Source organism: Magallana gigas, chromosome 7 (genome assembly GCF_963853765.1).
Source record: "Magallana gigas chromosome 7, xbMagGiga1.1, whole genome shotgun sequence".
NCBI lineage: Eukaryota > Metazoa > Mollusca > Bivalvia > Ostreida > Ostreidae > Magallana > Magallana gigas.
This window is the reverse complement of record NC_088859.1, coordinates 30,747,649-30,819,737: the sequence shown is the minus strand read 5'-3', so window position 1 is coordinate 30,819,737 and position 72,089 is coordinate 30,747,649. Positions and strand designations below refer to the sequence as shown.

At 32.4% G+C, this 72,089-nt stretch overlaps 1 long non-coding RNA gene across 1 annotated transcript; it reads right to left on the bottom strand.

Annotated features, from left to right (window-relative positions):
- Positions 1 to 36,329: 36,329 nt before the first annotated feature.
- Positions 36,330 to 65,471, bottom strand: LOC136269917 (uncharacterized). The gene is made up of 3 exons (XR_010707539.1): positions 65,249 to 65,471; positions 64,924 to 65,067; positions 36,330 to 36,585 (listed from the first exon to the last, which is right to left on the bottom strand). It is a non-coding gene; the product is annotated as an uncharacterized lncRNA (long non-coding RNA).
- Positions 65,472 to 72,089: the final 6,618 nt, after the last annotated feature.

The following is a 72,089-nucleotide window of genomic DNA, read 5'->3' as shown; positions in this document are numbered from 1 at the left end:
TAATTTACATTGGTATCATTGTAACAACAACAAACCTCCACCCCCGTTTTTTAAATATTTTTGTCATTAACATTTTAAGGGTGCCGCATTTTTAAGTGATTAGTTTTACTTGATATGTGTGTATATATATAAATATATATATATATATATGAAAAAAAATCACAACACCGAAATAAACTCAACTAGTTTCATTTTAAATCATCAGGAGAAAAACTCCTGATGATTTAAAATGAAACTAGTTGAGTTTATTTCGGTGTTGTGATTTTTTTTCATATAATACTACGTGTGTGGATTTATACTATTTATTTTTGGTATATATATATATATATATATATATATATATATATATATATATATATATATATATATATATATATTTATCTTTTCATGGGACTGTGCATATGTAATTACATTGAAACTAATTAGAACATGTGTATGGTACAAAGAATTCCTGAAATTTAGTATTTTATAAAAGCCATTTGCCAAAGAATGAGAATGAAAAGTAAGACCAGTGAATTATCGTGCAATAGGCTGCATTACATTTCAAAGCTTTGGCATTTTAACATTTAAGTCACCCAAAATAGTTTCTTTTTTTTTTATTGACGTCTACTTTTTCTTTTTTTCATTTGGTGCTCTTTATGTTTTGAAGATGCCCATCAACCAACAGTTTACATTATTGTTACAACTTAGTTTCACAACTTTTTATAAATTTGCTTCTGTTGTCATTGCTTACATTTTTAAAGCATTACCAGTAGGTATTCCTACCATGATTTTCTAAAAATTGTGCCATGAAAAATCATAAGCTATGCAATTGTGCTAAGATACTATATTGTCATAATCTTCATCCTTGTTACTTACCATTTATATGACCTCAGGTATTGCAATGCAGAATTTATGAGTACCATTCTTAATAACACTGTCATAATTATATATAATCAATATTTTATCATATATTTTACAACATTTATAACATTGGTGCAGCAATATTTTTTTTAATGGAAAACATTTCTAAAATTTATGCAACTGTATTTTTTATTCACTAACAAAATTCAATCATCTTTTTTTCGCCAAAACAACATTCAATCAGTATTATTGCTTTAAAATGTGTCAGTTATTTAAAAATTTTATGTGCATACAAATACTTTAAAATGTCCATATTTGCAGCTTTCCACTTTATAGATTTTCACCCTCAAAGATAAACGATTTGCTTAAAAACCTGCATGTTCATGTTCAACCCTCACAAGTTAATATTTTTCCATTATATAGGAAAGTTGTAGTCCCCATGTGATAAAATATTGATTAACCATGCAACCAAATTTGTTAAAATGCCTGATATGCAAGTATATATTTACAGGTTTTTTGCAGTTTAGCAAATTTTTTTTGTTGACAGAAGAATTCGAGTGTTTACATGTTAAATATTTTGATCTTAGCATTCTTTGTTTACAGAAGCTTTGAAGTGGTTACATGTTCCATGTTTTGATCTTAACTTCTCTTATAATAAAGACATTAAAGCAGGCAATTATTTTATGTTATGATAATCTAATGATAATGATTGTTGCAGTCATGATTATGACTCAAAACATTACAATTACCAAAACCCATACAATGTTGTCAAAATATCATTCCTATTATTGGTTGTTCATCACACTGGGTCATATATTTTGATAAATGAAGGTGCTTTCATGCTAAGTTTATCAGTATCACACTTGTTTACACTGAAATATGTTTACAACTGTACTTTTACAATTTTCAGTAAACCAAATATTATTAAATGACTATATAGATTTGGCTAGTACCTTTTATATTGGACTTCCATGACATGAACATTTTTCATTCTATAGGAAGCCATGTAACATTTTTTAAAAATGTTTGTCATACGCATCTACATATAAACATTTCCTGTAGTTTAGAAATTTTTTTGTTAATGTTAACAGAAGGTTGGTGTTTACATGACCATTAAATGTTAACATTTCTATTTATATGGCAGGAAGTGCAATTCCAAAGTATGTCATTATCTTCCTCTTTTTAAAAATTTGTTTATCAATGTCAGTCCTTTGATTCGGGTATTATATTTTATTATTTTTTTTTGTTGACGCATTAAAACTTGTTTTCTACCTTCACCGGACCATGTAGTATTTTCATTGAATTTATTATTGCATTCCATGTTTTATACAAATGTTACATCCGAATAAGTCATTCATAATGGCTGCATAGCTTACAGTACAAAGTCAAAATGGTGACCCTAATAATAAACTATGGAATATTAAAAAACCCTGAACTTATAACCTATTAAGGAGTTATTTATGGTAATACAGCCAATTCGGACTTGGTGCACAAGGTTGAGAAACGAACTCGTTATAGTCCCATCTTCATCGTAACATGGTTCTCTACACATTCCGCATTCTTTCTGATCTAAGGGTTTTCTACTACAGTATCATATATATATTGAATATATTCAAAAAATATTATGAATTACTTCCTATGTCTTTTGAAATACTGCAATCTGGTCCTTCTTGTCAAAAGTAAAACCCCAACGATGCTGAAAATTATAAAATATATAAATTTGACCCCGTCTTTCAGTACTTTCAGTACCCTGATTGATAAACACGCTGAAAAATCATGTTTAAAACAACCATTTTCTATGAAATATGAAGGATAAAAGTAACAAATCTCGGAGTTGTGTCCATTTTTGACTAATGAAATATATCTAGAATGCCTACAGTCTCTCCAAAAACGGCATTGAACAAGCTCTTGACCTCCTCTTTAAAATGATGTCAAATTGAATATAGGTACCGGGACTACTTTTCCCGTGATTAAATATAGAATGTCAAAATATTGTTTTATTTTCTACATAACTCCTTTAAAGCCGTAAAGTACGTGAAAAGATTTATCAAATTAATTATGACGTCATAATGGTTCTAGCACCAAAAAGACACTCTGGAATCATTTACTAGATCTTGACCTTAAAGTGGAATAACACATCATTACAAAAGGGCTGACATCTAATCGAATCGACATTTCATTTTATCAAAAAGATTTTAACATGTTACTTACTCCATAGCCGAGTTCGAATCCCACAGGGGCTTTTGTTGTTATATACTGAATTGAGTTTTTTAGATATTCATTTTTTCTCCCAAAACTGCAAATTTTTGCGCAACTCCAAACTAGCCTACAGTTCAGCTTACAAAGAATATCATCTTTTCCTTGATCTCTATAACCTCCCAGACATCTTGCCCATACCTACTGACACATTTCTCAAATTCATTGCATACCTTTCCATTCAAAAATACTCGGCTAAGACAGTGGAACTCTATTTATGTGCCTTTTCATTCAATCATAAACTAGGCACAACATGACACCACTAAATCTTTTCTTGTATCCGAAGCAATCAAAGGTCTTAAACCCAGCAAGGGCAAGACAGTTGACACCCGAGGTCCATCACTCGCCCCCACCTGAGACAACTAATTTTATCTCCCAGCAGTCTGTTCCTCAAAAAAACCAGACCACGCTATCAATTGTATTAGATTTGGGAGGGGCTATTATTTTACACCGAAACATTTTAGCAAAGTTTACGCAATCATTTAGACACGACGGCACACACCTGTCACGAACAGGGAATGAATTGTACATCAAAAACTTGGGAGGGGGGCTTGTTCACATTTTTATCCAACACGGCCAGGCAATTCTCCTAAGACAATTTTGGTTAAACAACGCATTTCATGGGGGGGATGTAATTGTTTCTTTTCTGGTTTGTGTGTGTGTGGGTAATGGAGAACATTATATCAATGTTCGTGGCGGGTCCTGGGGGACCTAATGGGAGGTCTTTTCGGGACATGTCTGGCCTGTGCGTTTTCCCCCATCTGTCAATTAGGCGGAGGTCCGGTGTATATGTGTTGGGAAATTGGCATCCCATGTGCTAATGATTGGGGTTCACAAGTAGTACGCCATACTTGGGACCCCTTCCACCTTCTAACAAAGGGGGGGGGGGGGGGCACCGGGTGTACTCAAGGTTAGCAAGTACGAGTATATACCAGGGAGCAATCACCGGAAAACCGGGTTAACAGTCATGTCACGAGTAATCCCCGTCCACATGTCATTTATCTAGCATGGGACATCTCTGGCACTTGTGATCAACACAAGGCCCCCGTCTTGCCCGTTATGCACCTTTTGCGTGTTGGTATTTCGGTGGACCCCCAGACCTTCCATAGCAGAGCAAGGACAGTGTGGCCTTTCTCCAACACCCATGGACTTTGTGGTTAACATGTTTTTGCTTTTGTCATATAGACATTGACATTTATCTGTATATTGATTCTGTGCTGGCAGATAATAAATTGTGAACTGTTGCCTAGCTTGTTCTGTATTCAATTAAAGTAAACTAGCAAAGCTGTGGGAGCGTGTTCTGATGAACACTGGCAGAACTCCATAAATAGCATGATCGCAGATAGTCGCGCAAAATATAAGGGGTATCGTGTATCATGACTGTTCAATTAATATGTTTAACAAATTTGCTATATACAAGATTTCTTCCATCAGACTACATTATTTGCTAGTTGTGGCTTAGAATGGATCTATAGTAATCGGATTGTGAATTGAAGAATTTATGTGCAAATAAATTCATTCAAACCATTATGTCAAATAACAGTAACAACTTTTCATACTAAAATACTTCGCTATAACACGCTTAATGTTGTTATCTTCCACCTTAAGGGGACTACAAATCAGTTCGCTATGTTATTAAATTTTTTATATCAAAACTCTTTATAACCATAAAATATTGCAAAGATTTTTTAAGAATTCTGCGGGACACTTAAAAAAAAATTCGCCATTTTGGAGAATTCGCTATGTTCGTGTTCGTACTAAACAAGTTTTACTGTATATTATAAATAGTTTAAAAGAATTTTGGAAGTTAATTAAGTGTGTAACAAGAGATCTTTGTAAAACACTTATGCCCTCTCCTTTTGAAATATCTGGGGAAAAAATGAATGGAAACTGCAAATAATCGAAACATCTGCAAAGAAAATAAACGGAAACTGCAAATAATGGAATTTTTCTATGTCCAAGGGACAGAACTCTGTATAAAATTCCTCGATCGTACCAAAAATTGAACTTGACCTAGTAGATATTGTCTTGATAAATTTCATTACAATATATGCATCTTCTGCAAGGAAAATGAATACAAGAGGCCCATGGGCCACATCGCTCACCTGAGGAACAATAGGTATGATAAAGTCAGCTTAATGGAGTCATAATACAAACAATCTGGACAATGTACAATAATACATGTAGATCCTGTATAAAAAAAATCCATTTTTCCCCTTTGGAACTCGGATAGCCCTGATTGCTGCCAATATTTACGAGACCAGACTTTAATCACTGCTCCTGCACATATCTAGGGACTCAACCTTACGCAGGGAGGGATGACCGCACATCTACGCAACTCAACAGGTACCAACGTTAACGCAAGCAGGGATGACCGCACACTTGCACCAACAGCTCAACCTAACTCAAGCAGGGAGTGCCGCACACTTGTGCTTGAAAGGCCTGAACACCAGCAGGAATGACCATACAAAGCACCACTACCGCAATCACTACCAATACAAGCAGGTATGACTGCCCACTTGTATTAATGCGATACAGGGCTGGAATGACCTCGCACACTATATCAAACGTTAGAAAACACAAAAATTAGATAGAGCAGGGAGGTCCACACACTTTTTTTTCGTACCTGTTTAAGTTTAACCCCAAACAGTCTCTTATCGTAATGCTATAGACACTGTCCCTATATATGTGCCGGCCTCAAATAATTCATAGTATCTAAAAATTGGAAATAAAAAATAAACAAACTAATCCGGCCTAACCCAAAACGTCTTATGCAGAACAACTTATATACATTGAATTTTTATTATTGTATAAAAATAATCATCACAATAATTGGTTAACAGTGGATGCATTAATTAAAATAATCAAGAATCAATAAATCAAGGGCAATAACTCAATACAGTAATACAAAAAGATTCTAATGAAAAAATTGCTGCCTGCTTCAATTTTATAGTCATATCACATGTTGAGTATTGCAGTTCTCAAAAAGATCCTTTACAATTGTTTATATATGGGATATTTAGCTACATCAAACTCTGAACCTTCTTGTGAGGCCGAAGAATTGTCCTGGAGCCAAAGTCTTAACAATTATAAAGAATCATCTTGCTGATTAGTTTCTGAGAAGAAGATTTTCAAAGATTTACTCTATATATTCCTATGTAAAACTTTAACACCCCCCCCCCCCAATGTGGCCTCACCCTACCCCCAGGGATCATGATTTTCACAACTTTGAATCTACACTACCTGAGGATACTTCCACAAAAGTTTCAGCTTTCCTGGCTGATTAGTTTCTGAGAAGAAGATTTTTAAAGATTTACTCTATATATTCCTATGTAAAACTTCGACCCCCCATTGTGCCCCACCCTACCCCCAGGGATCATGATTTTCACAACTTTGAATCTACACTGCCTGAGGATGCTTCCACACAAGTTTTAGCTTTCCTGGCTGATTAGTTTCTGAGAAGAAGATTTTTAAAGATTAACTCTATATATTTCTATGTAAAATTTTAACACAACACCCCTCCCAATGTGGCCTCACCCTACTCCCAGGGATCATGATTTTCACAACTTTGAATCTACACTACCTGAGGATGCTTCCACACAAGTTTCAGCTTTCCTGGCTGATTAGTTTCTGAGAAGAAGATTTTTAAAGATTTCCTCTATTTATTCCTATGTAAAATTTCGACCCCCCATTGTGGCCTCACCCTACCCCCGGGGATCATGATTTTCACAACTTTGAATCTACACTACCTTAGGATGCTTCCACACAAGTTTCAGCTTTCCTGGCTGTTAAGTTTCTGAGAAGAAGATTTTTAAAGATTTACTCTATATATTCCTATGTAAAACTTCGACCCCCCATTGTGGCCCCATCCTACCCCCGGGGGTCATGAATTTCACAACTTTGAATCAACACTACCTGAGGATGCTTCCACACAAGTTTCAGCTTTCCTGGCTGATTAGTTTCTGAGAAGAAGATTTTTAAAGATTTACTCTATATATTTCTATGTAAAATTTTAACACCCCCCTCTCAATGTGGCCTCACCCTACTCCCAGGGATCATGATTTTCACAACTCTGAATCTACACTACCTGAGGATGCTTCCACACAAGTTTCAGCTTTCCTGGCTGATTAGTTTCTGAGAAGAAGATTTTTAAAGATTTACTCTATATTTTCCTATGTAAAACTTCGACCCCCCATTGTGGCCCCATCCTACCCCCAGGGGTCATGATTTTCACAACTTTGAATCTACACTACCTGAGGATACTTCCACAAAAGTTTCAGCTTTCCTGGCTGATTAGTTTCTGAGAAGAAGATTTTTAAAGATTTACTCTATATTTTCCTCTGTAAAACTTCGACCCCCCATTGTGGCCCCACCCTACCCCCAGGGGTCATGATTTTCACAACTTTGAATCTACACTACCTGAGGATGCTTCCACGCAAGTTTCAGCTTTCCTGGCTGATTAGTTTCTGAGAAGAAGATTTTTAAAGATTTACTCTATATATTCCTATATAAAATTTCGACCCCCCATTGTGGCCTCACCCTACCCCCGGGGATCATGATTTTCACAACTTTGAATCTACACTACCTGAGGATACTTCCACACAAGTTTCAGCTTTCCTGGCTTTCTGGTTCTTGAGAAGAAGATTTTTGAAAATTTCTCAAATTTTTCATTAATTTCTAATTATCTCCCCTTGAAAACGGGTGTGGTCCTTAATTTTCACAACTTTGAATCCCCTTTGCCTAAGGATGATTTGTGCCAAGTTTGGTTGAAATTGGCCAAGTAGTTCTTGAGAAGATGTTGAAAATGTGAAAAGTTTACGGACGGACGGACGGACAGACGGACAGACGGACGACAGACAAAATGTGATCAGAATAGTTCACTTGAGCTTTCAGCTCAGGTGAGCTAAAAAACTGCAAATAATTGGAATTTTTCTAGGTCAAAGTGGCATAACTCTCTCGAAAATTGCTCGATTGTACTCATTACGTTCAAGGGGCTTACCTCTGTCAAAAATTGCTCGATTGTACCAATATCGAACTTGATCTAGATATTATCATGATAAACCTGTATACCAAATTGCATTTCAAAATGTTCATCCTCTGCGAAGAAAATGAGCGGAAACTGCAAATAATTGGAATTTTTCTAGGTCAAAGTGGCAGAACTCTTTCGAAAATTGCTCGATTGTACTCATTATCAAAATTGACCTAGATATTATTATGATCAACTGTATACAAAATGTTATTTCAAAATATGTATCCTCTGCAAAGAAAATGAGCGGAAACTGCAAATAGTTGGAATTTTTCAAGGTCTAAGGGGCATAACTGTCGAAAATTCCACGATTGTATCCAATACTTCTGGCTCTAAAAAGTACTGAAAGTGCCATTTTTTACTGAAAATTTCTGATATTAACTTATATAGTACTGTTATTGCTGAATATTGCTGATATTTTACTGTTGTTACTGATAATTGCTGTTGGTTCTGATATTTACTGATGCTTTTGCTGTAAGTTCTAATTAGTACTGATATTTACTGATGGTATTGATAATTGCTGTAATTTACTGAGATTATTTTAAGGCCCAAAACATTGTCTTTTTATTATTAAATAAACATATACTTCAGATTTAATACAATTTATTTTGAGTTTTATTAATTAATAAAATTATATATATTATTCTTTTCATTTATTTAATATATGGCTTCTTTAGAACTTCGGAAGCACACAGATAGCATTTTAGACTAATATTAAAATTTAAAGCCGGTCAAAATTTGGTAACTAACGGCAGACTACAAAATAATTTTAATTTCTAAAGGCAGTGGACATTTTTTTTTCCACCAATAAAACCCCCATATTTTTTAGCATGATTATTATTTTTAAAATAGAGAAAAGACCCAGTCAGGACTACAAAATGTTTTTGAGGTTTTACTTCGCTGAAAGATAAGAGAGGCAGTATCTGTGTATAGTATACATACTTTCAGCAGATCAAAATGTTTTGAATGTCGCAATTCAACCTTGTAAATTGTCAGTCTGACACCTTGTGTATGACATTAGGAAATAAAGGTATCCATGATCTTGAGAATATTTGATCAAAGTGAAAAGTATTTTATTGACAACAATATGAATAACGTTTAAGAATGATTTTCATATTCATCATTTCAGTTGTTGCGTTTGATTCAAATAAAGAAGATGGGTGGATAAGGCGTGTAAAATGCACATACGCGGTCGTATAGGCTGCTGAAAAATTAAAGTATCAATAAATCTGATGGTTTTTTTTTAAATCATTTAAAACAATATATATTTCTCGAATCATTGATTTGTAACCTATAGGTATGTTCAATTCTTGGAATATGTTGACTCAAACAGGCGTATACGTATCAAAACCTGCAAATGGTGTCATTTTTAGAACTTCAAGGCATTTTCTTTTATAGAGTGGGTCTGTGCTAAATATTTTTCTCATTGTCTAGTTATGGTCTATCGGAAAACAAACCAATTTAAATCAACAAAAACGTGGAGAGATGACCCACTATACATTAAAAATATCATTTTGTATCCCAACAACTAAACGTATTGAAAAATAATAAGTCCGGTAGTTCGTGACCTTAGTCACACATAATATTTAAAAAGCCCACTTTGTTGTGTCTGAAATAGCTCAGTGGTTAGAGTACCTGGCATAAGCTAACCTAATATGTCTGGGGTTTTTATGTTACAGGTTCGAGACCACCAAAATTTCCGACAATATTTTTTTCTTCTTATTTTTTGTTAAATATATTAAAAACTGACTAAAGTTAGAAATCTTGCTTTTGCAAAGTTATATTATAATATATTTGAATAGATTTAATTGGGGAAAAATAAATTTAAAATTGTATTTCACTACTAAACCGAATGGGTTTTTGCGCCATCTTATTCCCCAATCTTTTTGGATATATGTCACGGTGTGAAATTCAATCTTTCGGACTATTTTTAATTATTGTGTAAATTGTGTTTTTCGGACTTTGTGTTAATTGTTACAAAAACTTTTCATCTATTTCGACAACTGTTTTATAAACGTTATAAATTCTGCGCAGCATTAATCCCACCTGAGGCACAATCAGTGATGGACAGCTAATCTGTTTATGTTTATTGACACTTAAGCTTCTTTCATCTTATTAATCCTTTTATGTACATGCTGCTAAAATGTCCCGAGTCACTCAATAACTGTTTGATAATTGATTTACTTACATCTGTACTTCTTATGTTAATCCTTCATTGTGTTGTTTCATTGTTCATTATATATTATTCTGAATTGTAAGTTATAGTCAGTTGGGATCAGACCTTCGGTGCTGATGCATACCAAACTCACGTAAAAGTATATTTCATGTCAAGTCTATATAAAAGTCTGAAAAATAAAACGCGTGTTGGCTTGTTGGAGGTGTCATGAGGCTGGGTCCAACAACAAGAGAATAAGCTCACGGTTGGTCCAGTGTTAGTCCTGTACGGGGGAGAGCGCCCCGTAATACTTGGTGGAGAATCCGGGTAACGATACCTGGGACTGCTACATATATTTTGTAGTAGTCAGATCCTGGACCTCTACAACAGTTTAGCGAGTTTCCCCAGATTCAGAGTCTACAGATGAAGAAGACGATTTATACTAGATTCAACATGGAATATTCTTTCCGACCGCAGTGGAGACAGAAGAAGTTCAGCTTCCCCTCAAGTCAGCGTCCAGTGTGCGGAAGGTGCGGAAACGTGCATCCCAACGTTTTATGTTTCGCGTTCAACCAGAAGTGTTACCGATGTCACAGAATTGGACATTATTCCAGAATGTGTTTTACACAGATGAAGAAACCAACAAAATGTGTTGGAAAGGAAGCAGTTTTGGGTCGTAAAAAGACGCGAGACATGAAACGACTGTGCAAATACCTTGAAAACAAACGTAATTTGAGAGAATTGCCGTTTAATTCAATTCGTAACAATCAATTTCATTCTTTGTTTGATACCTCAAGTATTCTACGAACTGAGCTACACAACATTAAGATTCAGCTACGCAAGTCCGATCTACTTACGAAGAGTATGGCTGAAAATCTACAACGTGCTAAGTCTGAGAACGCAAGACTTCAAAGTGAAAATACGGATTTGAAAACAAAGCTCCAAGAAAACTCGAAACGTTCTGACATTGATATTTATGTGAAGAAAATACAAAAATTAGAAGCAGAGGCACACGGTGATAAAGTACTCATGGATTTAATGCAGAGGAAACTAAAAGATATCGGGAGTGAACATTCTCAATATGTAATGAAAATTCAGACAGAGGCTGACGATACAATCAAACAGCTGAGGGAACAAAACAACGCCCTGCTGCAGACCATTTGGGTATTGGAATGTGATAACGAACATCTAGAGGCCGTGTTGCATGATAAACAACTTGACCGCCGATTTCAACCACACAGGCAGCAAAGAAGACAACAACGCGGCTACCGTCGATGATAAAAATTCAAAACACGAGGACGTGTTTTACGCGGACGCGAAGCATGTGTCACGGTGTGAAATTCAATCTTTCGGACTATTTTTAATTATTGTGTAAATTATGTTTTTCGGACTTTGTGTTATATTAATGTTTATTTTAATCATGTTCTTTAATCATGTTCAATTTAAATTTAATTGTCAATATTTTGTAAATATTATTCATTTTTATATACTGTGTCACTTACGCTTGGGACACAGAGGAATAAACATCATATGTACATTGAATCCTCGACCTTGTCTTTATTCAGGTCAGTATTTTTATGTTTTATAAGTTAGTTTTGTTTTATATGAATTATAAGTATTTTTATTAATCAAGTTGTTAATAATTAAGTTATAGTGATAGCTTTAATTTAACATTAGGAAATTAGTAAAAGTTCCATAACATTTTTAGCTTGAGTGATAAGATAATTTTAAACATAATTTTGTACAGTAATTCCGATTTATATTCACTTACTTTAATGATAATTTAATATTAATTTGGATATTGGGTTCAGTATTTGAAAATTTGTTTAGTCAATATTTTTACTTTAAAATCATAATACTGTCAATCAACGGCCGGGAATTGATACCGGAAGATGATTTTAAATATGGCCGCCACTCTTTTAATGGCGTACCGGTGATGTTATATTAATGTTTATTTTAATCATGTTCTTTAATAATGTTCAATTTAAATTTAATTGTCAATATTTTGTAATTATATACTGTGTCACTTACGCTTGGGACACAGAGGAAAAAACATTATATGTACATTGAATCCTCGACCTTGTCTTTATTCAGGTCTATAAGGTTTTTTAACCATTACGTCCTGGTGTAAGGTTTCATCAACAGCGAGTTCCCCTTTACGAGAAGAACTTCGTAAAACGTGGTGGAGAATGTGTCACGGTGTGAAATTCAATCTTTCGGACTATTTTTAATTATTGTGTAAATTGTGTTTTTCGGACTTTGTGTTTATTGTTACAAAAACTTTTCATCTATTTCGACAACTGTTTTATAAACGTTATAAATTCCGCGCAACATTAATCCCACCTGAGGCACAATCAGTGATGGACAGCTAATCTGTTTATGTTTATTGACACTTAAGCTTCTTTCATCTTATTAATCCTTTTATGTACATGCTGCTAAAATGTCCCGAGTCACTCAATAACTGTTTGATAATTGATTTACTTACATCTGTGCTTCTTATGTTAATCCTTCATTGTGTTGTTTCATTGTTCATATAAATTATTCTGAATTGTAAGTTATAGTCAGTTGGGATCAGACCTTCGGTGCTGATGCATACCAAACTCACGTAAAAGTATATTTCATGTCAAGTCTATATAAAAGTCTGAAAACTAAAACGCGTGTTGGCTTGTTGGAGGTGTCATGAGTCTGGGTCCAACAACAAGAGAATAAGCTCACGGTTGGCCCAGTGTTAGTCCTGTACGGGGGAGAGCGCCCCGTAATACTTGGTGGAGAATCCGGGTAACGATACCTGGGACTGCTACATATATTTTGTAGTAGTCAGATCCTGGACCTCTACAACAGTTTAGCGAGTTTCCCCAGATTCAGAGTCTACAGATGAAGAAGACGATTTATACTAGATTCAACATGGAATATTCTTTCCGACCGCAGTGGAGACAGAAGAAGTTCAGCTTCCCCTCAAGTCAGCGTCCAGTGTGCGGAAGGTGCGGAAACGTGCATCCCAACGTTTTATGTTTCGCGTTCAACCAGAAGTGTTACCGATGTCACAGAATTGGACATTATTCCAGAATGTGTTTTACACAGATGAAGAAACCAACAAAATGTGTTGGAAAGGAAGCAGTTTTGGGTCGTAAAAAGACGCGAGACATGAAACGACTGTGCAAATACCTTGAAAACAAACGTAATTTGAGAGAATTGCCGTTTAATTCAATTCGTAACAATCAATTTCATTCTTTGTTTGATACCTCAAGTATTCTACGAACTGAGCTACACAACATTAAGATTCAGCTACGCAAGTCCAATCTACTTACGAAGAGTATGGCTGAAAATCTACAACGTGCTAAGTCTGAGAACACAAGACTTCAAAGTGAAAATACGGATTTGAAAACAAAGCTCCAAGAAAACTCGAAACGTTCTGACATTGATATTTATGTGAAGAAAATACAAAAATTAGAAGCAGAGGCACACGGTGATAAAGTACTCATGGATTTAATGCATTGAATTGTAAGTTATAGTCAGTTGGGATCAGACCTTCGGTGCTGATGCATACCAAACTCACGTAAAAGTATATTTCATGTCAAGTCTATATAAAAGTCTGAAAACTAAAACGCGTGTTGGCTTGTTGGAGGTGTCATGAGGCTGGGTCCAACAACAAGAGAATAAGCTCACGGTTGGTCCAGTGTTAGTCCTGTACGGGAGAGAGCGCCCCGTAATACTTATATAATATTTATTATTCCTCTCTCTTTCTCTCTCTTAAAGTACCATTTGCTGAAATCAAAATATGTAACGAAGAATGATTAACCGAGCTATCACTCTTTTTTTAAAATACTCTCTCTCTCTCTCTCTCTCTCTCTCTTAAATTACCATTTGCTGAAATCAAAATATGTAACGAAGAATAATTAACCGAGCTATCACTCTTTTTTTTTTAAATACATGCGTAATGTTTCTTCTGTTGCACGGCTAAGTAATGTTGTCATGATCTAGTTACAATTAATTTATTTTAAATCAGCTCTCTCTCTCTCTCTCTCTCCCTCTCTCTCTCTCTTTCTCTCTCTCTCTTACTTGTTCAAATACTTTATTAATGCACTACTATGCTGTAATATGACCCGCGGCTATATAATTTTGAAAAAGGACACACAATTTAACAGATTTTTCTTCATAAATCAACGATTATATAATTAATGTCCACTCTTAAAACAAAAAATTGTTTTGTATGTCTGGGATCAAGGAAATCCCCCAGAACTAACAGAGAGCGCTCACACTACACACACGACAGGGTGACTGCAGCAAGGTGTGAAAACTGGCCAACTGAGTATATGTCTAGCTGCCGCAGAAAAAAATCTTCCCTATGTCTGGGATCAAGAAACCCTCAGAACTAACAGACAGCGCCCTGACTATATACACGACAGGGTGACCGCGGAAAGGTGTGAAAACTGGCAACCTGTGTATATGTCTTGCAGCCTCAGAATAAACAAATGTAAATGGCCGGGAAATACAATGTGAAAGAAAAGTGTTTGATTTTATTTTGGAAACAAAATTAGTAATTATGGCCGAGATAAAAACATCTTAAGTACTACTCCGCCTAAGAATCATGCAGAGTTCAACGTGTAATTGATTTTTGACATATCATCAAATTTGATAATACTCCAGCAAAATGATGTTCAGCTTACTTGTAAACCTTTGTATAATTTCTGTATCAATACGCGTTTGCATGACAGACAAATCATGAGGTAAAAAATTACATCACATTTCCAGAAAGACTATATAAATCATAGTAAATTGAGCTCATTTTACGATGAAATATTTTCTATATCCATCCCAACTTTAACATAATTATAACATAGAAGAAAACATTGATTAAATCCTAGTTATTCCTGAAAATTTCACCAGATGCAACGCCATTTATTTATTGAGAATCTACTTAAAAAGGTTGTACATTTCTTTTAAAATGTTCAAAGGGAAGTTACTCTGTATGCATAATAAGAACATGATGAAAGTCCAGTTTGGACAAATTAAGCGAGTTCTAAAAACTGTTGATATTTTTTCTGCAATGATAATATTGTTTAAATAAAATATTTGCTTGAAAAATTATAATTAATCATTGTTATTTACTGACCCAGCCAGTGTCACTATCCGGAATTATATCTTCCACTGTACAGTGACATTTTTACTGTGTTAATTGTGATATCCGGTTGTCGTTATCTCGCAAATTTTCACAAATGTTGCGATTGTTTTCTAACTTTGACCATATGTAATGGCACGGTGGCGGCATTGTATCTATTCACGACTCCAAGAACTGATTATACTCTGTCCCAAGATATCCTGGAATCAAATTTGGCTTAATTGCTTGATATTTATAAATACCTCAATGTTCATAACAATGTTAATTCAAAAGTATGAAAAATTTCCAAGATGTCTCAGTCGAAACGCCCCTGTCAGCTTATCAGGTTTCAATACAATGCTAAAAAATGTGATGTCTACGGAGATTTCGTATTGCAGCAAGCCCGGATGATAACGTTAAAAATTGCGCGATGTTTTCCGAGTGTATTCCGAATGGAGAAAAGATGTAAACATTCCCCATTATAAATCTCCGTAAGGAATCTGTTTTCGTTCCTGTGAGTTTTTCCGAATGAAAGATGATAATGTGTCAATGAAATTATCTTGGAAAATATCCCTTTCGACTGTTTCAATTGCACTTCTTTCACAGGTATGTGTATTTTTATTAAAATTCCTCCAAATGTGCTGCATAAATATCTTTGGACAGACTATAATAGATATGTTCCCCCGTAACTTAGCTGTTACTACGAAAACCAGCGACCGCTACAGTGCATTTTACACTGTTTATTGTGACCTACCACCATGGCGAGTATCTTACGTGTACGTAAACAATGCTGTTTTACAAAGTGTGAAACGGTAACGCCATCTCAATATTAGCATTAACATTTTCTGTATATACTTTCATTGAACAAAAATTTCGTCCCATTCATTATGTCTAGAACCTTGTTGGAGATGAAAACAAGAGTACCCTATTCCAAGGATTCAGAGACGACAACGAAACCGTACCCGAAGCAAGTCGACTCACGAGAAGAAAAAGTTAACATTTTAGAATTATTGCTAGGCAATATTGTGAACTAAAGACTTATAATTTCCTGCAATAATATTGTCAAAAATTCTATGTCAGTAGGCCGAATCAGCAAACTATCAGACTTCATTATGGCTTCGAAACATCAAGCCCTCACTTGATAGACTTTAATTCGCTTTTACAAAGATGAGCGTCCTGAAGAATTGATTCATAGACTCCTAACTCCGTCACTTTCAGGAAACTCCTCGCCGTTTGAAATCAAGTGAGATTAATTATGAGTCATTTTTGAATGTCAAAAAAATTCAATCAAATGTCAACAATTTACAACGATTAAATTTAAGAATGTGTTCAAACAAAACAAAATCACACCTTGTTCATTTTATGCAACAATAATAGCGTGAAATCAGCTAACACTTTTCACGGGTGCACTAAAATAACGATATTTCTTACATGCGGGCCCATTTTTGATGATATTTTTAGGCTATGTTGGCTTTCAAGGGACAATGAGTTTGACAAAAATTTGAAAATTTGAAAAGCTCAGTTGATATTTTCATTTAAATAACAACTAAACTCAAGGACTCAGAGGGACACTTAAGATAGAGGTAGAAATTTTTTATTCGGTATTAATTGAACATCAAATATTTTAGTGAAAATGATATTTAAGCCTTGGATCATTATTTTTTGAAAGACACAGTATCATAACTGCATACAAATTGAGTATCTGAAAAAAAATTGCGATTCAATGCTTATATTAACATTTTTTAACTTCTTGTCTTGTCTGGATCTGTGATTTATACATTAAAATTCCTATTTTATCCTGAGGGTAAGTTGATATTAATGGAAGAGCCACTGTAACAGCCACAAGCATGAACTTTGATTTTTGCTTGTGATGTTGCAGTTTACAGTGTTCAATGTCATAATCAAATTCATCATTTTAACCTTTGCTGAGTACCATGTGTGTGTTACAGTGTTATAACCGCCATAGCTTTGAACACATTTTACAAGCAAAAATACCGGTATTTGAATATAAATAGTGTTCTTTGTTTGATTTTTTTTGTTTTTGTCTAAAACAGATTACATAAGACCAATCCTTGATGAGACAGAAGGGCAATTAGAGGTCAGGTGAATTCACCTAAGCACAAAAGTATTGATGAAGGCATGATCAAATTCAAGAGAAGATTTTTGCAAGACAATATATGACAAATAAACCTGTCAAGAGAGGTCTCAAGGTATGTAACAATAATGTTATTAAAATATAGCAACATTTTTATACCCTAAAGTGCAGTGTTGGGATTTTCATCATATTTACTATGTGCATTTCATTTGTTTGTCTCTCTGTCTGTAGAGAAATAAATGTTTTGTTTTACTTTTATTAATGGAAAGTGCCTTATTATTGCTTTTTAAATTTTCAGCTAATAAAGATATTTTGCTGGATTTCAGTATGGGGGTGACCCAGCAGCTGATTAGAGACTACAGAGGATGAAAGCGTGGTCATGCAATACGGAATGCTTTGAATACACCTCATATTTTTACAAATTGAAACATTCAAGATCAACTTGCAATTTGTGGTTGCAGAAATATTTCAACCACTATTTCAGAGCATTTCATTTACTAGATATCAACTTTTAAGATTTATTATTACATTGTTTGCCATGAAAGAACATTTATCAGTACATGAGTTCTATTTCTATATTCCTGACTGTGAATGTGATACGTACAATATGTACATATTATAAGATACAGGTGTAACTTCTGTGTACATAAATACACTATCATTGCCTTAGTTGGTCTCTACCTTCGCGACAGGTTGAAGAACTCTGTGTAATAAGTTTTGTGTCTTCCTCATCGCTACAAATGTATGTTAATACAAGTCTGTACGCAGTCAAATGCTGTTTATTAACGAAAGAGGTTACCATGCAGGGACCTGTCTTGTCTATTGAAGACACATTTTTTTTTTTGCATATTTAGGTCATCTTTAATTTCGAAGTTGTGATTTTAAAATGAAGTGTTTAAAGTTTGTGTTTCATTCTTTATTTTACTTCAAGGTCATTCTTATTTTATATTTTTTTTCAATTCTATACATAAGATAATGGAAATATTACAACTTTTTTATATATTAAGTAGTAGAGTATGAAACTTTTTGCATTTGATTAAATTTGAATATGTTGCCATGGCAACAAGATAATATTTGGATATTTTAACCTGATTATGAAAAATAAAAACATTGTGTATTGCCATTATATATTGATAGGTAACAGGTGATGGTAAAAGAAACAAAAATTTCTTACTTGACATTTGTTATTATTTCTGGTCTTTGAGTTTGACTTTTAGCAAAACAGAGGAAATTCGGACTAAATTTTTCAGATTTTGTTTTCCACTGAAATATTTTTGGTAGTACTATAATATTTAAAGTTAAGATTTTATTTGTAAGTCAACATAATTTTGCATATTTTCTGATGGTTTTATCTTGTTTTTTCGTTTAGATAATCATATGGCACACACTACAAAAATATTGGAAAATGCTTAAAAATGATGAAAGACACCATATCTCAAAATTTTGATCATTGACCTCATATAAATTTTATGCCAGCAGAGAAAGTTCAATATACTTATATTAATACTATAAATGTTTTAGCATTATCATCATTCAGTTTTTTTTATATTGAATCAAAAATGGGTAGTAATTTGAAAACTAAGAGAGGAAATTCGGACTAGAATATCTATAAAAATTGTGAATGAAAACTTAATGCTTTGTATCTATTTAATGTCACTACCATTCATAAACTGTATTTCATTTGTCAAAGAGTTAAGCAATTTGTATTATTTTCACAATTAAGAAAATCTCAATCATAGTGTAAAATTTTTATGGATTTTTCTTAAATTTTCAAAAAATATTCAATGGCCGTTAACTCAAAAAGTAGGTCATTGACCTACTTTTTTGAAAGTGTAGAATAACACTACCACGGAAGGTCTAATACACACAATATTTGGTTTTTCATTATCATCAGTGGAATTTTTTTTCATTCTGAGTAAACGTCATCCTTAAGATAATTCTAAATTTTGTAAAATATGTCAATGACATAATTACAAAATAAAAATTGACTTTTGACAGCACATAATTATTTGCCTAACTTTCTACATATTATATGGTCTATATGGTATAATAGAAGATAAACTTGTAATTTTATAATCGTAAGTCACTGTTACCATGGCAACAGTGCACTTAGAAACCAAAATTAATGCTGATGTGGTGCATCTCTTATATTTATATCAATGTATGAAATAAAAAGAAAATTTGTTTCTATTCATTCGAGCAACTCTTTAAAAGATTATGTTGCAATATGAAGTTTTTTTTTCTTCATATGATGACTTTTTTGACCTCTCTGCACTTTAAAATTAACCCTACTGCAACTGGTGAAATTTTTATATTATGTCATTGTCAAAATTGTCTTTTCTTAATTTTTTGCAGTAATTTATCAAAATGATCAATGATGGGTACTGTTTTTCTCTGAAGAAAACTGTTATATTTTTTTTAGATATTTTTAAAATAATGGTTACTATGGGTGATTTAACCATAGCAACCACACTTTTAATGTTGTGATAAAAATGATTTTGTTTTTTCATAAAATTGAGTAGACCTTCCTTGTACAAAAAATTATTAAATTTTTTTGTGTTTATAATTTTCCAGCTTAATCAATTTTACTTAACATTTCTTAATTGTAAAACAAATTGAAGGTTTATTGATGTTCACTGCTGATATCTAAACAGATTTATAATGAAATTAGCTGAATATCCTATTTTGAATAGACCGCCTCATGCAGGATTCTAAGGCGCAGTAGTACTTAAGTTTTTAATTATTTTACACGGTTCAATAAGAGAATTGATCGCTTAAAAAAATTGAGAATCTTTAGCTATCAATTATATAAAGTGGTTAAAATCTTCGTAAAAAGATTTTTTAGTATGAATTGTTCTAGATATACAATGTAACACTGAAGTATCGAGTGGATTCGCGCACGGGGATGGGATGTATAGCAATTCTATAATTTCTACATGCATTTTATTTATGTGCTAAATTGTGTTAATCAGCTTAAATAAAAACTTGGAACAAGAACAAACAGAATAAAATATGTATCAAAATAAACAAGGAGATAATAAGAAGAATAACCAAATCTTATTGTTTGTGGTTGTAAAAAAGAAATTACTGTTGATAAAACTTCAGTGAGATCTTTCATTTTTCTTTTCAGATATTGCACAGTATTTGTTTTTCGTTAATTTTAAATAATATCTGAACATTTTGCATGTTACATAATTTGAAATTAATCTCTACAAAATTCCCTGGCTGTTAAAGAATATTCTCAGTTATTATCAGCAATTCTCAGTACCAACAGTAAATCTCACTAATTATCAGTAATTATCAGAGCTCACAGCAAAATCATCAGTCAATATAAGAACAAACACAATCATCAGTAACAACAGTTAAATTATCAGTAAATATCAGCAATTTTCAGCACTTACAGTACAATATCAGTATATATCATACATTATCAGTAAAAAATGGCACTTTCAGTACTTTTTAGAGCCAGTAGTGAATATCAAACTTGGCCTAGATATTATTATGATTATTAACCTGTATACAAAATTTCATTTCAATATGTTCATCTTCTCCGAAGAAAATGAACAAAAACTGTTGGTGGACCGACAGAGAGAGAGAGAGAGAGAGAGAGAGAGAGAGATAGAGAGATGGCATAACAATTACACAATGAAGCAGATTTTTGTGACAAATAAACATGTCTTTGAATTTTAAAGTGAATAACAAGTACAACGATCAATCTTTAGTACTTACTGTATGTGTGATTACAGACTTTGTCGTAGTATAAAGATGTACCAGAGTATTCCTTAGGCGGGACGTCCTTGTACAGTATAAAGCAGAACCCATAGACATAATACATAGCCCGACATTTTTCATCATTCAAACATTCACTCTCACAAGCCTCAGCAGATTTTTTAGTTGCTCTTTCATATTCGGTATCTCCAACAGCATAATTTCCTGACCGTTTCTGCAATTCACAAACTTTGTCTGAAATATAAAAAAATATACATGCGTTTATCCTAAGTTGAACTATACAACGCCCCGGATCCATATTGCATAAAACAGATTCGATAACGCAAGGTTTATTTACAAATCGAAAACAAGATTAAGACTAATGGTTTACTGCATGTAAATTAGCCCTACATTTTTACCATCCTCACATTCACTCTTATAATATTTCAAAATTGTTTTTATTAACTTTTTCCCTAAACTTTATCAAAACTAGATATTAAAACCCTAAAATTACGTAACATTCTTTCCATCAAAGTATTGAAACAATTTACGGGATTGGTTTATGTAAAATTGTTCAATGTACGTGTAGTCCCTATAGCATCCGTTTGTGCAAAGTTTTAAATGATATTTCTTTATTTTTTGTTGAACTAACCAACCCACCCACCCCCTCCAAACCCCGCCCAGACCTTTAGTTCTGTAATACTTTAAAAAGTGTTAATTCTTGATAAATGTACATCCACGAATTAAGGTCTTCCGTTTTCCAACGGAAGACCTTATTGTTTTCGTTCGGTTTCTTTTTCCCTATTATTATTATTTTTTTTCTTACAAAATTTGTGCAGGCGATTTCTCGGAGATGGCTGGGCCGATTTTTGTGAAACTTTCAGATCTAATAGATATCAATCCGAACTTAATATAGATTTTTTGATTTTGATGACGTCATTTCCGTTCTTGAGAAAATGACGTTTTAGCGATTTTCAGAGGGTCGGTTTGTCCATGGATCTCCTCCTAAACGGTAAAAGATATTGAGTTCAAACTTTCAGGGATTGTAGACAAGAGATTGTAGATGTGCAATTTGGCATTGATATTTGTCATGCTGAAAAGGCGTTAAAGCTAGCTTGGTCCCGAAAATTGAGACTAAAAAAACGTCGTAATTTTTCATGGTTTTCGTAGTTTATCTCTCTTTTGAAAAATATTTTGTTAACATATGTAATGCAAAAAAAGTTTATATTTACAAGACCTTTCATTTGATATCAAGAAAAAGGGGCTGGCCCCTTAAATTAGGGGACCAAAGGGCTCTAAAGTATTTCATATGTAGCCCTTTACTGAGGAAAATTTTGTGAACAGTTATAGAAGCAAATATGTTTATTTTATAGTTATGTATCCAAGCAATGTAATGATTTTAGCATGTGTTACGTAATTAGGGGTTTTTAGGGGCCAAAAGTCCAGAATTTCGATCACATATATCTCAGAAAGGAAAATATTTTGAACTGCAGTATAGAAGAAAGGATGCTCAGAATGATGTATTAAATCATATGCAATTTTCAAAATTTCGTTAAACGGCCCCTTTAAGGAGTTAAGGGATCGGCCCCTAAAATGTTCTTTCCCATATATCTCAAGAACAGTAACAAATTTCTAAACGGTTGTTGAACAAAATGGGTTGGGATTTAAAAGACCTTTTATTTGATATCCAAAAAAGGGGCTGTCCCCTAAAATTAGGGGATCAAAGGGCTCTAAAGTCTTTTATCTGTAGCCCTTTACTGAGGGATATTCTGTGAATGGTTATAGAAGCAAATACGTTTATCTTACAGTTATGTATCCAAGCAATGTAATGATTTTATCATGTGTTACATGATAAGGGGTTTTTAGGGGCCAAAATTATAGAATTTTGATCACCAATATCTCAGAAAGGAAAAATATTTTGAAATGCAGTAAAGATGAAAAGATACTCAGAATGATGTACTAAATAATATGCAATTTACAAAATTTCGTTTAACGGCCCCTATAAGGAGTTAAGGGATCAGCCCCTTAAACGTTCTTTCCCACATATCTCATGAACGGTAACGAATTCCTAAACAGTTGTTGAACAAAATGTGTTGGGATTTAAATGACCTTTTATTTGATACAAGAAAAAGGGGCTGGCCCCTAAAATTAGGAAATTTAGGGCTCTAAATTTCTTTATCTGTAGCTCTTTACTGAGGGAAATTTAATGAAAGGATATAGAAGCAAATATGTTTATCTTACAGTTATGTATCCAAGCAATGTAATGATTTATTCATGTGTTATGTAATAAGGATTTTTTAGGGGTCAAGAGTCCATAAACTATGACCACCTAAATCTCAAAAAGGAATATATTTTGAAATGCCGTGTAGAAGAAAAGATGCTCAAAATGATGTACTTTACAAAATGCAACATTCAAAATTTGGTTCAGCGGCTCCAATAAGGAGATAAGGGACTGGCCCCTAAAACTTTTTTTTTCTCAGATATCTCAAGAACGGTGACGAATTTCTAAACACTTGTTGAACAAAGCTCTTATCCCTGAAACAAAATAGTATCTGGCCCTTAGAATGTAGACCCTGTTTTTCTATTCTAAATAATGTTTAGCTGTTAAATAGCAAAAATCAAGATCGAACATATATCTCAAATTCTAAAATCAGACGGAAGACCTCCTCGTTGCTCGCAACGAGATCGTGTCTAGTTACATTTATTATTTTAAAAATACTTGTATAAATATCACCAACATAGTAAATAACTTTTTAAAATGTGATTATATGAATGTTTTATAATATAAAAAATAATTTATATTAATAATTTTCTTCATGGACTAATGTCACTGTCACGGCAATTTTTATCTTCTGGTTAACACTACGCACTATCTTCAGATATATCTTATAATGTTTTCTTGGACAGTTATATAGTTGTTACCGAACGTAATGATAACATATCAGTAATACCACTCAAAATTCAATTTAATTGCAGAATTTATTTTACAATATCTCGGGATTACAAGATAGAATAATATTACACTGTATAATCTTTTATGTATTTGTCAGAAAAATAAAAAGAATATCATGACTTTTCTTGTACTGTTAATTCTCATATTAGTTGTTTGAAGTATCGAACGATTTTATTTCATAAGATTAGAATGGATACTCAATATCTATATACATATACACACATACGTATACACACATACAAACATGTAATACTATGTGTGTAACTGTTACCTAACTTGCCAGTTGAATATTTGGCATGCTTGTTGCAATTTGTCAATATGTTTAATATTCGATTCTAAATGACAGCTATGTAAGGTTAAGTAAACAGTTTTTGCTTTCGTGGTTTAGAAAAACAATTAAGATTTTTTGTTTACTTTGAGTCGCGATTGGGTTATGATTTTGTTCTATCGTAGTCCGCCACAGGAGACCCGAGGCAAACAAAAAGCGGACAATAAAATAATCGGGGTAAGGTTATAATATGATCTGTTTTCTGTACCATTTTTTTTTCAAAACTGTGAGGATGTAATATTACATTGATATTTATGTTTTTTTATAATGTATATCTTAATAATTTGAAAAAATATTGACTACACTTTTTACACGAATGAGTTAGAGACAATCTTGATCTACCTTAGTTCCTACAGTTTAAATCGTAAATGTATGTTATTTTCTGGACGAATAGACTAGACATAATTATTTTTTTCGCAGAAAGACTTACTTGATGGGCATGTGCAGTTAAATAAGTGTCCATTCTGCACACATGTTCCTCCATTAAAGCAAGGGTTGGATTGACATACATCATTAAAAATTTCACAGGATGCACCAAAATAACCTTTCAAAAAGATAACAATAAACAGTCAAAGTCAAATTTATATTTGATAAAAATGACAATAAATAAAGTTTGTTAAATGTATTCATATACCAATCCCTAACCCTATGATCAACCAAAATAATTTAGGAATAACAGCTGCCAAAAGTATGAATTATGAAATAAGCCAGGAGGACAATTCAGTTCTTCACAATATAGAGAATTCTGAACATTCAATATATGTGGAAATGCCAATTTATTTGAATCTTTTTTTCTTACATGAAAAAAATATCTATGTGAAAAAAAAAAGAATCAATAGCTATGAACGTTTTATGAAATCGATCCATTATGAAACTAGGGACTGAGAACATAAGAAAACATTTTGAAATAGTGAGTTCCAAAGAAACCAATTTACCGTAATATATTAGACTATCAATTGTTACTTATAATGATTACGATATAGAACTAACCATACTATGCTAAAATCAAATCTAGAAGTATGGTAAATTATAAGAGGAATCATAACCGGAAATTTTGAAATAATGATATCGTTTTTTATTGAATAACATGTAATCAAATTTTAAAAAGCAGATTTGTAACTTTGATGTGAAATGATAGAAAAATATAGAAATATTATAACATTAATGTAACCTTTCATTTATAATAGTATTACACTGTCACGAATATGCTGGGGAAAAACCCTCAATCAATGCCAAATTCAATATTACGACAATGTCAATTGAATGGTAGAAAGAAGTTTGAAAGCTTTTTTTTATTTTAGGATTTAGGATTTTTTTTTTACCTTCGTTGCAAACACAAACAGCTTCGTGATTTTGAATTTCACACTTTCCATTCTTACAGCCAGTCCATATGAAATTACTGCATTCTGTAGAAGCTTGAAAAAATTGGAACCCATTTCTCGCATTTTTTAGTTATTATTTAAATATCGGTTTGGAAAAAACATGCACTTGATAAGGGACAATCAATTATGCAAACAACTATTCAATCCTCCAAGATATGTGGGGTTTTTTTATTTTCATTTTGTTATAAAAGTAAAATGTGGTAATAACGAATAAAATAATATAAAAGCATGACATCCTATAGAAACAGATTTTAGATCGAGATTTTCTAGGAATCAACTGAACTGCCTTACTTCCCTATTACATTATTGATGTGAGCTTTTGACTTATTTTTGTCATATTAGCTATACATTGTATCAGTAAATTATCAATGTTAGTGGGAATTTTAAGCACTAAATTGGCGATTCTCTTACATTTATCGACATTTCTTAATGATTCTTAACTGCTGATGATTTTCACTCATTTCATTTGTCCATATCACATACATAAAGCGAAAAAGCTGTTTTACCTGTATTTCTAATGTGAACGTCAAAATATGAAATTAAAACATAAACCTTTTTACGTAATGTGCATTATGAAATACTCAAAATAATTGAAATACACTCAGTGTAGCAAATATTGGGCTTAATTATAATAATTAACATGTAAATTCAAATTGATTTTAAACAGATATAAAAAAAAACAAACCACATACTGTATACAGGTGTATTTTCGCCCCGTGTAATATTTGCCGTTCTACTCTTGCAAACAGTTTCGCCCCATCTTGAATTCGCCCAGATGTGTTTTAAAAGAGAGAGACATCGTTTTTCACCCGATCTTAAATTCGCCCATTGACAACGAGGGCGAAAGGGGCGGAAAAAAGGGGCGAATATTTCCATGTATACTCTAATCGCTTGGATCAGGATGACTAATTAATAGAACCAGATCTAATTTTATAAATTATAAAATCCATTCCTACAAATTTAATAAGTATTTTAGATTTGAACTCGTGGACAATTTAATCTTGAAATTAAGTATTGTTATCATATTTAGGATTTTGTTAAAGAGAAATCATGAATTAAAAGAATATAGTCTTTATAAAAATATATTTAAAAGACATAGTCGAACGTCAAGAAGTTCCCCATAACATGATTATACTAAACAATAATCATAATGAATGCTAGGATATGCATTTTATACACAAAATTCAAACAAAAGGGTAAACACAGGATGAATCTCTGCCATTCAGTCAACTGAATGATAACTGAATGGTCTGGAAAGGTGACTGAATGGCACACATATGCCATTCAGTCACATTTCAGTTACCTTTCAGTCACCTTTCAATTGACTGAATGGCAGAGATTCATCCTGTGAAAACTCGACAAATACATCAAAACTGTTTGCAAATATGCAAATCTGTAATTCCGTCTTTATCATCAACAAAATACGAAGATCTTAGCAATAGTTAACGCGATCATATATGTTTCAGTAGTGCTAGCTATAATGACACTGAAAGCAACCATCTGCGATTGCAAAACATACCGCGTAGTTTATCTTAAAAATGAAGTGTGAATCTATATATATCCGCAAAATCTATTGGTGACGTTCATTTAAAGACAGAGAAACTTTAATTAGCAATCGCAACCGATAATATTGTTTTACATATGAAAAAAAAAAACCAGCTAACGAATCCAAATCGTTAACTATAATTTGCAGTTTTCAACAGTTAACAGTAAACTACAGTTAACAGTCGATAAACAAAGTTTATCATCTGTGAAACTATGTTCAGCTGATTTTTGTGAATTTGGCGAGTCATGCCTATAAACACGTAGTTACATTCATTTAACTTCTGTACAGTAGATTAAGACAAAGTACGCCGATATAAAAAAAAAATGGCCTGCCTGACTGACTGACAGACAGGTCAAAATCAATCAATATCCCCATGTTGCGGGTGGTACTATTATTATTATTATTATATAATAATGGCATTTTGACTGCGCATAATAGACAAAAAGTACATTGATGAGTGTTGGTTGGAGCATGATCAAGCATACTAAAAAGTTCCGACTATTCTATATCCCAACACTAAACTATTGACTTAAAACTAGAAATTTCGAGTTGTTTTCATTTTACTGATACTTCAAACATACCTATGGTGACACAGGAACTTGAACTATTACAGCCCACACTTTCAGTTTTTTCATTTTCTCTACATTCTTTACAAGTTGTTTGTGCCTCATCATCTTGGTAGTAATGAAGGAGACACTCTTTGCATGGTTCATGTCCAGTCAAAGAGTACTTCCCAGCTGGACAAGGAGCTACAATATACGTTGGTTTGTCGTTTTAAGAAACTTTTAAGTATTTAAAAGTCTCGAGCTAACAGGTATCAAATTATTTAAAAGTACAGGGTGCCCCAGATATCTGATACCATTTACTCTTTGAATAACCTGTGGTTAAATTTATTTAAACAAAATATCAAATGTATTTTCATTAATGTGGGCCTATATGATGTAAATTTTTACTCAACAAATTACAAAAAAATTCAAAAGTTTTCGACAGAGTGGGTTTTGTTTATAAAAACACAACAAATTCAAAGAGAGAGCTGCAAATGACGTACAGTCACTGTGCAGATCCTATTCTCCAAAATCTTCTCTTAACAGAATATGTTGTTCGCTGAGTTGTTTATTCTCAACGTGTTCTTTTTAATTATTCGTACAACTTCACCTGGAGTCTATGTTTGATAATGCAGGTTGAAAAACAGAAAAGGCCTTCTCTCTTATCCGATCATCTTGAATAAAATTTAATCAAACCAACGAAATATGATGCAATTTTGTGACATCATAATTAAAAGAAAATCACGTTCTACTCCCAAATGCTGTGTGGGAAAAAAATTAACAATTTTACTTTTTATGTAAATTTACCAGTCTACCACTATATATTTAAGGTCTTCCGTTTCCAACGGAAGACCTTATTGTTTTCGTACTGTTTCTTATTATTAAGGTCTTCCGTTTCCAACGGAAGACCTTATTGTTTTCGTACTGTTTCTTATTAAGGTCTTCCGTTTCCAACGGAAGACCTTATTGTTTTCGTACTGTTTATTATTATTTTTTTTTTCCAAATTTTGTGCACGCGATTTCTCCAAAACTACTCAACCGATCTGAACAATTTTTTCACAGATGATGGGAAATTATCTGAATTTTATATGCTTTTGAATTTTTTGTCGTCGTCACTTCCGGTCCGGATTTACGGTCGATTTTGTAATTTTTTACGACCAATTTTGTGCAGAGTTGATCTCAGAAACTATAAGAGATATGACTTTGAAATTTTCAAGATAGGTAGAGCATGGTTTGAAGTTGTGCACTATTTAGTTGTTTTGCACCAGTGGCGCTATTCCTTGGAGCTCGCTTAGGCACAAAAATGGGGTACAGATTTCGAATCAAAATTTCCATATGTTTTGATCAGTATCTTTTTATCAGTTGATATTTTGACAAGACATATAGAACAAAAGTAGTAGAGAATCAAAAGTTCTATCCAATAAAATCAAGAAAAAGGGGCTGGCCCCTTCAATTAGGGACCAAGAGACTCGTAAATTCTATTACGAATAACTTGAAAACGATAAATATTTTGTTATGCATTATAAAAATCTAAGTTGTTGATCTCTACATTATCGGTTTGAAAGAGTCATCGTCAGGCCCATGTATGACGTAATTAGGGTTTTTATTCTTTATCTTCAAATTTTTTTTTGGGGGGGGGGGGTAATTTTGAAATTGTATCGATATCTCATGGTATCATTTTATCTAAAAAAAAAAAAAAAATCGGACGGAAGACCTACTCGTTACTCGTAACGAGGTCGTATCTAGTTATTATTATTATTATTTTTTTCCATATTTTGTGCACGCGATTTCTCGCAAACTATTCAACCGATTTCAACCATTTTTGTACAGATGAAGGAACGTGACTTGAATTTTATATGTTTTTGAAATTTTTGACGTCGTCACTTCCGGTACCGATTTACGGCCGATTTTGTAATTTTTGCGACCTATTTTGTGCAGAGCTGATCTCAGAAACTATCAAAGATGTGACTTTGAAACTTTCAGGATATGTAAAGTATAGCTTGAAGTTAGGCCCTATTAAGTTTTATGCCAGTGGCTGTATTCTTTGGAGCTCACCGAGGCACGAAATTTTGGGTACGAATTTTCATTCAAAATGTTCATACGTTTTGATCTGTATCTTTTTATCAGTTGTTATTTTGTTAAAACATATCTTACAAAAGTAGTAGATAATCAAAAGTTCTTTCCAAGAAAATCAAGAAAAAGGGGCTGGCCCCTTAAATTAGGGGCCAAGACACTTGTAAACTCTATCACAAATAACTTAAAAACGATACAGATATTGTAATCTATTATAGAAGCAAAGTTGTTGATAATGCCAATATCTATTAGAGAAAAATATTTTCACGCCCCTTTATTACGTAATAAGGGGTTTTTAGGGGCTAAAGTACTTAAACCTTGACGCAATATATCTAGAGAAGTAGACATATTTTGTTAAGCACTGTAGAAGAGAAAATGTTTGCATTAATGATTTAAATCGATTCCACTTATCAAAACACCAATGTTTGTCCCCATAAGGGATCTACTGGGCTGGCCCCTAGAATATTCAAACATTTGTATCTCAAAAATGAACAACAATTTTAGATGGGTGTAAGAACAAAAAATGTTTGTACTCTTAAGACCTTTTCAAAGAAATCAAGAAAAAGGGACTGGCCCCTTAAATTAAGGGCCAAGACACTCGCAAACTCTATTACCAATAACTTAAAAACGATAAAGATTTTGTAATGCATTATAGATGCAAAGTCGTTGATCGTAACAATATCCATCAGAAAAAATCAATGCCATGCCCATTTATTACGTAATTAGAGATTTTTAGGGGCCAAAGTACTTAAACTTTGACGCACTATATCGAGAAAAGGAGTCACATTTTGTTAAGCATTGTGAAAGAGAAAATGTTTGCACTGATGATTCTAATCAATTCCATTACTCAAAGCACTAATATCTGTCCCCATCAAGGATCTAGAGGGCTGGCCCCTAAAATATTAAATCATTTGTATCTCAAAAATGAAGAACAATTTTAGATGGTTGTAAGAATAAAAAATGTTAGTATTTGTGGGACCTTTTGAGTAAACTCTAGAGAAAGGGGCTGGCCTCTTAAATTAGGGGCCAATAGACTCGTAAAGTCTCTTACACATACCTTTAAATGATCAAGATTTTGTAGTAAAGTTGTTGATCGTAACAATATCAGTTTGTAAAACTCATTGCCACACCTATTGATGACGTAATTAGAGATTTTAGGGGACTAGAATCTTAAATCTTTAATGTGCTGTATGTGAAAAACAAAACTCTTTGTGAAGCATTTGAAAGGTTATTTACAATCGTATACATTATCTAAAAGGGACAGGTTGAGTGGAAATTCTGAAATTTTATTGATATTGTAATGGTATCGTTTAAAAAATTGAACGGAAGACCTACTCGTTACTCGTAACGAAATCGTATCTAGTTATTATTATTATTTTTTTCCAAATTTTGTGCACGCGATTTCTCGCAAACCATTCAACCGATTTCAATCATTTTTTCACAGATGATGGAACGTGACTTGAATTTTATATGTTTTTGAAATTGTTGACGTTGTCACTTCCGGTACCGATTTACGGCCGATTTTGTAATTTTTACGACCTATTTTGTGCAGAGATGATCTCAGAAACTATCAGAGATATGAGTTTGAAACTTTCAGGATATGTAGAGCATAGCTCGAAGTTAGGCCCTATTAAATTTGATGCCAGTGGCTGTATTCCGTGGAGCTCACTGAGGCACGAAATTTGGGTACGAATTTTCATTCAAAATTTTCATACGTTTTGATCTGTATCTTTTTATCAGTTGATATTTTGTTAAGACATATATAACAAAAGTATTAGATAATGAAAAGTTCTTTCCAACAAAATCAAGAAAAAGGGGCTGGCCCCTTTATTTAGGGGCCAACACACTCGTAAACTCTATTACAAATAACTTTAAAACGATAAAGATTTTGTAATGCATAATAGAAGCAAAGTTGTTGATCGTACCAATATCTATCAGAAAAAACCATTGTCACGCCCATTTATTACATAATTAAGGATTTTTAGGGGCCAAAGTACTTAAACTTTCACGCAATATAACTAGAGAAGTAGACATATTTTGTTAGACATCATAGAAGAGAAAATGTTTGAATTAATGATTTAAATTGATTCCGTTTACCAAAACACGAATTTCTGTCCCCATTAAGGATCAAGAGGGCTGGCCCATTAAATATTCAATCATTTGTATCTCAAAAATGATCAACAATTTTAGATTGGTGTAAGAACAAAAAATGTTGGTATTCTTTAGACCTTTCCAAAGAAATCAAGAAAAAGGGGCTGGATTAGGGGCCAAGGCACTCGTAAATTCTATAACAAATAACTTAAAAACGATAAAGATTTCGTAATGCATTATAGAAGCAAAGTTGTTGATTGTAGCAATATTCATCTGGAAAAGTCATTGCCACACCCATTTATTAAGTAATAAGGGATTTGTATACATTATCTGAAAGTGTAGGGGGGGGGGGATAATTCTGAAATTGTATCGATTATTCATGGTATGATTTAAAACAGAAATCGCAAGGAAGACCTACTCGTTACTTGTAACGAGATCGTATCTAGTTTTTTTTATAATTTATACGAATTTGAAATGGTATCAGATACTCTGGGTCACCCTGTTTGTAAGAATATTTCGTGATCGCTTAAGCTGAATAAAATAATTTCTAAGTTCCTTTGGGTATCAATTTCTAGTAATTTGCATATTTGACTATTAGACAGAAGATACGGTTCGAGAAAGATCCAAAGGCTTGAAGTAAAATTATCTTTTTCGATGCTAAAAAATGGATATATTTACAATTAAATGGATCAGTATTTAGATATTGGTCATGAACTTTGCATTTCTGATGAGCGTACTTATTTATAGTAGACTTTGAGCTGTAAATATAATTTTACATTAGTTTGTTGTTTGTGGTTAAAAAGCACTAGGTATATAATTCCTGAGTGCAATTATAAAATTTAGGCAGGAGAGTTTGTGCAATTTTACAGTTGCATGAGCTATCATAATATGATGACATAGAATTGAAATGAAGTTGCACAACGATGATAACAAATAATTTATATCTCTATATATGATATGAGTCAAATTCAGCCCCCATAATTTGCAATTTTTAAAAGTGTTTCAAATACGTTAAATTGTTTTTTTTTTTTTTTAAAGAAGAGTTTATATAAAATATACTTTTCACCTTTTTGATTGAATTATTTGCACTCACTGGCAGTATATGACATCAGAAGTGACGCTATTTTTATAATTCTATCAATATCAGTCAAAACTTGGCATTTTCGTTTTTCGAATGGGAAATATAGAGCGCAGCTTTGAACAAGCAAAATCTTTTTGTCACTTATTAGTCTTGAATAGATTCATCTCTAATGAAAATATTTTGTTTGTTCAAGGATGCGCTCAATACTTTCTGATAGAAAAACTGCTTAAAAACAAGCCTTTTTATGTTAAAACTACGAAAATGGCGGGAAACGGTTAACTTTCTGATGTCATATTTCTAAACTGTGGACACTTAAAATCATGAAAAAACTTCATATGTATATCTTTTTTAAGAAAACAAAGAATGACAGCAAAATGATGTTCATTTTAGGGGGCCGATTTAGGCTCAAATCATATATTGTCCATTGCTGAAAATTAATTGATCAATGTAATTTAAAGGTTTATACACCTTTTTAAATGAAAATTCTAAAAGAAAGAAATATTTGCGTTTTTTCATTTAGCTACAAAACTAGTAAACTTCCTGCAAATTATACAGTATAAATCAAACGCATTTCAAAGTTTTGAATATAAACTCATTTTGATTTATTTACTGACCAGGTTGGTCAGAAACGCCCAACTTTGAAATTTTTATTATCACGTGATATGACAAGCTAATTTTGAAACGTACACAAGATGTCGACATGAAAATGTGATCGGCCCGTTGACAGTTGAATAATGCGTTCGGAAAGAAAAGAAAGAAATAGTTTGACAGAGAACGTCGTGAAATGAGAATCTGCGTTGGATGCTATTTTGAGCGGTGGACACGTGTTATAAATAAGTTAAACTGCATGTTAAACCATGAGCTGGCTGACTTCTTGCTGGACAGATGAGTCTCACAGCGGTAAATTTTCTTTGTTTAATAAGATATTTACTCATAAAGGAAAACAAGTTAAAGGACCATGGTCACAATTTTGGTCAAATTCAATTTTTCAGTTTCTATTATTTACATGCTTTAGGAATGCATTTGTAATGATCAAATGAAATTTGACAGTCAGTCGTAGAATTTTAAGCAAGATAAAAGGGCTCACAAATCTATGTCATGTAAACAAGGCTCGTGCCTTTTTTTGGTTTACATAGGCTCATTATACCTGTAAAAAGTCCTTTTCAAGCTGATTTGCCTATGTTCATATTCATTTTAAGCATAACTAACAGTTCGCAACGTTTAACATATTCATTTTAGGTCTAAAACTGGAAATTTTACTTCGACATTCAAAATATAAACAAGATCTTTGTTTACATAACAAAGAATAATAAGCTTTGTAACTCGCTTATAACTCAACGAATGGTTGTCTATTAGAAATGCCTTATTGAAGTCATGTCGTGACCATGCCTATTTAAATATGAATGGTACGATATTCATTGCTAATTATGATAAAACGTGCATAGCTTTCACCTGAATATATACTTAAAATCTATAAATTGTATATGTTTAATTTGAGTCGTCCCCGCAAGGGATAATACTGACAATCTATTTTATAATTATTTGTTGTCAAATGTATCAAAATAATGGTCAAGTGCAAAAGAACTCACATCGATTGTCATCGACACCGATACGCAGGCACCCTCATAAAATGTAGATAACAGTATCTAATACTTTCTTTTAACAGCACAAAAACGTAATACCTAATTCTCCATGCTGCTTTTCTGAATCACTATTCCTACGCACATGAGAATATCAATCTCAAACATCAATTGTTTATAAATATGCATAGGTACGCAGTACTGTTAAGGCTTGCTATGAAAATATCAGCGGATTTAAACGTTCATAAAACGATGCATCTATTATTACAAAATCTTTATGTCAAGTTATTTTATTATGATATAAATGTGATATCAAAGAAACAGTACAGTAAATGCTACTTTGTATGACACCTAGTGTGGTCCCCTGAATTGATGGTTACGTGATATGTGTTGATAATTCTCCCGATTGGAGGTCATAAACAATTATCATTATTACAAGGGCATACCCTTCTTTGAATTAAAATTGTAAATGATAATTAAATTCTACTATTCTGGTAGATTATGAAAAGTGCTGCTGCTTTGTATAAAGATCATCTTATATTAGAATAAATATCAAAGAAATGAGCTCCAGTTGGAATTTATATGACCTTCGCTTAATATTTTACGTATCTATAATTCATTCTGTACATTTCATTGAAGCAGCAGCACTTTCTGATAAATTTAACATTCCCTTAATTTATATCCAAAAGATTAAAATGATCTGTTAAGTGTATGCCCTTGTAAAAAGTGGATTTAGATAGGCTTCCCGATGTCAAACACATCGAACTTGTACATTAAAAACTCTAAAAAAGAAATAATACACGCTCTAAAAAATAATTACAAGCCAAATCAAAACTAGCATAGTAGATAGTATTTAATAGTATAATATATATTTTATGATAATGATCCGTTCATTATAAAATGCATTTTCTCATGTTAAAAAATTGATTGATCCGCCTCCCTCTACACATAATGTGCGTCCAAATTTACAATATGAAGTCGCATCGACAAGTGCACCGCGATCAGTCTCTTGTTTATATTTATCGTTGTTGGACTTATTTGACTACAAAGTTGCACGCCTAGGTAATTTTTAATGTAGTTTAATGTTTTCGTACCCATAACAATTTGAACTTACTTTATTTATTAGCATTTTAACGACTTGTTGGTTTGTGTGATGTCATAGTTAACATTTCCCGTACTTTCTGGTCGGTGCGACCACAAAGTAAACCTTAACAGTGCTGTTTAAATCGCCTTTATTTATTTACAATTTATGGTTAGAACCTCGTTAATACTTATCAAAAATTTGTCTGATTTTCACCATCGCAAAAATGCTGTTAAAAACGGCATATAATCCTTTAGGTGTGGTAAGGACGCAGATATAACTTGGCACAATTTGCCGTCCTTTTGACACAATTGAAGTCACATGTTATTAAAATTTTTAAAAACTGGTTTGAAATATTTCTGAAAGAGTAACCAATTAATGTTTTCAGTTAAAATATTTTTCTTATATGTCTCGGAGTAAAAAGAACTTTGAAAGACCTGATCTGCTTGGATAGATTGGTATATGGAATAATTTGTTGAAGCAAAGTCAATTACAAATTCATAAATTCTTGTCTTAGACATTTTCACGTAAAAATCTTGAGCGATTAAGCTAGTATTGGTTTTTAAAATATTTTCAAAACCACACCTTTACAGCCTTCTATATCAGGAACACCATTCATCACGTCTGTTTTATAACCAGCGGTACAATCTTCACAGGTAGTTGCATTTACCCAATACTTGTTTCTACCACATGGCTTACAGTTTGTCATTCCATCCAATGATGTAAAACCAGGTGGGCATTTTGCTATGTAGAAGAAAAGTTAAATTTTTTGATCAATTTATAAAAATGTTTTTTTCTGCATAACAATCAAGTAAATATCCGTGCCAACGAGAGATATTGATAAGTTGTAGAACTTGCTTATCAATCGTTATAAAATAAATAAAATTCAGTAAATTCAGTAAGTACATCAAGTGGGCTAGATGGTCAGAGCTTTTTAAACCAAAATTATTCTACTTTAAATGACCTTTTTTAGAAAAGTGGAGGAAATAATTCAAATTCTAAATCTAAGATATCAAAAGAATTGTCTTTATTTATTTATAATTTAATAATGTCTAAAATTTTAAGGTTTGATTTGAAGTGGTTGACCACCCAGCCTCCTTAAATCCGATTTTTTTAAATTTCATGCTTGCAATTTTTATGTATTAATTTCATATATTTTAAATAAATAAAAAAATGCACTTTTAATGGTTGTTAAATGAAGTGTTGATACAAGGCGCCTAGTGGCAACATCGCTCACTAGAGCGGCAACGTCCAACTGACATAACGCAAGCAGCTAGATGATGTCAAACTCAATATATAACCTTTTTCATAGTTGTTCATACCCATTAACGTCCTATAATTAAGGACCATTATGTTTCAAAGAAAAATATGATATTTTCGAAATCTTTTTTTACTTATAATAAATATACACTTATATGAACTCATCTGTAAAAAGAAAGGGCATTAAGGGTAAATTTAAAATCGGCTATACTTCTGTATTAGTAGTTTATAGATTGGTCAGTATGTATTCATTTTAAAAATGTTTACCTTTTCCGGGAAAATACATCTCTGATGAGACCATTAAATGTTTATATAAATTAGAAGAATATTTGAGTAATACTTCATAAAATCAGATTAAGGTATCTCACTCCTCACGTTTTGATTTCAATGCACAGGGGCCCGTTTCACTAAAAGGCGTAAGATACGACGAAACTTAAGTTAGGCCTTAGGGCGTACGCCAAAATCTAGTCCGGAGTAAATTGCGTTTCACTAAGAGGCGTACGCCTGGCTGTAAACACTAGTATCGGACTAAGTTAAGGCCAGACTTACGTCCTTGACAACGAGCTTATGCATATGCGCGTACAGATGATAAACAGTTGACAGATAGATAGATAGATAGATAGATAGATAGATAGATAGATAGATAGATAGATAGATAGATAGATAGATAGAAAAGATAGATACTGTTTATATAGATAGAACGATAGAAACTTGTCAATTGTATTTGCGTGAGAGAAAGATTGAGAGAGAGAGAGAGAGAGAGAGAACCGCAAAGTATTAAGGCATATTGGTTACCATTTCAGTACATTATTGTTAAAAATTAAGTGACAAAACACACAGCAAAACTTGCTGAAATGTTTTATTTGAAGGATATATTTGATGAAGCATATAGGATATGTTCAATTGAAATTATTAACTCAACAGAACTATTTTGTTATCGATATCTACGGTGATTTCACCAAGCTTCAGAGATTCGGATAAATATATTTATTACTTTCATATTTAGATTTGTGTCAATGTAAAATGTGAAGCAAATATGACCTTGGAAATAATTAATGAATTCCAAGGCTTATCTTTTTTTTACACATTTTGTTTCAGAAGTTAGTTGTTTTTTTTCGATTTACTAAAGTGAAAGGGTACCGTATTTTTCGGAAATTAGGTCGATATTTTTTTCCTGACACGAGGACCTCGCCGTATTCATCGCTTCGCCCAATTTATGCTTTTTTTGGTTGGAAAATTTGATATGAAATTTTGCAAAAATAAATAAAAAAAAACTCTAATAAAATCATGACTGTTTACTATAATACTGCTTGAATTTCCGTGTAAAAATCGTATGGATTTTAATCAATATACTGTAGTAATTTATCATTTAAACAAAATTAAATGTAAATAGATTTATTTCTTCTTACATTTCTTACTTAGATCACTGACTGAATCATCTTTGATCATTATTATATGCTGTCATGCATTTTGATCGTGTGCTTACGATAAACGGGAAATCGATTTTGCGCGGTAAAAGTAAAATGAGAACCGTACAAAGGGTAATTACGGGGGGGGGGGGATATCGTCGAGTAAAAAAGAAAAAAAAAACCAATTTGTTTTCATAATAGAATACATGAACAAGTTTTTTTCTGTATATTCAACTTAAAACTTTCGATGAAATTTCAGCCAGGTGTCTCTGAAATCAGTCTGGGTAGCGCTTACTTTGTTTATACACAGTTGAACTCTCGGCACGTGCTACTCATGCCCGCAAGCTTCAATAAGATCAGAGGTTGACTCGTGTGTATATCCACAGTAAAAAGTCACACAGAGAAACAGGGTGGCATGTGCTACAGTAGTATATACCTCCAGGCTAGGTTACTATCCCCCGGTTAACACCAGTTTGTACACATGGCAGGGAAATAATAAAAAGCGATCTTAAATCAAAACCGGCCGTACTGAATTAATTGGTTTGAAAATTTTGATGCAATTTCAGACATTTTCTTACGATGTTTTCAAGAAATACATTTTATTTCCCTTTTGTTTAAAACTGTGAAATAAGATTAAAGGCTACTATATGATAACGTTATTGGTTTAAACCATTTATTCATTAGAACTAGCGGTAATTTTTCGACCAATTCTTCGAAGTCGACCTATTTATACTTTTATTTTCTATTTTTTGGCTTAAAACAGCCTCCTTCGCCCAATAAACCGTAGCGACCTAATTTTCGAAAAATACAGGTACATTTTCACTTGGTCCTTTCAAATGCCGAACATTCAAATTACTTTTGTGTAAAATTTGTGTAACCAAGTTTTTAATGATGGCGTATTTTACGATACCTATATTGCTATTTCTTTGACAATATGATAGTCAAATTCTTGATAATTAAAATTCATCAGTTTTAATTCAGGAATAAATTAAACAAACCATACATGTAAGTGTATGCAACTTTATTTAATTTGTAAATGTGTATCCAAAGTTATCCGATTCAAGGTAAAGATGTATGTGTCCTATATATGGTGAACTCAACATAAACAAGCCAAGTACACTTTCATGTGTATTTAGTACATTGAGTGAGGCTTCAAATAAATTTTAAGTTAATATTGAGTAGGTGTATGTAACCTATCTAGCTACGAAATAAAATCTATTTAATCTGGAGTCAGTGTTTTGCATCGGTTGTATGATAAATACATTATCAAATATTTAAAAAAAAATTAAGGACTTTTGACGACTCTAAAACACAGTTGAAGCTTTTATCATATTTTAGTATTTACGTACATTTTAAAAATACTGAAAATACTTTTGTGATTAACCCTAGTTTAACTACCTAAGCATGACACCTATTACTCACCAAAATGAAATAAGAAAGAGGAAAAAATAAAAGTCAACTAGATCTCGTTACGAGTAACGAATAGGTCTTCCGTCCGATATAATGAAATATCGATACTATATGCCAAATCTGAGATCCTTGTGAAAAGTAGTTTATTTTTAAATCTCGAGACTGGAAACGGACGAACGAAAGTGATTAATTGAAGAAAAAAAAGCTAGTAGTTCTTGTACATTTGCCTAGTGTACATCACTGTTTATTATGCTAGATGAAACACCTAAGAAAATCTGTTAGACTTGTTAAAAACATGGATTGTTTGAACCTTCCGGTGAGCACCGGAAGTGACAGTTGACAAAATTAAACCCGTTGAACACATCTTCAATCAATTGTCTATCATTCATAAAAGTTTCATGTCTCAATCACTTACAGTGACTAGTGTCTTGTAAACAATAGAAGGGCGATTTATGACTTCTTAAATAGTTAAGAACATCTTTTCTTTTTATGGGGTCATGTAACCCTCTGCAGTTTACAGAAGTTATTTTACACCTAGTCATTGATAAATTGTAAACTGTATAGCAAGTAAGCACCTATACATGATACATTCACTCAACCCTTTCACACATGCATCAAAAAGACAAATACTTCCTTTATGGTAATGTAACAAAACATGTCATGAAAAAAACTATAATGTGCCGATTTGTGTCTTGCTAGTTTAAAGTATGATATTAAATTGTAAATAAGATAGTAAACCTTATTTTAAATACATTGAAATGAGAAAATCCTGTAATTGCTCATATAAACTCATACACAGGGGCACAGAAAAAAACAAGTGCAAGTCCCCATGCGTAATTACTACATATCAAAGGGTATGCCTGAAACCTTTATTTTAAACATTCTTACTTCGGGGTGCAGAGAAAAACAAATGTAAGTCCCCATGTTTAGTTACTACATATATCAAAGAAAATACCTGTAAATCTTATTTTAATAACTCATACCTAGGGACTTGGGGGAGAAAAAAAGTATTAGTCCCGATGTGTAATTACTACATACAGTATCTTAGAAAATACTTGTAAACTTCATGTACATATAGATCTTATAAAATATCTATAAATTCATACTTTGAGGCACAGGACAAAGAGTATACCAGTATAAAACTGATTTTAAAAAAAGAAAAAAAAGCAAGCCTGCAAACAGATGCCGGTTTAATGCATTATCAGTATCTACTGTAACTAGATCTTGTTACGAGTAACGAATAGGTCTTCCGTCCGATTTGTTTTATACGATACAATGAAATATCGATACTCTCTGCCAAATCTGAGATCCTTGTGAAACTAGTTTTTTTTTTATCTCAAGACTGGAAACGGACGAACGAAAGTGATTAATGGAAAAAGAGCTAGTAGTTCTTGTACATTTGCCTAGTGTATATCACTGTTTATTATGCTAGATGAAACACCTAAGATATCTGTTAGACTTGTTAAAAACGTGGATTGTATGAATCCTTCCGGTGAGCACCGGAAGTGAAGGTTGACAAAATTAAACCCGTTGAACACATCTTCAATCAATTGTCTATCATTCATAAAAGTTTCATGTCTCAATCACTTACAGTGACTAAAACCTCGGATATCAAATTTATAAAATGGATAGCTACTTAAGATATTTTATATAACTCACCGGAAGTAGAATTAGATTGCTCATTCAACATTGTATAGTTAAAATATATAAGATCTTGTACTGATATTCATTCCATGTAAAATATACAAAATAAGGGGGAAAAATAATTTTTAAGTGCTTCCGGTAACAACCGGAAGTGATGACGAATCAATCAAAATAAGGTAAACACAGATACATACTTTAGGCTATTATCCAACAAATTTTGGTTGTTCAAGTCGTCACCGTATTTGATTCTCGTGGAGTCATTTCTTTTTTGTCTCTTGACAAGGAAGTGGACAAACGGAAATTCTCAGTGAAAATAAAAGTTAGTATTTCATGAACCACTGTACTTTATTGTTTATCAATTTTACTAAAATTGTCAAAGAATTAGTTTAAATTTCAAACAGCTTGATTTGTTTGAACCCTTCCGAGTTTATCATCTTTCTTAGTCTGGTGTATTGATCGCTTGACTTTCTGACATCTTGTGGGTAAAACAATTTTAAAAAATGTCAAAAAAAAAAAAAGGCTATCTGAGAAATTTGAGATATATTACCGGAAGTGGATTTTTTTTAAATCTATTTAACATTGGATAGATGACATATGTAAGGATTAATACTTATATTTTAATTCTTTATGAAATAAAATAAATGCAAAAAAATAATAATTTTTAAAGTGCTTCCGGTGACGACTGGAAGTTATGACGAACAAAACAAAATAGTTTGAAGACATCTTCAACCATAGATCTATAATCCTTCAAAGTCCAATTGCCCAAGCCCTAATCATTATTGAAACCTCAATGTCACAAGATTTTTGACGCGGGACACGAAACGGACGACAGGAAATGAACTTTGGAAAAAATGAAATAAATGTCTGAGGATAAAGTTTTGATCTATCACTCCTGCAAATTTCAAGACAATCTATCGACCCATCTCTGAGAAATCCTGTAGACAAAAAATTGGGAACAAAATTCGTACCCAATTTTTGAGCCAAAGTGAGCTCCTAAGAATGGCGCCACTGGCGTAAAACAAAAACAATGGGCTCAAAAATCAAACTATGGTCTACCTATCCTAAAAATTTCATATTCATGTCTCTGATAGTTTAGGAGTTTTAGTGTGCACAAAATAGGTCGTAAATATGAACAAAATGGCTGATAAATCGGTACCGGAAGTGACGACAAGAAAATTATCAAAAATGTTTTAAGTTCATATCAAGTCTAATCATCTGTGAAAAAAATGGTGGAAATCGGTCGAATAGTTTTCGAGAAATCGTCTGCACAATATTCGTGGGAAAAAAGAATAATGACTAGAGCAAAGCTCGTTGCAAAGCAACGACAGGGTCTTCCGTTAGCGTCGAGAGTAAAGCTAGAAGTTCCTGTAAGAATGAGAGTTCTAAAACCAATTACAAGGGAAAATTAAAATAATATTTGAAAAATATAGAATAATTCTTAGTACGACTTAATATATTTAAATGATTTCAAGAACGAATGAACAAAAACCTTTACCATTTCTAGAACAACTTAATAATAAAAGTCCCGAATGTGTTCAAAAACGAATTAACAATTTCCGAATTATTTTAGGTACGAGTTAATTTAACTTTAAGTGTTACACTATTTTCTTAACCAAGAAGGTGGAATCAAAATTTCCGGAAAACTAAATTTTTAAATCCCAATATTTTTGTATTGCATCTTCCGATTTTAAAACAGATTTCAGTTTTATATTAAGCTTAATAAAAGCTTCTTTGCTGCTTTATGATTAATATCAAAGTATTGGTCAGAAAAGAGTTATTATTAAAAGACTTAATAGCCTTTCTGGCCCATAATTTGAGGGGTCAGCCCCTCTTTCTTGATATCAAATAAAAGGTTTCGCTAATATAAACATATTTTGTTCTACAAGTGTTCACGAATTGTAAACCGTTATCGAGTTATCTATACAACTGTTTTTTTAAGTGCCGACCCTTTAACCCCTTACCGGGGCCACTAACAACAACTTTTTTGGTATCATATTGTTCAGAACATTATTTTGATCAACTTTTGTTTTACATTGCTTTTCAAATCAAAATATTTCTCCTTTTTCAGATATTAATGATCAAAGTTTTGAATTATGGCCCCTTGAAATCCCTAATTACGTAATATATGACTTACGTATGATACTGTATAGATAAACAGTTGTACAATGAACATTTTTGCTTCTATAATTAATAACAAATTATTATTTAATAAAGAGTTATTGTACGAAGATTTTATACCCCTCTTGACCCCTAATTTGAGGTGCCAGCCCCTTTTTCTTGATATCAAATAAAAGGTCTTCTAAATATAAACATATATTTCGTTTAACAAGTGTTCACGAAATTTTAACCGTTCTGAAGATATCTGTACAAATGTGTTTTAGGTGCCGGCCCTTTATCTCCTTAATGGGGTCATGAACAAAAACATTTAAGGTAGCATATTGTACAGAACATTATTTTGAGCATCTTTTGTTCTACAATGCTTTTCAAAATATTTCTCCTTTTTCAGATATTAATGATCAAAGTTTTGAACTTCTGGCCCCTTGAAACCCCTTATTACGTAACATGTGATTTAAGTATGGTACAGTATAGATAAACAGCTGTACAATTAACATTTTTGCTTCTATAATTAATATAACAAATTTTATGCAGTAAAGAATTATTGCAAGAAGACATTACAGCCCCTTTGGTCCCTAATTTGAGGGGCCAGCCCCTTTTTCTTGATATCAAATGAAAGCCCGTGCAAATAGAAACAACTTTTGCATTACATGTTTTAACAAAATATGTACACATCGAAAGGTATTACAGAAAACGTGCAAAAAATTCGTTAAAAAATTGGTGCTAAATTTCAGGTTCAGGCGAGCTTTGAGGCCTTGAGGAATTTTCATAATTGGAAGCATGGGGGTACATCTACAGACATTCATCTACAATCCCTGAAAATTTCAAGCTTTTATCTTGATTAGTTTCGGAGGAGATGCGTGGACAAAATGACACTTAAAAATTTACAAAATCGTAAATATCTCTAACCGGAAGTGACGTCAACAAAAATGTAACTAAAAACATTTATCCCCTTTGATGTCCTAGCTATATATTCAGCGAAATTTGGTTAAAATATCTCGTTTGATGCGTAAAATTGATATTATATTGTGGAATAAACATAAATGTCTCGAAGTATAAGCTATATTTGGGCTCGGGTCGAAAACGTGAAGAGGGTTCAGCAAGCCTAGCCCTCTGTCATGTTTTGTTAACCCGCTTAAATATAGCTTAAATTCATATATTTCAAGACAGTAACCATGTATTTTATATTAATGACCCTTAATATGTGATGTTATATTTTTATTTATTACTTAAATGTGTCTGAATGTTTTAATAATACTATAAAGATCACCATTTCCGTCTTTATCAAATACAAAAATACCCATTATCTGGCAAACTGGGAAATTGGGCATACAAACTAGACACGATCTCGTTGCGAGCAACGAGGAGGTCTTCCGTCCGATTTTTAGAAGGAAATATGACATCATCGACTTTGATTTTCAACAAAAAAACATGATATGGAAAAAAGAGTGAAGAACGTATGCTTTTTTGTATCGCATTTTATAACTTATCTTATATTGCTTTTAAAATACTTGCATTTCTTCCAATTAAGATTGAAAAGATATAACTTGTTTACATCTGGTTCCTCAAAAACCTAATTGGGTAACGCAAGAGCAAATCATTATATTGTTAGGATTTATATATGTATTATACCTAATCTAGCATTAATAACCTTTCACAAAATGGCTTTCATTAAAGGGCTATAGATAAAACAATTTTGAGCCCTTTGATCCCCTAATTTAAGGGGCCAGCCCCTTTTTCTTGGAATCAAATGAAAGGACATTTAATTCTGAAAACATTTTGTCAACAAGTGTTTAACAATTCGTTACCGTTCTGGAGATATATGAGAAAGAAGGTTTAAGGGGCCGATCCCCTACCTCCTTATAGGGGCCGTTTGGGGAACTTTTGAAGATTGCATATGGTTTAGAACATCTTTTTGAACAACATTTCTTCTGTATTGCATTTCAAAATATGTTTCCTTTCTGAGATATGGGTGATCAAAATTTTGGACTGTTGGTCCCTAAAAACCTTTAATTACGTAATACATGACAAAATCATTACATTGCTTGGATACATAACTGTGAGATAAACATATTTGCTTTTATAACCTTTCACAAAATATCTCTCAGTAAAGGGTCACAGATTAAAGACTTTAGAGCCCTTTGCTCCCCTTATTTGAGGGGCCAGCCCTCTTTTCTTGATATCAAATAAAAGGTTATTTATATCTAAACAAATTTTATTCAACAAGTGTTTAGAAATTTGTTACCATTTTGGAGATATATGAGAAAGAAGGTTTTAGGGGCCGATCCCTTATCTCCTTATAGGGGCCGTTTAACAAAATTTTGAAGGTTTCATAGTTAAGAACATTAATTAGAACAACTTTTCTTCTGTACTGGATTACAAAATATTTTTCCTTTCTGAGATATGGGTGATAAAAATTTTGGACTTTTGGCCCCTTAAAACCCTTAATTTCGTAATACATGACAAAATCGTTACATTGCTTGGATACATATCTGTGAGATAAACATATTTGCTTCTATAACCTTTCACAAATTATCTCTCAGTAAAGGGCTACATATTAAAGACTTTAGAGCCATTTGGTTCCCTAATTTTAGGGACCAGCCCCTTTTTTTGATATCAAATGAAAGGTCATTTATTTCTAAACAAATTTTGTTCAACAAGTGTTAAGAAATTTGTTACCATTCTGGGGATATACGAGAAAGAATGTTTTAGGGTCCGATCCCTTACCTCCTTATAAGGGCCGTTTAACAAAATTTTGAAGGTTTCATATTGTTAAGAACATTAATTAGAACAACTTTTCTTCTGTGTTGCATAACAAAATATTTTTCCTTTCTGAGATATGGGTGATCAACATTTTGGACGTTTGGCCCCTAAAAACCCTTAATTACGTAATACATGACAAAATCATTACATTGCTTGGATACATAACTGTGAGATAAACATAATTGCTTCTATAACATTTCACAAAATATCTCTCAGTAAAGGGCTACAGATTAAAGACTTTAGAGCCCTTTGGTTCCCTAATTTGAGGGGCCAGCCCCTTTTTCTTGATATCAACTGCAAGGTCTTGTAAATATCAACTTTTTTTGCATTACATGTGTTAACAAAATATTTTTTAGAAAAGAGATAAAATAAGAAAACAATGAAAAATTACGACGTTTTTTTAGTCTCAATTTTCGGGACCGGGCGAGCTTTAACGCCTTGTGAGCATGACAAATATGAGTGCCAAATTGCACATCTACAATCTCTTGTCTACAATCCCTGAAAGTTTGAACTCAATATCTTTTACCGTTTAGGAGGAGATCCCTGGACAAGCCGACCCTCTGAAAATCGCTAAAACGGCATTTTCTCAAGAACGGAAATGACGTCATCAAAATAAAAAAATGTATATTAAGTTCGGATTAATATCTATTAGATCTGAAAGTTTCACGAAAATCGGTTCAGCCATTTCCGAGAAATCGCCTGCACAAATTTTGTAAGAAAAAAAATAATTAATAGGGAACTAGAGCAAAGCTCGTTGCAAAGCAACGAGTGGGTCTTCCGTTAATGTCGGAAGAAAAGCTGGAAATTCCTGTAAGAAGCAGAGCTCTTAAACCAATAACAAGAGTAACTTAAATAAAAAGATGAAAAAATCGAAATATTCCTGGTACGACTTAACAAAATCCGAATTATTTTAAGTACGACTTAACAAAAACCTTTCCGATTTCAAGAACGACTTAACAAAAAAAAATCCGAATGTGTTCAAGAACGACTTAACAATTATTTTTGGTACGAGTTAATTTTACTTTTAACTTTATGCTATTTTTTAAACCAAGGACGCGGAATCAAAATTTCCGGAAAAATCAATTTTTAAACCCCGATATCTCTGTAATGCATAGTCTGATTTAAAAACGGCTTTCAGTGTTAGATTCACCTTAATAAGCTCTACAAAACACATATTCGTTTTTGATTTGATCAGAAAATTCATTTTTTCGAAAAATTTGTTTCACTTCCGGTTTTGACCGGAAATGACAGATTTTCATTTCAAGCCTTATTACAGAGGTAAATCGACCAAATCATAAGCTTTGAAAATTTCAAGCCTCTATCTTAAAGCGTTTTTGAGAAACGCCGCGGACAAAATGAGTTTTTGAAAATCTTAAAAATGACGTAACGTAAAATCGGAAGTGATGTTGTCAAAGAAACTTCATAAACTTCGAGGTATTATAATTGCACATAATCTCTGAAAGTTTCATCAAAATCGGTTGTAAACTTTTTGAGTTATAAAGCCGAAAAGGAGTCAGAAAAAATAAATAAAAAGAACTAGAGCAAAGCTCGTTGCAAAGCAACGAGTGGGTCTTCCGTTAATGTCGGAAGTAAAGCTGGAAGTTCCTGTAAGAAGCAGAGCTCTTGAACCAATAACAAGAGTAACTGAAATAAAAAGATGAAAAAATCGAATTATTCCTGGTACGACTTAACAAAATCCGAATGATTTTAAGTACGACTTAACAAAAACCTTCTTAATTTTAAGAACAACTTAACAAAAAAAAAATCCGAATGTGTCGAAGTAAGACAACAATTATTTTTGGTACGAGTTAATTTTACTATTAACATTACGCTATTTTTTAAACCAAGGACGCGGAAACAAAATTTCCGGAAAAATCAATTTTTAAACCCCGATATCTCTGCAATGCATCGTCCGATTTTCAAACGGATTTCAGTTTCGTATTCAGCATGAACAACTCTACAAACCTCGTAAACATTTAAATTTAAAACGAAAAATTCGAAAATTCGAAAATTTTAAAACACTTCCGGTTTAGACCGGAAGTGACGGAAACTAAATTCCAGCCTTATGTCCAAATAAAAACGATCAATGCTTCAACACAAAAAATTCCAAGTCTCTATCTTGAAGCGTTTTTGAAAAACGCCCTGGACAAAATCACGTTTTTAAAATATAAAAATTGACGTAACGTTGAAACGGAAGTGACGTTGTAATTGAAAATTTGACATCTTTTAGGGACGATAATGGTACATAATCCCTGAAAGTTTCATGTAAATTTGTTGAAAACTTTTTGAGATATTAAGCTTTAAAAAAGTCAGAAAAATAAAGAAAAAGAATAATAATAATAACTAGAGCAAAGCTCGTTGCAAAGCAACGAGTGGGTCTTCCGTTAATATCGGAAGTAAAGCTGGAAGTTCCTGTATGAAGCAGAGCCCTTAAACCAATAACAAGAGTAACTAAAATAAAAAGATGAAAAAAATCGAATTATTCCTGGTACGACTTAACAAAATACGAATGATTTTACGTACGACTTAACAAAAACCTTTCTGATTTCAAGAACGACTTAACAAAAAAATCCGAATGTGTTCAAGTACGACTTAGCGATTATTTTTGGTACGAGTTAATTTTACTTTGAACATTACGCTATTTTTTAAACCAAGGACGCAGAATCAAAATTTCCGGAAAAATCAATTTTTAACCCCCGATATCTCTGTAATGCATCGTCCGATTTTCAAACGGATTTCAGATTCGTGTTCAGCATAACAAACTCTACAAACCTCGTAAACATTTAAAATTAAAACGAAAAATTCGAAAATTCGAAAATTTTAAAACACTTCCGGTTTAGACCGGAAGTGACGGAAACTAATTTCCAGTCTTATGTCCAAATAAAAACGATCATTGCTTCAACACAGAAAATTCCAAGTCTTTATCTTGAACCGTTTTTGAAAAACGCCCTGGACAAAATTACTTTTTTAAAATTTAAAAATTGACGTAACGTAAAAACGGAAGTGACGTTGTAGTTGAAAATTTTAAAACTTTGAGGTTTTGACATTAATGGTTCATAATCCCTGAAAGTTTCATGTAAATCTGTTGAAAACTTTTTGAGATATTAAGCTTTGAAAAAGTCAGAAAAATAAAGAAAAAGAAAAATAACTAGAGCAAAGCTCGTTGCAAAGCAACGAGTGGGTCTTCCGTTAATATCGGAAGTAAAGCTGGAAGTTCCTGTATGAAGCAGAGCCCTTAAACCAATGACAAGAGTAACTAAAATAAAAAGATGAAAAAATCGAATTATTCCTGGTACGACTTAACAAAATACGAATGATTTTACGTACGACTTAACAAAAACCTTTCTGATTTCAAGAACGACTTAACAAAAAAATCCGAATGTGTTCAAGTACGACTTAGCGATTATTTTTGGTACGAGTTAATTTTACTTTGAACATTACGCTATTTTTTAAACCAAGGACGCGGAATCAAAATTTCCGGAAAAATCAATTTTTAACCCCCGATATCTCTGTAATGCATCGTCCGATTTTCAAACGGATTTCAGATTCGTGTTCAGCATAACAAATTCTACAAACCTCGTAAACATTTTAAATTAAAACGAAAAATTCGAAAATTCGAAAATTTTAAAACACTTCCGGTTTAGACCGGAAGTGACGGAAACTAATTTCCAGTCTTATGTCCAAATAAAAACGATCATTGCTTCAACACAGAAAATTCCAAGTCTTTATCTTGAACAGTTTTTGAAAAACGCCCTGGACAAAATTACTTTTTTAAAATTTAAAAATTGACGTAACGTCAAAACGGTAGTGACGTTGTAGTTGAAAATTTTAAAACTTTGAGGCACAATAATGCTTCATAATCACTGAAAGTTTCATGTAAATCTGTTGAAAACTTTTTGAGATATTAAGCTTTGAAAAAGTCAGAAAAATGAAGAAAAAGAAAAATAATAATAATGAAAAAGAAACAATGGAATAACAAGAGGGTCTTCCGTTGAAAACGGAAGACCCTAATAATAATGAAAAAGAAACAATAGAATAACAAGAGGGTCTTCCGTTGAAAACGGAAGACCCTAATAATAATAAAAAGAAACAATAGAATAACAAGAGGGTCTTCCGTTGGAAACGGAAGACCCTAAATAATAATAAAAAGAAACCGAAGAATAACAAGAGGGTCTTCCGTTGAAAACGGAAGACCCTAAAAAGAAACCGAACGAAAACAATAAGGTCTCCGTTGGAAAACGGAAGACCTTAAAAACAACTTTGATAAGACCCCTGGAACAAACCAGGAGGTAAAAGGTTTTTTTATTTGACCATTTGATGCCTTTAAGCAATAACTTTAATATGTAGAACAGAAAAAAAAAATCCCTAGGGCAGAAGTTAAAAAAAAAATGTGCAAAATTGATACATTTCAAGCAAAATCCCATAGGGTCCTATGTTAAAAATTAACAAACTTTGTGATGATCCCTTAAACAAATGGTCTGGTAAAAGTCTTAATGTTTTATCTTAGAATAATAATTATATCAATAGAAATTCATGTAAAAAATTTCATTAAAAAATCTAGGGCAGAAGAAGTTAGACCCGGCCTCGTTAAGTCCGGACTTACGCCAGACGTAAGGTTACGTTGGGCGTACCCCTTTTAGTGAAACAGGCCCCAGTTGTTTATTATATTTTAAAGGGACATGATTTTATTAATTTAAACCTCAAAGAATGATCATCATTTTATAACTACACAACATTTATAAAGAAAATCCACTTGAATTCAAGAAACAAACACGTTTTGGGGGAAGTATTTTCTTGTGCGAAAGGTTTTTTTTGTCGAAAATGACAGAAACGAGCAATTTTATGAATTTACAACATACTAGTACTTTTCTTTTCATTATACTTAATTCAGTATTCACACTTTAAACATTTAATAGGTATGTGACGTGTTCTATACGTCCAGTGTAACCTGTACGAAACTTAAATTTTGAGAGAGTGATAGACATTTAGCATAAAATCATGCAAATATATAGAAAATGTCTGAATTTTTTGAAGCCTAATTTTGCGAGCATTTTACCTCTGAAGCCATACATCTAAGATCCCCATCTTTTATTATGTCAAAATGATACTGAATACATATCTACACAAACTTGATTAATCATTTAATAAAATTCTTGATATATAATTATAAAATGTTTTCATTTCAAATCATATTGGAACTTTTATTGAAATTGTCGATTTTAAGTGCAAAAAAGTCACACAAAAATTGATGAAACGTCGTACAATTTTTTTTCGTAATTTCTCTATTCAGTGCATAATTAAAAACAATATTTCTAGAAAAAAGTTTGTTTAATCAAAAATGCTGACGACAAATCCTAATCAGGCTGAAATCGCATTTTAGGTGCAAAAAGGTCCAATTAAATTGGCCATAACTCAGAGGGATGAACACTGACTTCCCATTATCTTTATAATTTTTAAGTGTGTTTTGTCTACAGATTTCAATGATGTACTTCTTAAGAAATTCTTGATACAAGAACAATGAGGAATGGGATGAACTGAATAAGCATTTACTAACAAAATTAACTCGAAATGAGAAGCTGGATACTTTATGCAGAGGAACAAATTTAGTTAACACCGTCGTAAATTCTATCGTAAACAGTAAAGATGTAGGTTTGAAAAGCTTTTGAATATTGTGTCATTATTTACTAGAGACGAAACCCGATTAAAATAAGGTAAGCAACATCTTTACACACTTTAGAACATTGATTGTTTGTTTTGAAAACTGTTATAAAGAATAATTGCATTGTCTAGATATCATAGCGATCAGCCAACAAATCGTCCCATCAGATAAAAAAGAAAGTAAACAAAACAGATCTATTTTAAAATGATTCTTTGTCCTCTTCGTAAAAATGCTTTACTCAATTGCGTTTGTTTATTCTAAGATTAATCTATTTCATTGATTTTGAAAAATTAAAATCTTGATGTACATTGTAAAATAAGATTGGGATTTGATGGATTATAAATAACACGGTTTTGATTCATTAAGTTTTTATTATTAATAACTGGTTGAAACTTTCTTCAAATACTTGAAAATTTAGTAATGTTTTGAAATGGAATAATCATAATCATATGCTACCAAAGTCGTGCAATCACGGTAGATTTTTATTCTTGCTATTGATCTTTTTCTCTCAGCGTAAAATATAGTCGAGCGGGGTTTAACCCAGATGCACTGTTGCACTTTTGGGAAGGTTCGAATCCGCTGTTGGGTAAACTATTTTTTTTTATCTTAAAAATTTATCCTTTTTTTGTCTACCTATAATAAAATCATTTATATTTTAGAATCGTTGGTTGTTCACTGTTTAATGGCTTATTGTAAATAATTCACATGTTTTTTTGTCTTGTTAGCCAATGGATAAATCACTAGAACTAAACAATAATTTCACCTTCACCCATAAATATTCTTGTAAAATAAAAAAAAAAATTAAGATTAAAAAAAAAGAAAGAAAAAAAATATTTGACATTTTTCTATCCTTAATGTCAGCATCATTATTCTACTGCTGTGTATTTTGTTCTTTAAGACAAAAGACCAGACACAGACGGAAATTAGATAGACCAAATAACAAGAAGTTTCGCAAAATTCTACAACAGAAATTCTTCATTGAGTCTGCAAATGTATTTTTCCTTGGAAGTGTTATTAGAAACAAATGTAGACTGCGCTGTTCCTGGGAGATAGGACTTCTGGTTTGATGTCAGCCGGGAGTGCACGGATAGATTTCGTGGAGCTGATAGTTAGTTTTGTTTAAATGTAAGTAATAAAGCATCTAATTAGCAGCTCAGTTGTATTATTGTATTTTATTTACTGTGCATGAGATTCTGTAAGCTGTATGTCCTTTTTTCGTTGACTGAGTCAACAAACGACAGGATGCCTGCCACGTCGAGTGGTGGCCATGGGGGCGGATCCCAAATAACACTAACACAGTGCAAATACAACTTTGTCGTGAAAATACAATCATAGTTGATGTATAAGATGATGGCTAAACCTTATTATATAATTTGTGTATGATTATTGTGGTTTGGTGGCTATGTTTGCTTGTGTTCCTAGATCCTGAAATTGAAATTACATTTAATGGAAGGGCCCCTATTCATTATCTATTGGTGGTTTCAAGAAACATTGAATGCAAAGAGGTAATACAAACTTCCATACTGGTAAGTTTTCTACATCTCCCTGCATATATCAAAAACGAAGAAACTTAAAACTCGTTGGAGGCAATAAAAGTGGTGATAGTATCTCCAATCAAAAGACGTTTTTATCCCAGAACAAACATAGCAGATGGAACAAGATATGTCCGAGTGAAACTACCTCCAAAAGTTTCTTCGTTTCCGTATACAATTAAATTCAGGAAAGAATTTTGCAAGTCCTTAATAATGGGCAAATAAAAATGTTTTTTCTGTATTACTCCGGTGATCATTTATTCTGGCGTGTCCCAAATTTGTTTGTTTCAGATGTACAAACAAGGTCATTACCGAGAACTTGTATAGATCAATTGTTTCGCGGGTGTCTAGAATGGGGAGACGAGTGTTCGAGCTAGTCGAGAGAAAATGAGGTAGAGGCAGACGACGGTCCGTTGGAAGAGGTGAATGAGGAGAACGAAGAGGCAGAAGAGAGGAAAAAAGAAACCGAAATGGAAGAAATGCAGAAAAAAGAGCATGTTCGAGAAGATTGAGAGGAAACAAATGAAGACGAGAAGACTTTGAAGCAAGTTCTAGAGCAGTTGTGATCAACAATTTACTTATGTCAAAATTGTAGTATGCATTGTCTGTTATATCTATGCCTTAATGAACAAGAGATACTATACAAAAAGAATGTACAATTTTCTGTAGAATTACGCTGCACACTTACTGTTTTATAAAACTATTGTTGGTAATAAACACAATGGTGGTTTGATGTTGAATGATATACAGTCTAGATTGCCTTAGCGACTCTATGTATTAAGCGACTCTCTGTCTTACTTAGACCGCCGGGACCGCCCAACGTAATTTATTGTATGAAAACCCTGCATTAAGCGACTGCCTGCCTTACGTGACAAGCGACAGTCATTTTTAGTTCCAATAAAGATTTGATAAAAATGTTTGTAAATCTAGAGAACATGACATTATGTGGAAATATATAATCAAATATTTGTTATCCAAAAAACGCAATTTAAGAGCAAACTCTGAAATATTAATGCTAAGATTGTTTATTAAAGACTTATCATTTTTACTTCAACATTTTAGAGAACTTTTTAGTGCATGTTATGCTATTGAAAATAGTATTGTATATAATGAAAAAAGATGATTTATATAATTTTTGTTTATTCTGTAAATCAAAAGTTCAATCAAATGGTAAGATGTTAAAGTAAAATCATTTTATTGATGCAGTAATTACTCATATTAAAGGAATTTCCTTTGAAGATTTACCAGGTTTTCTACCTAGTTCATATATTGTTGATATTATTCGAGAAAAAATCCTGATGCAAATATATTGAAGATCAAGGAAGATTACTATGTTATTTTACAATGTATTCCAACAGAATGGAAAAATATTGTTGATGGATACCTGAAAGATACATCTCCTAGGTTTCAAATAAGCAAGGTAACACTAATCTGTGGAGTGGAAGAGGTCATTTATTTATATAAATAAATGACAAACACAAAACAATCCAAAATGCGTGGAAAAAAATAATGCAAAATAAACAAATTTAGTCATGGCACAATTTCTAAACAATTATGCAACAACTCACATATCCTGTTATACGTAAAAAGAGCGATTAAATACAACAACTTTTTGACTAGCATATTACATACAATATTAAGGTATGTATCAGTAACACAAAATTTTGTGAAAGATGGGGCACATCCGCATGAACATTTCCAGCACATGTACTGTTAATATAAATTGTTGACTGAAAAATTGTTTCAATATCCTGTATCAAATGCGTTCTGGAGTGAAAAATTATATCTGGAGTATTCTGAAGTTTTTATTAAAAGATGGAATGTATTATGGGAATCTTACAAACTACCAGAAATTGTCAAAGTAGATTTTAAATTATATCACAATGTTAAATTTACTTATGAAAAAATGTTTAAAATTAGTAAAACAGAATCAAACATATGCACTTTTTGTATGAAGAGTAATAAACATATTTATTGGATGTTCAGAATCGCAAGATTTTAAAAACTTTGTTCTATATCATTTAGAAACTTTATTGAAAGATATAGATATTAGTATTGTTCAATACTTTAGAATTTATAAAAAAAATTCTCTTCACTGTCAAAGGGCATAAAAAATGTTAATACATTTTCTGACTACTTCTTTTCATCTGTGTGTAAAATAAGTACATGTATATACAAAAGAAGGCAAATGTATATTCAATGTCAGCAAAAGCAGGATGAAATAAAATTTTGCAGGTACGCATTAGACAATTTATTTCATATAATTATTACCAATTGTGTGTCAAAGAAAACAGAACGGATATGTTCTTGAAATTATTTCTAAACAGAAACCACTTGTAAAAGAAACAGAGGGAGTTTTATCATTTGTTTTATGAATCATTCGTAATTCTCTTTGTAATGAATGTTTTTGAAATTTTTAATGTACATATATATATAGTGATGATTATAAATAAAAGATATAATAAAAGACGTTGGGTTGGAAAACCCAGATGGACTGTTGGAAAGGTTCGAATCCGCTGTGATGTGAATTATGTCTATATTTATTCTATTTTAGTCTACTTATAATAAATTCACTTATATAAAGAATTTTTGATTTTTTTTAACTGTTTAATGGCTTATTGTAAATAATTCACATGGGTTTTTTTGGTCTTTGAAATAATGGATAAATCTCTAAAACAAAACAATAGTTGCACCTTCACCCGTAAATATACTTGTTAAATTTAAAAAAAAATGTCAGTTTTTTTAACAAGTAAAAACAAAAGATTAAGTACTTGTTATTTTTCTATCCTCCGAATGTCAGCACCAAGATTCAACAGCTGTGTACTTTGTTCTTCAACACCAAAGACCAGGGACAGACGAAAAATTAGATAGACCAAATAACAAGCAGCTTTGCAAGTTTCTATAACAGAAATTCTTCATTGAATCTGCAAATCTTTTTCTCTTTGAAGTGTTATTCTAACAAATGTAGACTGCACTGTTGCCGAGAGATGAATATAGCTAAATCAAATACATGTTACACTGACCCAGACCGTCTTTTGTGTGTACCAAGAAAGGATCCTGATTATCCACCACCAAACAAGGTAGCCAAAAATGCTCCCAAAAAGTCATTTAAAGCATTTCCTTACCAATACCATCAGTTGGGGAAGCCACTCTGGTGTATGTAAGAGACGGGGTCCAAAAGTGGTGGTTGTACCAGCTCGTGCTAGGTATCGTTTGTTTTTGGACAAGCTTACCTTACTTCCTGTTGCTGAGCAAGATGCTGTCAAGGTTGTTTGTCGGATAATTATATTCATAATCATGCTGTCGACAAGATTTTTTTTCAAACTCAAACAACATCAGACGTCAATCAATTAGGTTTGATGGAATCACTAACAGAAATACGGGACATTGCGTCAAGAGGAAACTAGAGGCGCATAGATTTTGACAACATAAATTCTCTATCTGATTCAGATAATTATTTCATTCTTGACCGGACTAACCCGCACCGATTTCGATGACCTGTGTGGAAAAATTCAGTAAGAAACCTTAAGAGATTCTCGAACTCGAAGTGTACGTATATATCAGGGGATATTTCTTACGAAGTTAATGTCTGGAATGCAAAACAAAATTCTGTGTACTTTATTTTATCTGAGAAGTGATTCTGTCCGGAATGTTGTCTCATCTGCACGGGTTTGATAAGGCATCCCACAGGGATGTGTAGACAGTCACTTGTCTGTATTTTAGAAAATATGACATTATAATCAAATTTTACGTCACGATCTGCATTCCATTAGATAGTTTGTAGGGAACGTATCGTAACGTTAAAAGTGAATTATATCAAAAAGTACTAAAACCACTTATTTCCTTTATATATATGATTACGTTAAAGCTAGACGTATAGAATTCATTTATATTAAATAATCAGTATCAAATAATTGGCTGATTTAAAGCTTCGCTTCTAGTGAAAAGACTATTTATAAATTAATGGTTTGGAGACTATCCCTGATATATGTAAACAACTAAATGAAGAAATCGTGTTACAACACGAACAGCTTGGCACAGATGAAAGATCAATACAATCTTAAAATATTTTACGTAAAATTGGAAGAGAATATAAGCACCAATGAGGATCATGCTTGGGAAACTGACGGATATACCCCGATTTTATTTAAATCGCTTTTAATTAGTAAAAATATGCCTTCTATTGATGATTTGATAAAATATTTTGACAATATCTTTAATAAAACGATACTTATATTTCAAGCCCAAGCAAGAACCTCAAAGTATATGATATAACAAAGGATTTTTCTTAAAAATATTTATGATTTAATGTCATTAATCACCTGCGCCGATGCGATTTGATTAGATAAGTTCCAATGTAAGGATACGCTCGCCACGTGACAAGAAGAACATAATGTCTTCACAAAAATTCATCAAATATAATGTTTAAAATTGTTGTCAATATATGTTATTCAGATTTTAAGTAATACTCCCGGTCAAAGTAAATTTTTGTTGATTGAAATAATATCATTTTCCAGCCGTATTTTAGCTCCGGGACACCTAAACATTGCTGCGTGCTCGAAAATGCCTCTCAGAAAACTTTGTTCCATCCACAGGGGTGTTAAGAAAGCATATGTAATTGTAGATGCGTGTAATTCCGCAAAATAACAAATGTTAGTTAATGAATACCTATTTAAATATCAAAATATCACAACGTCGACCAAAATCAAATGAAGAAAAACTTTTAAAAAATGAGATAAAATTTGACATATTTTGACATGCTGATTTTGCTCAGTGTCAATTTTTAAATGATTTTAAAAATGAAATCATAATTTTTAAAACAAGTTTGTATAATAAATGTAAGGAGTGGATAAATTTAAAAGATGACTCTGCTTGTACATGTAATTGTTTATTTAATTTTTACAATTATGTGAATCTGAACGATGCATAATTATACAATGACTTCTTATTATTATAATTGTAAATAATAACGTCAGGTCATTAAATGTCAAAATATTGCTCGATCTATTTGTTTTTAATCAGGTCTTTCCATCTTTCAGGTGAATAACCTTTTGTATTTCTTATGTTTTAGCTCTTTCCACCTTTCAGGTGAAAGACCTTTTGATTTCGTTCTGTTTTTTGGAATTATTATTATTATTATTATTATTATTATTATTATTCTTTTCTTTTTTCCAGGGACAGCTTTTTTTGTTTCAATAGATACTGAAACATTTTTTTATGTGATTGACCATTAAAAGTTATGGTATCAAATGACCCTTTGCCTGTTAACGCTCAAAACCTTTGTGTATGAAGTGATTGTTATCGTTACTCCTCTGAAACCATAAGAGATAGAGACTTGAAACTTCGTCTGTAGTTCACTTAGATGCCCCTCAATCTATTCATACCGAAAGGGTCGAAGACCCCCTTCAATCAGTTATTGCCCCTGAAAGTATTTAAATTTCCAAAAAATCGCTTCCAACTTTTTTATTATTTGTCATAGAGACTCCGGGATGGAAGCGTTGATCAAATTGACATAAAGTTCAAAGGTCAAGGTCATTGGAAATCTGTTTATTCATGAGTTTTCGTATCTCTTTTGTTTAGGGTGATATAGAGACATTTTATCAAGGATGTAGTAAGACATCGTAAAATGTAGCCTTTCAGTTCCCATCTTGAAATAGTTTGTGAGTTATTGCCCCTTTTGTAAGAAATGCTTGTTATCGCTACTCCTATGAAACCAAAGGAGATAAAGACTTGAAACTTTATCCAATGTCCTCAGTACACATAGAGGGTTCTTCAATCTATTCATACCGAAAGGATCTGAGGCCCCCATCTAACTTTACTCCTACAACTTTGAAACCTTATATCGTAGGACCATCAAAACGTCTATTGTTATGCATGTATAACCCTTACTTAATTAACACTCTCTTGTACCAATTTTAGTTGAAAAGAAGGCCAGATGCAATTTTTAGTTCTTTTTAAAACCTATAATTTTCATGAAAAATGAGATACCATCTCATAATACACATGAGCGGTGTACAATTTGGGGTTGAACTGTTTCTATTTGATTTTTAAATTTATCAATAATCCTAATATTTGATTTATATAGTAAAATAAACAAAAATAAACCTCGGACCCCATACCACCCCTGAAAATTCAAGTATTACACTACCCCTCCCTCTTACTCCCTCTGGAAAAACTAAAATAGTCTTAACACATGTGTTGCTACTGACTAGGAGATAAATATACATCAAAATAATTTGATAAAAATGAAAGCTTCTACATGTAGTTGCAACAACAACGGATATTGTAAACGGTGCAAAAATGACATATTGCGCAATGCTTATCGCTGCAGGACTGCCAAAATAGAACTAAGATATAATAATTTAAGGTGGGACACATGTCAATATTAATGTGGATAGAAGTTTGTAAAATTGAAAATTCTTTACCATTTTATAATTTTCAAATTTACAATATTTTGCCGATGAAATAAGTTTTTAACATTTTTGGAAACTTAAGATAGAAATTATAAAACGCCCAGCATAAGAATTTAAACGCTCTTCTACCGGACACATAGTTTACGTTCTAACCCATTGTGCTACGCTGTAAGGAGTCATCATTTTGGGGTAAAATATAATATTCATACTTAATTGTTTACTTCATTTTCAATTTAGTTTAAACTATATTTTATTCAATATTGAATGGGATTATATAGCAGGCACATCCTATTTTAGCCCTTTCCCTCGTTTATGTCGATAGAAAGTACGATATGAAGGTGTACTATATACCCACCTTAAAGCTGAAATGTGTGCTTTATGGTTTATGAACGAAATAAAATGGTGAAAATACATGCAATGTTACACGTTAATCTTTGTCCAAATTTACATACACAATACAAGTCTACAGGTGGCAGTTGCAGGCACTAGTTTTACCAAGCTCTTTATAGTTAGATGAGTTTCACGTAGTGTACATGTACATATGTGTTTTTGATATGAAGAATAAGATTAATCAATATGCATAGACATTTATTTTGTGGTGATCAACTAAAGGAATTCATATTGTGCTCTAATTTGATTAATATTATCATTTGATGTTGACCAAAATTGGTAAGTATAATACATTATAGTAGCGCAATATTATGAGACATCGTTAAACATTAATTAGTACTACCTTGACTTTCTAAATAAGTGATCTCCCTTTGCCAGCATACTGTATCATCATCTTTTAATACTTAAATAAGACTCTCATCGTTAACTTCCGTATTGCATCTGTACAGTTTCTTAAAACTTCCACATCCCCAGGATTAATAGATTAGATACATTTCAAATGAGAATGAAGGCAACTTGTTTTTCATTAAACTCACTACCCCATCATCACACACCAGTTATAGAAAAAAACGCTAATGAGTGTAAATTTGTTTTATTTTGCCTGATACTCTCTTTGTCAAGAGATATGTGGTATCTACATGGGTACAGAATGATCAACATGTATGACTTATGAAATTATGAAAATTTGTTGATACCAATAATGATTGTTAACAATATACATGTATAATTAGATATCTTCATGTCATATTATACTAGGGATATCAATTAATTGCAAAATTGGCAATCGGTTATTTGTAACTCATTTTAACTGATTCACTAGGTAATCGTTTTGAAAATGTAGAAATTGTTAAATCTGATATATTATAAATATTTTTCAAGTTTTTTAAGATTGATTGTATCATAAAAGGATATAAATAAACACTTTCAACACGATCAACAAAGACTGATAAAGGTTTAGCAAGACCTTGATTTGGCATTTAAAATATTCCTTTAGGTCATAGTTATCTACCTAATATTGACTAATTTTTAGGGTCTTCCGTCTTCAGCGGAAGACCCTACTATTATTCTATTGTTTCTTTTTCACTTTTCTTATTATTCTTTTTATTCTTTTTTTGTCTTACAAATTTTGTGCAGGCGATTTCTCGAAGATGGCTCATTCGATTTTCTTCAAATTTTAAGGGTTGATGTGTCGGCATCTGAAGTTTGTACCGCCGTTTCAATTTTTTGAAGGTATTGCCCGTTTACGATTTTTAAAAGTCAATTTTGTCGGCTAGAGATCCAGAAAACGAATAAAGATATAGGGCTGAAATTTTCAGTGAGGATAGACATCAATTGTACCTGTTGCAACATGGTCATAAAAACGTCCGCCGTCACTTCCGGTCGTCACCGGAAGGAAAGATAAACAATCGGTTTTTTCAACTTTTTGCTTTTTATATATTTTTCTAACGGGTTGATAGAGACTCTTTTACTGATTCAGAATATATAATTTGTTTTGAAATCGATTGATGTGTTCCCGAGATATTAAGCATCAAAGACCTGAAGCTAGAGTTTGAGTAGCCCAGTCGTTAGAGTCGTGGACATGTGCCCAGGCGACCCGGGTTCAATCTTCGGGTGCCGAAATTTTGTTCCCTAATTTTTTGAGTTGATTAACAATTTAGTCTTAAAAGTGAAGGATTTTATCTCAATTACTTAAAAATCGGACGGAAGACCCACTCGTTGCTCGCAACGAGAACGATCTAGTTGATAATAAAAATTTGTTGAATACCTTATATCTGAATTTGGTATGAATTTAATTTCTTAAACGATCGACAAACTGTATTAGGGCCCCATTCTGCAGATGCACTATAATGAACATTCTGTCCAATTCTGCTGATCATGTCAAGATACATTTATGAAAACCTTAACGAACCCTGGGGTCATCCCAACCCTAATGACCAAGTATTTTGAAAACAATTGCATCACATATATGTCTTGTTCCTAATGTAATATGATGCATCAAATGTTATGTAGGCTCTGACGCTAAGGGATTGTTTTCTTGAAAATACCGAATATCTTTAAAAATGTTGAATCCCCACTATATATATATATATATATATATATATATATATATATATATATATATATATATATATATATATATATATATATATATATATAATCTTTTCTCTAATGGTTCATGATGTATAATAATGGTATATATAATTTTCATACATGAACTCAGGAGTTGTTTTTAAACCGACCCCATCCCCTTCCCATTCCCCTTCCCACCCCCCTCTCTGCTATAGAAAATAATAAAATATTTTGAAAACTGTTGAGATCCCCTACAAAAACCATTTCATTCTTGATCTTTAAGACATTGTGCATTAAATGGTATATAGGTTATGCCCTTGAGGCACTCTGATTTTCAAGAACTTTAAATCGAGTATATGTAGTACATGATCCTGGCCCAATGATACCCCTGCTTTGTTTATGAGACTTTATGTTTGGCCCAATTACATATTACATTTTGTTTATCTTAAAAATTAAAAAGCAATTTCCAAAATCTTTTTGTGCATCCCAAGAAATGATTGTTGATGTTGTAAAAATGTGAAAAGAGACTCTTGACTGAATCAAACCAGATTCGATGGGGTGGAGGATAAACATCAAATTTTAACCATTTATTGTCAATAAATGTAACCTGAATATTAGTTATTGATCCCCATGGAGAAAATAAGTTTCTGATTATATCTCTATTCTAAATATATATTATTTGTCAATTATGCAAGTGTAATGTATTTTTTTGGATAGGTCAACGAATTAGGTTTTTTGGAAAGGAAATTCATTTTGCAGATACTATTGACTACCGTAATCAAATTTTCTACACCCCATTGCACATCTTTAGGTCAAATCTCATATCTCAAGATTGTTCTGTAGCTATTCATTTAATCGTAGGAGGAGTTCTAAAAACTAGGTTTTTCAGGAGTTTTAGACGTCTTTTTCTGCTATTATTTCACTCCCTGGATAAAATTCAAATTCTTAAAACCTTATTACACATTTATGGGACAACCCCTATTATATCCCAATAGATGACAAAGCTACTTCATAAACTGTAAGAGGAGATCTGGGAGTCATATGTTTTTGCCCACCGACCCCAAAATGATGAAAACAATTCTGAAACCTTATTACAAATTACAATGACACCACAATCATATTCAGGTAGATCATTTGGCTACTCAAAAAATGTCGGTATATTTAAACTTTTAGACTTTTTGAAAAAAGAAGTATTATTAGGCCTCGAAATGACCCAAAGAACAAAATTGAAATTTCCGAAATCTAATTGTGCATCTGTAGGACACCCCAAAACATATACCAAGATATGATTTGTCCACTGTTGAAAATATATGAGGATTTCGAGGAACCAGGAGTGTTTTGTTAAAAAAAGGTCATTTTTGAACCATTTTTACAAAAACCATGACATCCTTAATCAAACTCAAGAAGTTAACTTTGCTGGTTTATAAGATAAACGAGCAGTTTGAGAAAGTAAAACGTGACGGACGAACAGAGGACGGACCGGGGTAACAACAATATACCCAAATTTTCTTTTAAATGTACGTGTATAATAATAATTAATATTGGCAATGCTTATCCAATTTATTGCGGAAAAAATACTTCGACCTATAAAGTGTACCTATACATGTACATGTTTATTTTTTTTTAATCTTAGATAAGGGGATAATTGTGTTGAACGATAACCATGACTGCATATTCATAGAGTTAATTTTTTTTAAAAATGGAATAAGATCTTAAAAATAATGTTTATTATTAACTATTATCATACATTTATCTATCTTATTCTTTCAAATCATATATAACAATTCATAAACATGAAAGTCTTTATGTGTGTGGGTTTAGAATAAATTAAATCAAAGCATAACCTATGCTAAAAAAGTATGCATACTGTTTATATTTGGGGGGGGGGGTGTAAGATTTCATCCATTTTTGAGATGAGGACAACACTGGTCTTTACTGGACCAAACTCACCCATTTATGAACCCTATGAACCAAATGTTAAAGCTGCTTTGTCCGATTTTATATCAAGTTTTATTTAAAGGTGGTTTTTTTAAGTATGGTTTGTTTTTATGCTCCCATTAAGAAAGTACTTTTACATACCTTGAATATTTCTAACGTATACAGGAGACCGAATCAGCTGGTGTAATATGCAATAGTCTATAATTTTTTTAATATAATGGGTGTGTATGAACACTTATTTGACACATTTATAGCTATAAAATAGGACTATGCAACTTGATTTTGTTTTACATTTTAATATTAGTTTGCATTAATATCCAGGTAAAAAATAGCAGACTCCATCAGAGTCATAGCCATGTGATCAAACAAAGAATAAAAAGATGAAAAATATAAGAAAAATATGATAGACAACAGGGAAATTTTGATCAAAAATTTTCAAGTAAGACTTAGGTGAAGTTAATTGAAATAAACAAACATACCTATGCAAATTGTTCTATCATCGTTTGAAACTGTATTTTCACTGCATGATTTACAAGAACTCTGCCCATTTAAATCTTGATAATGTCCGTCAGAACACTTTACACAATAGTTTTTATTAAAAAAACTTCCTTGTGGACATCTCACTGTTAAATAAAAAGCGAAAAGCGTTAACTTTACATTACGTCAAGCTAAATTGTCTAAAACCAAAAATACAGCAATGTTTTATAAACGTAAAGAAAATAACTTGTACAGTGTCCGTGGTGTTATTCATCTTTCTTATGGTGATCAAATGAAAATAACATATCTTTAGATAAGCTTACTTACCACAGTATTGACTGTTCACAAGTACCATATAGTCATTACAGTTGTTTCCTGCTTCAAAGCTATCAATACTCTCTACTGTAAAAGTGGCTTGGTCAGGATTGCCTGAACACGTTACCGATGAAACGGGTAAAATAAATGATGGAGGTATAATCGTTATAAAGTTGATGCAAGTATCCCTTGAAGATTTTAATCCATCTCCAATAAACTCTCCTCTGATGACAGTAGTGATCTAAATTTAAAAAAAAATGAAAACAGATAAATAGCTTGCTCGCAATTTGTTCAGACCTATTAGAGCGGACATGAGTTCATAAATTCGCATTATCACGGTTATCGTTTCACACTTCCTCTATTAGAATTTATGTTATGTACACACACCCTATGAACTGGATCCTCCTAGTTAATATGAAAAGGTTATAGGAGATTATGATGCTGGGGAATGTGAATGGAGGGCGTTGCGTGACTGATTGGCCATATCATCAAAGCACATTTCAGAAAAAATATGCTACTTCTTAACTATGTGGCTGGATAGTATTGACTAGGAAATAAACTTGCCGGGTTAAATTTTTGACGTGAGCGGTATGCTTGAAAGGAAACTGACTCTTTGTTTTGAATGCATGTTTTCAGAACAGTTTGCCATTTAGCAAATCTAAAATGCTTCAACTGATTAATATATTATTCTAGGCCTCAGCGTATCAACGATAACGTAATTGGAATATTTATCCATTTTATTCATGATAATAAAAATGGAGAAGTAAGTTCCTATGACCTGCTTTTGAATATAAATATAATGCAGTTGCAAAATACTCCAACTGAAAAAATATAAATTAACTGTAAATAATTCAGAAAATGACACAAGGTAACCGTCACCTTGATATCAGAATACGGAGATATTAAGTTGCTTGCACAGTAATATCACTCATCATAAAATTGTATTTCTTAAGAACATTTTAAAACATTTTTTCTTTATATTACTTAGCAGAACTTATCCTCCAGGAACAACAGTAGCGGGTCGGGGGACATGGTTTGTACAATTTAAAATATGCAGTATATGAGAATACCATTATGGTCATGACGATATAGTTCTAAAGAAAACTTTTTATAGAATTTCAATATATATTTCCTAAGTATAACTTTGAACCCCTCTTGCGAAATCAAGATTTGTTCAATTTAGAATATATACTGTCTGCTTGCTTAGTAGACACTAAATATGTAGCATTGTTTTCTTGATTCAAAATTCAAAATTTTTCAAAATGTTCGCTGCATAATGCAATATATTGAACTTTGAACTCCCCTTTCAGCCCCATAATTGTACTGGGGTTTATATAGTTTTAACAATTTAAAACTAAACTACCTGATATTGCTTGCATATTAACATCAATTATTAAAGCATTGCAGTTTTGGATAAGACAATTCGAAAACGTTTCCCTTATATATTTCTGTGACCATTTCTAATGGTCGAAGTTTGTCCTCGATGTCATGGTTTGAATTATTTAAAATCTATTTGATATGAGGATGCTTGCATAGAAATCTCACAAATTGTAGCATTGTAGTCCTTTAAAATGACTTTATTTTGCCTACATAAGATAGGTAAAGTTAGCTACTAGTAACTGGCTACTATTAATTGGTTACGAGAACTAAGAAAAGCTTGCAACAAGTAACTGGCTACGAGATGAAATCAAAGTTGGCTACTTAACTAGTAACTGTCTACTAGTAACTGGCTACGAGAAGTAAGGAAAGCTAGCTACTAGTAACTGACTACGAGATGAAAGAAACTTGGCTACTAGTTACTAGTTACTGTCCAACATACCTATTTGTGTTCTTAACAAGTACATTGCACTATATCATCATTCACTCATATTCCTCTCATACTCTCATCGGTAATTGGTGCATTTACTTTAATCTCTATTTTAGACAATATTATCCAGTTGACTCAAGAAGCTGTACTTAAAGATTTATAAAATTAACAAGTTTTATTAATTAAAAAATCTATCATACGCTTAATATTACAACAAAAATACTCAGATATCTCTCTTAATCTTGTCAGCTACCAGTGCATTTCGTTTCAAATATCTCTATTTTAAAGACAATTTTTTCATGCAACTCAAGTAGCCGTACATAAAGATGGAAGACATCTTCAAGGGTTGTTAATATCCACATAATATTGACACAATTACTCAAATATCTCTCTTTATGTAGTCAGCTTATGTATTCAGTACATTTTGTTACAAATATCTTTATTTTTTGGCGGTTTTGTCAATATATCTCAAGTAGCTGTATATATAAATTGAAGATATATGCCAGTCTTGCTAAAATCAAGATTCCTTCAAGTCATCCACATAATATTACGACACAATCACTCAGATATCTTTCTTTATGTAGTCAGCTTCTAGTGCATTTTGGTACAAATATCTTTATTTTTTTTTTCGGCGGTTTTATCATAATATCTCAAGTAGCTATATATAAAAATTTCAGATATATGCCAGTGTTGCTAATATCAACATTCCTTCAAGTCATCCACATACTTTTACGACAAAATTATTCAGATATCTTTTTTTATGTCGTCAGCTACTAGTGCATTTTGTTACAAATATCTTCATTTTTTGGCGGTTTTGTGAATAAATCTCAAGTAGCTGTATATATACATAGAAGATATATGCCAGACATGCTAATATCAACATTCTGTCAAGTCATCCACTTAATACTAAGTATTACGACACAATTACTCAGATATCTCTCTTTATGTAGTCAGCTAGTAGTGCATTTTGTTATAAATATCTTTATTTTTTGGCGGTTTTGTCAATATATCTTAAGTGGCTGAATATATAAATTGAAGATATATGCCAGTCTTGCTATTCAAGTCATATATATAAATTGAAGATATATGCAAGTCTTGCTATTCAAGTCATTTAATATCTTTATGTTTTTATATATTTAAAGCCAGCTACTAGTAACTGGCTATTAAAACTGGCTACGAGAAGTAAGAAAAGCTAGCTACTAGTAACAGGTTTCGAGATGAAATCAAAGTTAGCCACTAGTAACTGGTTACTAGTAACTGGCTACGAGAAGTAAGAAAAGCTAGCTACTAGTGACTGACTACGAGATGAAAGAAAGTTGATTACAAGTTACTAGTTACTGTCCAAGTGAGAAAACATACCTAGGATTTCTATTTGTTGCTAATATCAACATATCTTTATTTTTTTTTAGGGTTTTATCAACAAATCTCAGGTAGCTGTATATATTAATTGATAATACGTACTAGTCTTGCTTTTTTCAACATTCTGTCTGGTCATAAACATGATGTTATGACACAATTACTCAGATATCTCTCTTTATGTAGTCGTCTACAAGTGCATTTTGTTAAAAATATCTTTATTTTTTTGCAGTTTTGTCAACTTATCTCAAGTACACTACCGATCAGCTAGTAGCTAGCTTTTCTTACTTCTCGTAGCCAGTTACTAGTAGCCAGTTACTAGTAGCCAACGTTTATTTAATCTCGTAGCCAGTTACTAGTATCTAGCTTTTCTTAACTCTCGTAGCCAGTTACTAGTAGCCAGTTACTAGTAGCCAACGTTTATTTAATCTCGTACCCAGTTACTAGTATCTAGCTTTTCTTACCTCTCGTAGCCAGTTACTAGTAGCCAGTTACTAGTGGCCAACTTTTATTTCATCTCGTAGCCAGTTACTAGTAACTAGCTTTTCTTACTTCTCGTGGTCAGTTACTATTAGCCAGTAACTAGTAACTAGTTTTACCTATCTATCAACTTTACACTTTATTAGGTACATTCAACCAATCAAAAGTTGAAGTTCGAGCTAATAATGAAATATAAAATACTTGAGACGATGAATAGGTTTTAAATCGAATTACTGTGGACTCATAATTGTTCGTGGAGGAACAAGGTTCGTGGCTTTCGTGGGTAATATCTTGCCCACGAATTTACATCCCCACGAACGTATATGCAAGCATATGTTAAATATTTATCTACGAAATAAAACACTTGCTTCCAACGATATTACGTACCCACGAACCCTGAAAAGTTTGGCTATACCCAAGAACTTTGACCCCACGAATAAATATCATTCCGCAGTATTTAATTAATCTTTAAAAAACGATTTTACAATAAACAGGATTTGGTGTCAAGTAACAAAATGATAATAATAATGAATTTTTTACAATGAACTTATTTAAAATGTATATAAAAACTAGATTATAAAACAGGCGGAATTGACAGAATTGTTGAAATATCTTTATGGGTACCATGTGAAAAGGCTATGAAATGTTCATTTTAAGGGTGTTGATTTGTTTATTCATGTCATCTGGTCTGAATGATTTGAGTCTTTGATCCAGAAATATTCCTAGCGTTTTCTCTAAGTGCTCTGAGGAGTATGGTCAATAGCCAATCCGTTATATCTTCCAATTTGTGTTCACTAAGATTGAAGTTCCCCAACGGACTCTTCTTTGTGGAACGGTGGTTGTTGATTCGATAAATGCAGTTGTCAGTGCGACTAAACGTGTCGCCCAGTATTTAGTAGATACAACCCTTAGTCGGGCTAAAAAATCCAACGTTGGTGCTGTGTTTACCAAAACGGCGTCTGGACAAGTTTCAAAGCCATTATCGGACAATGGGTTGTCTAATCTTGCTCTCATAACAGTGTCCTTTTCTTTAAGTTCCTTTGGCCTTTAAGCGCAGTCATTGGTGGATCCTTTAAGCCTTTAGAAGGTTAGCCATTCTTATGATAGTGTAAACAGTGGGCAGATTGTTTCTTGTGATGCGGTTAAGGTTATTAAGGACGGGGTAATAGATAGTGACAAGTTGAACACTGCTTTTGTACTTGTCAGTTTGTATTGCGAAAGGGTTTTTTTCTGTCTTTTGTGACAATCTCATTAATTGCAATTCAAAGGATGTGGACTTTATATCCTCAATCACAAATAAATTTTCAAACTTTTGGACTTTGGATATTGTATGGATAGACAAATGTAAGCTTAACATCTGATCTTTTATAAAATTACTAGAAATTCCTCAGTAAAGAGCTCTGGGTAAAAAGCTTTAGACCCCTCTTGGCTAATGTGAGGGGACAGCCCCTTTTTCTTGATATCGAATAAAATGTCTTTTGATTTTAGCCACATTTGTTCAACAAGTGTTAAGAAATTCTACATCGTTCTTGAGAAATCTTAGAAAAGAACGTTTCACATATATTTACTTATGTCGAAAACACAAGCAACATCAAATTGTTAACAGAGAATAACCTGTTCACTAAATCTAGTGATTATACAGCATTTGTTCTGGACCTGTTAATTCTACCTCTTTTTAACATTTATATACCCAGCAAAATTATGTCACTCTAAAACATTTGTCAAAATATTAAAATCATTTAAATAAAAGAAAACAAAGAATTTTTTATCCTCAGTGACTTCGTATTTGTTGATTTTACTTAAATTAAAGAAGTAAAATTTTAGACTTGTTCAAATTAAATGTGGAGGAAAAAAACAGTACAATCCTCGAATAAAACGGTCAGCTCGTCCTCTGATAAAGATACTGATGACGGTGTTGATGATGATGGTGTTGATGATGATAATGATGATGGGGATGGTGAAAGTGATGATGGTGATGATTATGATGATGATGTCTTGGTGACCGATATTCCAAGCAATGAACAGCCATGGTTCCCATTTATGTCGAAGCTACAGATGTACATGTATATCTTGATTCATTCGAAAACACATACTTGAGTAAGTATAGATCAGCGTCAGAGAGAGAGAGAGAGAGAGAGAGATAGATAGAGAGAGAGAGAGAAAGAGGTGAAATTATGCAATTAGCTGCTATTGCCAATGTAGCTGAAATATGAGAGAGAGAGAGAGACAGACAGAGAGAGAGACAGAGAGGAGAAACAGAGAGACAAAGAGAGACAGAGTCAGAGAGAGAGACAGGGATTTTATTAAAATTTATTATCTAAATGATGAATTATTTATATATATTATATTTAAATGGTTGCCATTTGACATTTTTAGAGTGATGAAACAGCCAAGTTTATTTGGTTCATTATGAAGGAAAGTGGAATAGAGATACCATCTTATTTTCGGTTAAAAGCTTAAGGATAAGTGGTAAAATGAAACCATAAAATATGCTGTCAAGTGTAAGTATTTCATATCACCAAGGGAAGAAAATGAATTGAAAAGAATACACTGCATGTTAAATATATTGCTCAAACGCAAACTTAATTAATCTAAATAAAAAAATCAGCTTGAACTTCGGTATATATAGGTAGTATATGTAGGTAGTATATGTAACAGATACACTTATTTTCTCTGCTTGAATTTGAAGCTGGGCCCTCAGGCATGCCAGTCCAGCACTCTATTGACCGAGCTAAATGGTTAACCCACTATAGTCAGAGGTATTAGGAATGCCGTATACCTGACTTTCCTACTTATATACCGGGTAGAAACACCTGGCTCCACTATATATACCGGGTAGAAACACCTGGCTCCACTATATATATATATATATATATATATATATATATATATATATATATATATATATATATATATATATATATATATATATATATATATATATATACAGGATAGATGAAGAAGATATCTTCTTGTAACACTCCACGATGTTATTATTTTGTTACTATTTAAATAAATATTATATTTTTTCATAAATAGAAAGAAAGTAAGGATGGAATTTCTTTTTGGATTAACAAACCATCACCTATAGTTAGCATGGCTTTGTCATACCCCGACACTGCAACAGATTTACATAGGTGCAGTACTATAAAGTTCCATTGCATCAGATTCAGTTAACGAACCATCTAAGTTTGGTGAAGCTAGAAAGAG